Genomic DNA, 71,236 nt, shown 5'->3' with positions numbered 1-71,236 from the left:
CCGTCATGCACATGTGCGCCCCTGACAGATGAGTCGGTGCAGCCGCCGATTGTCGAGTATTTTCGGGTCGTGGATAAAATGTCTTGTTCTTGTCGAGAGTCCGGCTGTCGCAGCATGTGCTGCTGGTCAAACCCCTGGGAGCGGGCGAGAGAGAGAGAGAGAGAGAGGACGTGGTTGTGAACGAAAGAAAGAGTTGAGCGAGAGACTGGGAGGGAGAGGAAGGAAGTGTGGATGAAGATGACATGAAGTTAGACAGACAGAGAGAGAGAGAGAGAGAGAGGGGAGCCAAAATGGAGAGCCCAGGCCGGCTGAGTGGGTGACTGAGAGCTGGAAGCAGATCTGAACTCTTGTTAGCCGACAGCTGCGTAGTGACAGAGAGCGTCGCTGGAAGAAGCAGCTGCTGATAGAAAGAAAAACAGAGCGGCGACGACACTGACAGACGACACGCCGCGCTTCAAGGCCACATAGCGGGACGGCCGACCCGCGGAGGAGATGATTTACGAGCTGGATGAGTTCTCCCGCCCGCTCTAATGAGGGCTGACATGACATATGGCCGAAGAGGGTTTATCCAGGGCTTTTATTATTTTTATGATTCTGTGTTTGCTTATGTTTCACTCTTGTAAAATGCGCCGGTGTTGTGTTCACACTGCAGCAAACTCTCATGTTTACTCTCAATCAGACATTCAAGTGACAAGACCTCAACAAACTGATGGATACAGGTTCATAGATTCACTCCAATAATATACAGGAGAACAATGTTGAGGAAGGCTTCTTGTACTTTACTTTTGTTAGCTTTAGTCGTTTAGTAGTTAGTGTGCAGATATATGTTCAGTATTTGTCCCTAATATTTGGATCAGACTATTTACCCATGATTCTGATATTTAGGTTTGAGGATGTGTAGTAGAAAAAATAATAATTTTTTTCTTATAAAAGAACATTTGAATCCATGCATGTTAAAATGCATCATGCCTCACTTGTTCTGGAAGAGTCTGGTGGTTCTTGTATTTCTAACCCTCGATGAATATTTATCAGGGTGGCAGATAAATATTAGAATTATGACAAAAGAAACACGATGTTGACCATCTTGTCCTGTTGTTGCAGCAAAAGTCTCCTTTACCTGTAAATGCAACTTGTTTCTGCTGTGACACTTCTTTTCTCATCACTACACCCACCTCATGGTGCCAAAATCTGAATATTCAGGCTTCAAGCGAACCTGACTGATTGGGCGAGTGATAAACCCAAATTCCATCGCGTGTTTAATGTCGCCGTCCAAGTTTGAACTAACTCGTCTGTGATCTGTGTTTACCTGCGAGTGTTTCTGGCGTTCTGTCAGTTCAATCTTTGAAGAAAAGCAGCGCGTAAACATCAGCGATCGTTACGTAAAAGCCAAAGCACTGGGGAGGCCTCCCGCACTGTGTTTATGTGTAATGTAGTGAAGCATCACCTACTTACTGCATCAATATCGTATTCATATTGGCAGTAAAACATGCCCTCTCCTCGGTTATTGTTGCATTATGGTGTTTGGAAGTGCGCTGCGGAGCCGGAGCTGCCTTCCCCCGTGAGATCAGCTGTAAATGGCCTGTGGTTTTGTTGTGGTATTATTCAGCGGCTATTTTTGGCCGCTGGCCTTTATTCAGGCTGAAAACTGCAGCAGCACTTTGACGCTGTTTCGCTGTAATGACAACAGCACGGAGAGGTGAAAACGCTCACGACCAGCAGCATTTACATACATCCACTGCTCTCGGCTGGATGTTTCCACAGCCGCTCCCTCCGGCCACTTCCTGCGGGGAGAAAGGGCCCGTTTCCTGTGACCTTTCACCTCCGGCGCGAACACCTGTTTCCTACTTCCTGTTATTGCCTGCCTGCACAGGAAGTTCAGCATAAATGTCAGGAAAAAAAAAAACGTGGTAGTCTGGCCCGATCTGTCAGATGATGAAGAGGTGGGAGTGCAAGACTTCAGCTGGCAGCGGCGAAACAAGTCGTCTCCAGCCAAAGACTGAGTCAAACACTGTGAGAGTCGGGAGAACTTCTGTGTTGTTGCTGTTGGGGATTGATTGTGACGGATCGTTTCTAGGAATGTGTGATTTGTGTCCAGTATATCAACATCACATGTGGGCCGGACGGATAAACAACGAGCTGAAACTCACTGTAAAACTGAGGAAGGCTGCAGAAATGTGTGATAAATCTCTGTCGGCTCATCGATACGAGCGACTTCTTCCACTCTGACACATATTTTTACACAGATTCAAGAAACAAAGACAAGAAGCAGACACTGTTGTGTTCTGAGGATCAGGGTTTTACACTCCTGAGCGTCTCTTACAGTTTGTTCCTTTCTTACCTTCTTACGTAACATTTTATCTATTTTTTTTTTCCCGTCAGTCCTGTGATTTGCAGCTTCTGTTGAGTCAGCAGAATTACACGCTCTCTCTCTCTGTCTGTGTCTCTTATCTGCTCCAAACGCTGATGATTGAGTACCTGCATCATATTATCTCTGCAGTGATTCATATTTTACTGCTCTGTTCTGTTCTATACAGATCAGCAAACACACACACACACTCTGTCACACAGATCAGGCTCAGATGTGACGTTTTCTCTGAGATGTTAGTGAGAAAAAAAAAAAGAAAAGTGAACATGCATAAGAGATTTCTGCCACGTGGGGAGGAGGGAGGGAGGGAGGGAGGAGGGCTGTGGTGCTTTTTGACCTTCCTCCTTCCAGACAGAAAGATAACAGGGAGGGAAAGGAAAGGAAAGGAAAGGAAAGGAAAGGAAAGGAAAGGAAAGGAAAGGAAAGGAAAGGAAAGGAAAGGAAAGGAGCTCTACAGATTAATCTTGTCATACTTTTATTTTGACACACAATGTAAAAGAAGCTCATGACCCTTTGCAGACTGTGTTGCTCTTGTTATACTGTATTCTGCATGAGCTTGTTTCAACACTTAAGTCAAAATACATGATGTTAACTTCACACTCAGCAGCAGACGGAAGTGTTTTTGATATGCATCAAGAAGCATCATTGGCCAAACATCAATCAATCTCTCCTGCAAAACTTAATTCATAAATGTCTTAAAATAATCTCGTTGACCAAAAACACTGGCAGCAGTTCTCACTCAGGACTCACTGACCTAAAAACACAAAAACAAACAGGGAGCATTACATAAATGATGCACTTGTGTCTTTAAAGACTGAATGAATACAGATCTTTCTTTATTTTTGCATATGGAAATTTAGTAAGAAAAATTAAAAGCAAACAACTTCAACTACAGTCAACAAGACGGGTTCTCATGCATCAAATTCACCGTCATCGTGCTTTTGAAAACGATGTCTGCAGCTACCTGTAGTTCTCGCAGGTGTCTGATTATGAATGAGGAAAAAAAAGAAAAGGTTTGGGAAACGGATTTGGGAAAATTCCACGTTCACTGAGAGAGTTTTGTCTGACGTGTGTTTCGCTGACTGAGCGAGGAGTTTTTGACAACATGACTTCAGCTTTTGGCCGCAGCATGTTAGCAAACCGAAAACAAAACTGTAAACTCCGGCTCTCATCCTCATAATTCAGCCGGACACGACTGGTATCTGTGGAAACTTTTGGAGCCGCTGTTAAAGATTTGTGGGTTCGAACAAGTCTTGGCTGCACAACTTGCATTTAACGATGGAGGCAGCGGCGGGTCGCGGCGGGTCGAGGAAACACACACGATGCGTTACAGCGACCCAAAACAGTGATTCATGACGCGAGGCAGCAGCTGACAGTCGATCTCTGACGGATTCATTTTTATTCGTAAATCAGGAACATTTGATCCGAGACGCTGCTTTTTTTTTGTTTGTTTTGTTTTGCTCGTTGAAAGTTTAATTGCTACTTTAATGTTCTCAGGAGCGGAAAGTTCTGCTCAGGAGACGATTCAGACTGCGACCGGACAGGATCAGAGCCAGAACCTCCACATGTGTCTCTGTGTATATGAAGTGTTTACTGTGTTTATAAGTTTACTGGAGTATTTTCCATTTTCCAAAGATTCTGGTAAAAGCAGAAGTACCGATTCACTTTCTTTACTCAAGGAAGAGTGATAAAGTTTGAAATGTACTCAAAAATAAAGTATTCCTAGCAGCCATTTCTGCAAAGCTAAGTGAAGCTGAATGTTTGTCACTACACACATTTTTCTTCTCGCTACGTCTGCCGTGTGTGATGTTCACTGATAGGTTGAAATCAGGCTGGTGATTTGATGGAAGGTGGTTAGAGCCTGTTTTGAAAACGTGAGGAGCAGACAGTTCAGATATTTGTGTTCAGACGTCAGGAGGGGAAGTCAAAAGTTACGAACACATACCTGAAAAATATATCAGGCTGATATTTTTACTTGTTGGGTACTTTTCCCAACTCCGTGAATTGTTTGCATCACAGGACGAAAAACTGCAAATCATGCCTGAAATCTTTGAGTGTGTAGAAGTAAACTCTAGCGATACAAGCAGTACATATACAAGTGTGTGTGTGGATATATTTGTGTGTGTGTCTGTACACATGCATGTCGCTTATTGTCGCTCGGCTCTTCTGTCCTGCTGTTATTTTTAAACCTGCAGGGGGTTTCTGTGCTCCTGAACAGGCGAGAGAGGGATGATGAAACAGTCGAGTCGGACGGGGTGATGAGGGAGAGAGAGAGAGGGCGAGGGCGAGCGAGGCAGAGGCAGAGTGGGAGAGAGAGAGAGAGAGAGAGAGAGAGCGAGAGAGAGAGAGAGAGAGGGGCGACTAAGCCCGTGGATCAGGGGGAGCCAGATTAAGCTAAAGTCCCTGCTTAAGACTTCAAAGTTCAAACTCCAGCAGCCTCAACAGTTGTCCCCTGTCCTCTACTCCCTGTGTGTGTGTGTGTGTGTGTGTGTGTGTGTGTGTGTGTGTGTGTGTGTGTGTGTGCCCGTACATCTCAGGGAACATGTGTGTATTGTTATGTGTGTGTGATCATCTGTTTATTTTGCGTGTGAGGGACCGTGTGCAAGTACAAGTGCGATTGTGAAGTGATGTGTGTATATACGTGTGTGTATGTTTGCCCGTGTGTGTGTGTGTGTGTGTGTGTGTGTGTGTGTGTGTGCGTGCTGGCCTCCAGTGACAGGCGGCTTTGTGACCTGGATGGAACGCGATGCAAAGTTTGAAAGCGACTCGTCATCACGACCGTGACAGCGCTGACATAGTGAGAGACAGAAGAAGAAAGGGAGGCAAGAATGTAAAGATGAAGGGATGAAAAAAAACAGGAAAGATGAGATGAGAGAGAAAAAAAAGAAGGAAAGACAGAGAGAGTTAAACCAAATTTTGACAGTATCTCCCAATTTCCTGGGTAAATATGGGATGGAATCGAGGTTCAGCTGCGTTGACCTGTTAGAAAAATGTTAATTAGTCATTTTTAGACAGAAAACAAAATGCTGAACTAGATTCTCCTGAACAAGTGTCATGACAACATTTGAATCATTGAATACAAATGTTTCATATTAACATGTAAGTTTACAGATAGTTTGTGTTGCTCTGTGGGACGTGATGATGCAAAACGACAACAACACAACTCTGATGTCGCTGTTCACCGAGGCCGCAGTTCAGACTCGTCTGAAGGTGAAGAAGCTGAACCGTGTCGACCTGCGTCATCAGTTATTCAGCGAAAGGAATTTCGATTGCTGTTTATCACATCATGTCTTCACTGACAGAAACATTTCCAGCTTTGAGGGAAAAATACTTTCTGCCGACGCTCAGAGGCTGAACTGGAGTCAGCTGTTTCTGCTCGGATTTCGGATTTCAGAAAATGTAAATTCAGACAGAAAGACGAGACGAGAGGCGGCGAGGTCTGCAACATAATGAGTGTGTGTGTGTGTGTGTGTGTGTGTGTGTGTGTGTGCATGTGTGTGCACGCTGCCATGATTGTTAACAGTTTCCTCGTTTGTTAAATGAGACATTGTTCTCTCAGACTTCCATGCTCCAGTGACCTCAGCACCCCGTTCCTTATCACTGCTACTTGTCTATGCAACACACACACACACACACACACGTAAATACACAATACACATCCACATTTACAGATAAACAAAATGACTTTCATGCTCTGGTTAATGAAGCAGAGCAGACATTTGCCCCCCTCGGCCTCGCTGTCTGTCTGCCGGCGACTTCAGGACGACCCAGAGGCTTGGAGGAAACTTTGCGAGGCGGCCATGTTGTGCTCGATCTTCTTAATTGCTCGTCAGCAGCTGCAGCATTTTAACGTTGTCTTCTCTCTGCCACCTGTGGCCTCATTTGTCACAGTGTTTGTCGCTTCTGATGTTCGATTCATAACAGATGCTTCGGCAGGTTCTTACTCACATGTGATCTATAAATCTCAAATCAACTTAGATGGATCGCACCTGCGTGGTGGTTTGCTCTTATATAACACAGATAAAATGAGGGTTTAGTCAGGGAGAGTAAAAGATATATGAAGTTTCAGGTGGCTCCTCCCTGAACGCAAATCACAGAAAACTTGTTGTTTTTATTTTAATTATGATGTTTTTTTGGTGCGTTATTATCAGAACTCCCGTCCAGTGTTTTATTTTGTAGGAAACATCCTCAAGAGTTGTTTAGACGATGCTGATGAAATTACAAGACCGGTCTCGGCGGCTCACCTGTCTGTCTGCTGCGCTCGGGGAGGATGTTGTGGTTGGATGACGAGCAGCGAGGTCACAGACAGACAGAGATGGAGCGAGAGCAAAGCTGCAGGAGAGGAATTCGTCTTTCTCTCCACGACGATGACGACGAGCAGCTGCAGCTATTCGCCGACTAATTTAAGAGTATGTTTATTCAAAGTCATTTAGCTCTGCTCCCACTGACAGCGTCCCAAACACCAGAAAACTCCAGATGAACCTCGTCAGGTCGTGATGAGCAGAGCCTAATTATAAGCGCGGCTGGAAGAGGCTGTTAATGAGCTCCAAACCCTAAAAACACTCGGTCTGAAGGTTTAGTGTCCCGTGATGGCGTCGCTGTGAGAACCTAAATGATTTTTTTTTTTTTTTTTTGTCTTTTTATGTTGGAAAAACAGTCTCAAAGTATCAACTATCAGCGGTTCTGCTCATAAACCTCCGATAGTCAAACTGAACTTGTTCCAAATCACCTCACTCAGCTGCTGACATTGATTTGGACTTATCTGCTAAGCCAACATCCCTGCTGAAGTCGACACTTCCCATCGCCGCTCGCTCCTCAGCGTTTGCCTGAGTGTATTCATGAGCGGGAGATTGGCTCTGACCTTCGACCTCGGCCCAGCAGCTGCAGCAACAGGACGTTCTGGTCAGCAGCTGGATGGATGCCAGGCCGTCCTGTCCTCTCCGCCTCTCTCCTTTGTGGAAAAGTTTCACACGACAGATTCGAAGCTCTTCAAGGAGTTAAAAACAAAAGAGAGGGAGACGCCAGAGACGAGAACGTGTAGAAAGAATCTGGAAACTTCAGAAACGCGGAGCAGCTGAGGGGGAAAGAAACATGAAAGAGGCGTCGCTGTAGGAGCGAGCGCCCGCACGCCGCCAACCGTCACATAATCTTCCCTCTTTGTGGCGGCTATGCAGTATAAGGTGCTGGGAGCAGAGGATTGTGGGTAGGTAGGAGGCTGTCTGGCTGAGTCGGCCATTAGAGCGAGCCGAAGCGACGGCGTCAGCTAAATAAAAGCAGGATGAAGATGATGATTTCACATTAAAACGCCCTTCAGGTTTCAGGAGCGGATGGCGTGTGTGTGTGTGTGTGGGAGTGTGTGTTTGTGTTTGACCTTGTTAGGAGAGGTTTGCTTTATTGAACGCAGAGAATAGAAATCCATAAAAGAAAGAAAGAGATGAAAAAGGTTTGAATGCGCTGAAAGACTGGACGTGGTGAAACATCGTGAAGGCTACGCGTGGAAACGACCGCCGGTCTGAACCTCTTTAAAATCTGCAGAAATGAGACAGAAGTAGAGAGAGAGAAAACATTTTTTTTTTTTTTTAAAAAAAAGGACAACACGGAAGGAAGAGGAGTGCGAGGAAAGAGCGGCGAGCAGGCGGAGGAGGAGGAGGAGGAGGAGGAGTGGAGGCGAGCGGAGAAGCTCATTAGCGGAGAATCAGTTGGATGTAAAGATGGTAGATGTGATCATTAGGGCCGGGGGGGGATCAGACATCACTGTACGCCACTGTTTATCCTCCCACTTCTGCACCAACACCGTGTGTGTGTGTGTGTGTGTGTGTGTGTGTGTGTGTGTGTGTGTGTGTGTGTGTGTGTGTGTGAGAGAGAGAGTGTTTCAGTGAGGAGTGCAGAGGATGAAAGGGCTCATGGGTAAAATCTTTTGGGCTCCCTCCCTCCCTCCCTCCCTCTCTCTCTCTCTCCCCGCTTGTCACTTATTTCTTTTATCCCCTCGTCTCCATGTTTTCACCCCCCGCCGCCCCGCTCATCTTCTCTGCCGCAAAAAAAAAAAAAACACCCTGCAAACGTTGCCACTCGAAAAACGGCAAAAAACAAAAAGAATTAAGACGGAGTGAAGGAACTGTGAGGCGGTGAGGAGTCGTGTTTCTCCTGGCAAAACCTTTAAACGGCACAAACTGTAATCACAGATTGGGGATCAAGAGGAGGAAGAGGAGCGTCTCTGTAAATGCTTCCGTCTGTCGGAGGCTCTCATCCAAAACTACACCTAAAAAAAATCATACTGTAAAATAATAATAAAGGCTTATTTCATGTAAATCATGTTGACTGTAAGAAGAAGGAAAGTAACCGAGTATTTACAGTTTCTGAACTCCGCTGAGAGAAACGTTGTGCTTTTATTCAGCCGCAGTCACAAGTTATTGTGTAGATTCAGATCAAGAATACAAAATATAAACAACAAATAAATAAGAACGTACTATTATAAGCAAAGATAAGAATTTATTAATCTCTTGGTGAAAGCTACACAGCATTATTCTAAGAAATGATCACTGCAGCATTAATAAAATGTACACATTAATGCCTCAATATTTATAATTCAACAATAAAATATACAATCTGCATAATGAGCACTTTAACGTTTGAATCCTAACTGAACAAGGCAGGTTTTCACTCTATCTCGGAGCTCTTACTGTTTATAATAATGCATTATTATAATTAATTAATTAATTAATAGGCCTTGTTCCTCCTTTAGAGCCTGTAAAAATCACAGTTAACTGCTAAAAACTACATAACAAAAGATACATTCATCTTAATATCACAACAAAATGTTAATTAATATCAATAAATGTGTTTAGAACACTTATTATAATGTTTTATTAATGTTCTTAAGCATATATTAACTGTTAAGAGATTTATTATAAGGGTTTAATTTCCAATTCAACAATTAAATGTTTATTATGGGATTATTACTCAGTATATTGTCCTATTAATGTTAATAAGCATCATATAAAGACTTCACGTCAAGCTTCATGATATAATATAAAGTGTTCTGATCATGTAAATCAATATCAGCTCATATTATTCTTTATAGTCTAGTGTTTAGGTGTCCTGACCGGACCGTCAGGGCTCACCGGTGGTCCAGCCCGGTCGTGTTCACACTCTGTTCGCACTTCGCTCGTCTCGTTAATCTACACAGGGCGGCAGATTGCAGCCGAGCGTCTGATAGCAGCAGGACGTAAAAACAGACGCGCTGAAGGTGCCTCGCTGTGTTCGTGCCTCGCGGTAACAACACTAATCAATACGAGCCGACTGCAAACCTCCACTCGTTCTGAGAGAAAACCATGAATGAACAAAAGAGGGGGGGAGAAAAAGAAATGGCACCTGTTAATCCCACAGAGACGCCCGACAAACAAACCCTCACAAGGGGGAAGATAATTCTCTCATGTTTCACTGGGAGCAGGGAGAAAGTGAATGTTTGACGCCGTCTGCGGGTTTGAAGTCGCCCGTATTATCAGCTCCCTCCTGCACGCCTCTTACTAATTTTTCTATTTCTATGTAAATTCATCTTCCGCTTCGCACAAAGCTGCGGGTGCAGAGATCGAGCCGCGGAATGCGGCGTGGCAACAAACCGCTGCATCGAGTCGGCCGCCGAATGTTGTTCGGCTTAAAACCGCAGCAAACGGAGGGAGGGAGGGAGGGAGGGGGGAGGAGAGGGTGAGACAGGGTAAAGGTAATTGGATGGGCCTTCATATATTCATCTTTTGTATACTGAATTGATCCATCCCTCCTTTTTTCCTCTTTCTGTCGTTGTCCCTCTCTGCACCGAAGGACAGAAAACAGAAACAGTTCACCTGCTCCTCTCCTTTCTCCCACTTCGTTGAATTGATCCTCCCCTCCCTCCTTCTCCTCTGTCTCTTTCATTGTATCGTCCTCTTTTCTTTATCAAGGCCAAGTCTTTGTATCTCCTCCTCCTGTTTCTGCAGCCCACTCCCTCCCTCTCTCTCCACTCTCTCCGTATGAATATTCGACGTTCAGACAGGCAGCAGATCGCTGTGGCGGCTTTTGTCCGGAGTTGCTCGGCAGATAGCAGGATCAATGCTAAGAGGAGGAAGCGCAGCACTCGTACTCACTCCCACGTTTATGTTCTGGGCGGCTAATGTGCAGCAGAAGTCGATACCGTCTCCTGCAGGTGTCCTTGTTTGCAAAAAAAAACAATCTTCGATCATTTTGTTTCGAGCCGAGGAGCACAGTCACAGATTCTGTTGCAGCAGAAGTTTTTGCTGTCTCACACCTTCTTCTGGTCTGCTTCCATTCAGCACAGCGATGCTTTCATTGTGCAGCAGTGCGATGCGTCACTACTCTGCCTACGTCAGCGGAGCAACAGTGAAGCTTCACACACGGGTTCATTCAGACCTCGGGCCTGTCTGGACTCGGAACAGGAACAGTAGTTTGGGTTCAACTTCAAAAGTCTAAAACTGCAGTTTTGTGACCGGGAAGTACCGAGAAACTGTGACACAACAGAGCGTTTGTTAAAGTGGAGACACAACTTTTCATCCTGAGGGTTTACAACTGGTATTAATGTCTGTCGTATCCCCAGAAAACCAACAACACAACACAAAACACGACTTCATTCATGATCTCAGTGCCAGTGATGTCATTGTTCTGTAGCCATCACTTTGTAAAATTCAACGCTCACTTCATAAAACTTGTATTGCCTTCTCCTCGTTTGCTACGACGTCGAGATAGAAGTTTCTCAAGAACAAGACTCACATCTCATTTTACAAGTTCAGAATAAAGCGGCAGGACTTGAAGCTTGAGACAATAAGTCAAGCGGTATTGGTCCGGTCCTGTGGTCCGGTCCAGCACAGATGTTATGTAGGCTGGTGAGTGTCTAATAAAGGATGGATGGATGTAAAGACACAGGTATGTATTACGCCTCTGTCCGACCAACTTTGTGACACTGAATGCAGCGGTGTCGTAAAGATCTCCGTTAATTAATCGGACAGCGTGATAAGTGAGTCTGGAGCTGCCTGTAGATGATTCACTGACAAAGACTTTACTTTTCCTACAGTTCAAAGGGAAACTGAAGCTCATAAATGAAGAATGAATTCATGGTTTCATTATTTCCTCTCATTAAAAAACAGCAGCTTTTCAGGTGTTTTAATGAGCATCTTTGTGTTTGGCTAGATAGTCATTTTTCACTATTTTTTGACATTTTGTTAAAAAAAAAAACTAAAAAAAAAACGATTAATCTATAATGAAAGCAGCGGCGGCACCACATTTGCATGTTCGGGTCGAAGTGCTGCTTCAGATTCAGTTTGGGTTGATGGGCTCCCGGAGACGAGCAGCGTGCTGTGGATCGATTCTCCGATAGCTGTGAAAAATCAAGTCAAGTGCACGACGTCCATTCATCGACTGATAATATATACAGCGTTAAATGTATGTTAAATATAGTGCAGTGTGTTTAGTCAGTGTCTGTACATGTATCTGTGTGTGTGTGTGTGTGTGTGTGTGTGTGTGTGTGTGTGTGTGTGTGCCGTTGCCTCACTCCCTTTTCACTACCCTTTGAATGCTGGTGCTGTTTCCATGGCAACGCTGACCCCTGGGAGTCAATGTTATTTTTTTCACACAAGTAGCCTCTTTAGAAATCTCTCTCTCTCTCTCTCTCCCTCTCTCTCTCTCCCTCGCTCGTCCATCCTTCCCTCCCACTCTGTTTACCTCTCTCTCTACCTCTCCGTCTCTTTTTTTTTTTTTTCTCTCAGCACTTTATCTTTCTCTCTCTCTCTCTCTCTCTATCCATTATGTAGCAAAAGAAATTTAAAAAAAAAATTTAAAAACCCTCTTTATTACTCACGTGTTCCGGTGGCGGAGGCGCTGTCAGTTCACGATCTATAATGTCGTACGTCTATCTCAGATTGTTTCTCTCTCTCAGGACGTCACAGGCGCTTACAGTACATCAGGACGTCTCTCTGTATTCAGTCTTTGTCTCTTTTTGTCTCCCGTCCTTCTCGAGGACACCTCTGAAAAGCAGCTCCTGACAAAGTCCTTTTCAGCGCTGACCTTGCTTTTAAAGTCTTCACTTCAGCGATGCGTGCACCGTTTCACCGTGTTTTGCACGACAAAAGAAAGATTTTTCCATCACCACTTTCTGTCGCATAATTCTGCTTCATTTTCTCATCGGAATGTGCGTTTTGAATTCAAGAGGGGTCGTTGTCATGCATGTTTAATCGTCACATCACAGGTGTGACATTGTCCTTTCTGTGGTTCTTTTAAGTGAATGTATGCAGTGTAGCTCGCTGTCAGTTCACCCCCCTCTAGTCCTTCATGACTTGAGTGGATTTAATTGGCCAATCAACATACATCACTCATTTTCTCTGTTCAGTTAATGTCATGTGATGCACAGTATGCCTGCAGTATGACTGTAATTAAAAAAAAAAAAAAAACTGTCGCAGAGCAATAACCTTTGATTCTGTCATCTTTTTTCAGGCCAAGCTGATCGTCCCCAACAGCACGGCGGGGCTGATCATCGGTAAAGGTGGAGCTACAGTCAAGGCGGTGATGGAGCAGTCCGGGGCGTGGGTCCAGCTATCCCAAAAGCCCGAGGGCATCAACCTGCAGGAACGTGTGGTCACCATCAGCGGAGAGCCCGAACAGAACCGCAAAGCCGTTGAGATCATCGTGCAGAAGATCCAGGAGGACCCACAGAGCTCCTCCTGCCTCAACATCTCCTACTCCAACATCACAGGGCCCGTCGCCAACTCCAACCCCACCGGCTCCCCGTACGCCAACTCCACCGAGGTCATGCCGGCCGCAGCAGCCGCTGCAGCAGCCACAGCATCTTCTCTGCTCGGCCAGGCGAGCCTGGCGGGGGTCGGGGCGTTCCCCACCACCATGTCCAGCCTCTCAGGCAATGACCTGCTGGCCATCACCTCCGCCCTCAACACTCTGGCCAGCTATGGCTACAACACCAACTCCCTGGGCCTGGGGCTCAATCCCGCCGCAGCCTCAGGAGTGTTAGCCGCAGTAGCAGCTAATGCTAACCCTGCAGCAGCCGCCGCAGCTAACTTGTTAGCATCCTACGCCAGTGATGCATCCACCAGCGCCGCTCACCCAGCAGCTGGTCTCGGAGGCTTCTCCTTAGGATCCCTGGCTGCCGCCACAGGGGCCACCAACGGCTACCTGAGCGCCGCATCGCCACTGGTGGCATCGTCTCTACTGGCCACGGAGAAGCTAGCAGAAGGAGCGAAGGAGGTGGTCGAGATCGCCGTGCCGGAAAACCTGGTGGGAGCCATCTTGGGGAAGGGAGGGAAGACGCTAGTGGAGTACCAGGAGCTAACCGGCGCCAGGATCCAGATCTCCAAGAAAGGCGAGTTCATCCCTGGAACTCGGAACAGGAAGGTGACCATCACGGGTTCCCAGGCCGCCACACAGGCCGCACAGTACCTGATCAGCCAGCGAATCACCTATGAGCAGGGGGTACGTGCCACCAACCCACAGAAGGTGGGCTAAACCTGACAGCCAATGAGAAACGAAGAGGAAAAGAGGAAAAAAAAAGAGTGGGGGCTTGGGGGAGGAGTATAAAAAAGTGAGAGTGAGAATGGAAAAAGGAGAGGAGAGCAAGAATGTCAGAAGGAATCGTCCGCGCCGTTTTCTTCTGCGTGTTTTCAGTATTCTCTATTAAAAAAAAAAAATTTGACGCGAAGCAAAAATGTGCTGAGAAGACGAGGAGGGAGAGAGGAGCGAATTATCACGCTGAAAAACCAAGAAAAAAATGTGTAACATGTAAATACAGTTTTATTACTTAACGTCTTGACCTTTTGGGATTTTTTATTGTTTTGTTTTATTGTTTTGTTTAGTAAATTAAGCTGTCTGTTTGTTTGTTTGTTTGTTTGTTTGTTTGTTCGTGTATTGTGTGGACAAAGCTGAATGCCATGTAGACAGGCCGACTGCCTGAGAGGCTACAGGAAGTGGGGGGGGGGGGGGAGGGAGGGAGGGAAGGGCATGGGCGCGGGGTGTGGAGGGGTGGGGGTTGCGTTTACAGGGTACAACCCTCCACCCTCCCAACCCAAAAAAATCCCTCCCTCCCCCTTCAGCCCACACCATCACCCTCCTGTAGGGAATTTGTTTTTCTTCTGATTTGCCCCTTTTGCCCCGCCTCCTCACAAAGCCCGTCTCACTACTTGCCCCCCAGCCTTGTCTCCCGCCCCAACCCCGCCCCCTTTTATAAGGGTTTTATAACGAGCAAGACTGCAAACTTCAGCCTGGTGTGTGAGAGAAGAAACGTCCACGACTCCCCCCCACAACACCTTTTATTCTCTCCCCCAGCCGATGATCTCACCTCCCCGCCCCCCCCTTTTCCTCCCACTCTTTCTGGGTAGACGAAGGAAGGATGAGGTGAAATTGGGGGAGGGGTGAGGGGAGGGAGAGAATCAGCTGGGTGTTTCTTCATTTGCACACCACCACCACCCCCCACCCCTCCAAACCCCCACCCGTATACCCTGTGATTTATCTCACAAGCAGTGCAGCGCCACACGGGGGGGTGTTACGGCACGTAGCGCCCCCCCCCCACCAATACGCAGCTCTAGTGTTTGAGATAGAATGCCGAGGCGCACGCTGATGACCTCACGTAGTGCGATACCTAGAAACGACGAGAGTGATACTGTGCAAGCTGCGGCAAACACACAGGATCTAATGGCATTTTTGCAGTCTGCTGTGATAATTCTGTTAATGATACTGTCATGATTATTACAATAGGAATCATCACCATCGTCATTATTTATTAATGAGTTCACCCATAAAAAGCTCAGTTCTTTCTTCTTTTTTTTTCTTTTCTTTTTTTTTTTTATCTGTGAATTCAGGTTGACATGAATGTAAATGAGACTATTTTTTTGATTTGAATCTTTTTTGTTTTTAATTTAAGTGGAATTGAAGATGAATAGTAATGTCACATAGTGTAATATATGTCTTATTTAAGTCCAGTAAGAAAGCCGCCCCAGGCATTAAGATCATTACAGTGAAGGATCACCTTATATATCCAGTCAAAGAGCAGAACAGGGAACGCACACACACAGACACACACTCACACACACACTGAAACAGAACACTATGATGCCATATTTGGTGCTAGAAAAGGGAATTCACCATATCTATGATGCAGACTGCAGTGAGACCTCTAGATTAGCAAGAAAACATGTAAACCACTCACGCCACAGGCTGCAGTGCAGCATCTTAGCAGCTATATTAACCTGAAACGCCTTGGCCATCCTAGCTCATGCTCCAAACATCCCCGCTGTCCTATATCTGCAGTTTGAAAAAAAAACATCCCTGTTACAGTTCTCCTGCAATGTCAAATTGTAACCGAGATGAATAATTGAGTTGAAGTGAGACTAGTTCTCAGCTGACCTGCTACTGCTCAGCCTGTGGTCTTCCGAAAACCCTTAGACGAACCCAAAACCACAGACTAGATCAAGTAGAGAGCACTTAAGACTCACAACGTACTACTGAGGAAACGCAAACATTGAGCGAGAGAAAACACTGAAACGAGCGGACGTCGTTCGTCTGGGGAGTCCGCTGCTGAACCTGCAAGCCTCGCTCGTAGATTTGCGATTTTTTTTAAAAGGCAGCGTGCATATCAGTAAAGGAGATAAACAGCCTCACTGATCTTCGCCCTTATCAACCGACCGTCCGACTGCCGACGTGGTAAAGGGCAGACGTGAGAGATTTCCGACACACGTCCAGAGAGCCGAGTTCGTTTCTGCCTCTGGCAAACCGCAGGTCTCCCATGGCAACAGGTTTACTGCCCACTGTAGACCCAGGAGGCTGCTGATGATGCTGTTGTTTCTTTTTGTTGTTAATTTCTTTGTTTGTGTCGTGTTATTATTATTATTTTTCTTTTTTTTTTCTTTTTTTTTTTTTTTTACGATCGGAGTACACTGAATTTTTTTTGTCTTAATGCACTGTGAAGCGAGGGAGCGGTTCTCTCGGCCTATGAGGTCAGGGATGTGTGTGCTGTAGACGGGACATCGTGACTGGATGGCTTTTTGTATGGCAGGGAAATTAAAACAAAAAAAACAATAAAAAAACAAAAAAAACCCACACATATATGAAATATATGTAGAATGCATATGAAGAACTTCACCAGAAATGCACGTTCATATCTGAATACTGAACGAGGAGAGAAAAAGAGACTAGGTCGATGAAGAGGATCAATCAATTGAGGTCAAGAGTCGAGATCAATTAGATTCTTCTCACCTTGTTGTGTTCTGTAATGAGAGGGTGGGATGTTGGGGGAGTGTTAGGTGTCCAGCAGCAGATTAAAAAGAGACTGGAACAAATTCTAAATTCACCTTTTTTTTTTTTTTTCTATCGCAGCTGTGTCTTTTTCATAAATTTGATAATGTTCTGTACATCCGATGGGCAAAAATCCCTGGACAGAAAAAAAAAAAGTCCAACAGGAAGTCGAAGTGTGACGGAATGTAAAACGCCAAAAAAAAAAAATGAGGAGGGGGTTGCATTTGATTTATTGACCTGAACAGCCTGGTGAGGGGAGGGAACTCCTCTTAAGATTACAAAATCTTTTCGAAAAAAAAAACAATCCGACCCAAAATCCTCCACTGTGCTATCGAATGTGTCACTCTCTGTTGGAGCGCCAGTGAGGGTTTATCTCCACAGCTTGGTAAGGAGGCTTCTTTACTCCCATCTAACACCATCCACACTCTCCTCACCCTCCCTCCCACCCGTCCTCAGTCCTCCAGTGCACTCCCATCCTGACACTCCCCCTTCTCCTCCTACCACATCGCTCCATGGGTGACTATGTCTGGTGTTACGATCAATGCATGTCTGCTGCTTTGCCCGTGCCTCCTCCTTCCTCGGGCGGCCGAGGCTCGGAGGCGCCCCCGATGCACCACCATGAGAATAAAGCGACCACACCTGCACAGGAAGTCACAGTCGAGGCCGGCAGGGCGCAGTGCACGAACACTCCTACCTGTAGTTTGGATCAGTGCGTTTAACTCTTATACACTGAAGAGAAATCTTGTTGATTTGAGAATATCTCACTGCACAAACATGAGACATACACATATCGTGAGGGAATACTTTGTCTTTAGTTGGGGTTTGACTGGATTTATGTTGGACGTGTTGCGGCGGACGATGAGAGGAAGATAGTTTGCTTTTGTTCCACTGTCGAGCTGCACTGTGCTGTGAACAGTCAGTAACACATTTGTTGGTTACAGATCTGAAGTAGTGCGTTGAGTTTGTCGAGGCTTCGGACTGTTGGTCAAACTAAACAAGCCATTTTTTTTAAGACCGCTCTGGGAACTTGAGACAGCCATTTTTCATCATTTGTGACGTTTTATACACTGAACAAATATTCACTTCATCATGATTAAGATTTGAAAGATCGATGAGTTGAAAGATTGATAAGTAATTGTTCTTTAAAGCCTTGGTTGTGTTTCTCCATTAGGACAAACCTGCTTGTTTTGTACGGGAGGCAGAATTTGAACCAGAGCAGGTCGTTCATGTTGTAAATCTTCAGGATTCGTTGTTTTCGTAGTTTGGATGCAGCACAGTGCGTTTACAGTGGAAAAACTGCATGGATATTCCTGACGTAGGTGCCAGCTGAGCTGATTAACACGGGACGGATTTATTCTTCATCTCATCAATTAAAACCGTAGAAAGATCTTTTTACGGTTTGTCTTTTTACACGGCGGCCAATCTCTTTAGTTTTCTTAATGTTAGGGGGTTCGAGATTTTAAAAAATGTGATGAGTACTGGAAGCAATACACGTAGTGGCATGTTGTCTTGTCCTGTCCTTTATCCTGTCTGCCGTAGGAGCTTTTGGATTTACCTGTAGATGTTCAATAGGTTTACACGAGTAAAAACACTTATTTCTTTTTTTTTTAATTTGTGGAAAATGCTGCTATTTAATAATAACTGATGTACTAAAAATACAAGGTTAAAAACATATCGAAATCTGTCCTTTTAGCTGGAGAGGCTAGTCTCAAGTGGCAGTGTAATACACGCTCTGTTATAAGCTCACGATAAGTTAATAATAATAATAATGTAATTCTAACCTGAACAAGTTAAACCTGTGCCAAAATAGGTCTTTACAGAGTGAAGCTGTAAATGTGTTGATTTAAACCACATTAGATAAGAGGATACTTTTATATTAAGAAAATGTGAAAAGTGCCAAATGAACCATATTTATAATTTACATAGGACACGTGACGGTTTGTAAGAACTAGCGCCTCAGTATAGCAGTTTGTTGACGCCCTCTCTGTTCCTGCCACACGAGGAGGGACCGCCATGTTAGCCAAGTGTTAAGCCAGTCCTCTGGGAAACTACCCAGAATGCAACAGCACTATGACTCTGGGGGCTAGACAAATCAATATAGCGATAGGTTAGCATAATTATGCTAAAATAAAAAAACATAAAAATGTGACTTGATAGCATTCTTAAATACAGCCTTTTATAGTTACGATGAAAATGTATTTTGTGGAAATAGATGTTATCTTTTTTGCACGTCTATATTGCATGATATCAAAAGTGAAGCGTGGACAAAAAAAAAAAACACAAACGGGAAAAAAAATCGAAGAAGTGGCAAAAAAAAAAAAAAAAAATTAGGCAGTGTGTGTCATTTCATTTTTCGGAGACAAATCTTTGCATGCCGATAAGGGGTAGAGCATTTTGATATTGTTTTACACGCGTTTAAATGTTCATTGGTTTTTTTGTTGTTTCTTTTCAAAAGCGGCCGCGTCGAGTCCTGGTCCACCGGCCAAAAGAGAACAAACTGTTTGATTTTTTGACGTCACAACAGAATGAGTATTTTGTCGATAAGTTGTCTAACCATCCTCGAAGGGATACGAATTTAAAAAAAACAAACTCTCGAACAAAACCTAAAGACTATTTTGCTACTTGCTGAGCGAGCTTGTATTAAAAATGTCTCAGTTGCTGCCTAAAAAAAAAAAAAAAAAAAAAAAGAACATACAAAAAAAATAAATCAGGATTTACCTTCAAATAAAGACTGAGATTGTCCATGAATGTACTCACCTCTGCATAAGTTTGCATATCACTCCTCTGACCATTGACGTGCAGTAGAGGCTTATGTGTGTTTTTGTGTGTTTTTGTACTCTAACATTACTAACCCTCGATGCGCTGTGTCGAGCTCTCAGTATAACTCTGTTGTCTGTCCTCTTACCCCCCTCCCCTCCCCACGCTCTGAGCTCTGGCTTGTCTTGTCATTGATATGCACCTTATTGACCTCAAATATGACACGGAGCATCTATTTTTTTTCAACCCCGCCAAAAGTGTGTTTCACTGGGGTTTTGACTGAGTTTGTAAAAGAGAGAGAGAGAGAGTGTGTGAGAAAAAGAGGTGAAAACTCTCCTTCACCTACAAATCCCACACAAAAACAAAAACAAAAAACAAAACACACACACACACAAACACGAGGCTGTCGGCTGGACTCCCTCGGGGGGGGTCCTCGCTGCAGAATTTGGGACAGACTGTGTTTTCACTCCCGTTAGTATGCAATCCAAGGCACTGATCTGCGGGAGAGAAACAACACTGAACATTGCCAGTGTGTTTTCAAAGTGTTTTGAATCCTGACCCTCTCTCTCTCTCTCTCTCTCTCTCTCTCTTTCTACCTCTCTCATTTTTTTCCCAGTTCAGCTCAATTAGATGCTTTATTGGCTTTAATGTAAAAAAAAAAAACAAACAGATAAATTGTTGCCAAAGTCTGTGCACCTCTCTCGCCCCCTTTATTCCTTATTATGCAACCAGAAGTGTTTCCAGTTTTGTATCCTGACATGACGTTTGTCCCCGCCAAAAGAAAAGAAAAAAAGTCAAATGTTCTGCTCCCAGCGACATGTTTGCACTAAACGTTCTGCTGTTATTGTGCACGGCAGGCCGAGCTGAGGTGGGGGTTAGCGTGCGAGACTACTGTAGATGTGTAGCCTTACTGTAGGTGTGTATTCAGCAGTGTATTTAGATGTGCATGCTCCTCTCTCTCTCTCCCTCTATCTCCCTCTATCTCTCTCGCTCCGTGCTCGTGGTGTCTGTGTTGCGACGTAGCCGGCTAGTCATGTTCCTTTCTTTCTTTATTTTATTTTTTATTATTGTGATGTGTAGAGGAATGCAAACTTAACTCTCACCTGCTCGCCAGGTGACCTCATTGCTTCTCAGTGGGTGTGGCTCCTCGACATAGTCCTCAGTTTTTTTGTTGTTTTTTTAGCCCCGCCCCCCCTGCCCCAACCACCCACCTCCACTGACTCAAACCCACTCTCACCCACACCCACCACCACTGACCCTCCCACCTTCTTCAAAACAACATATTATGGGACCCTGCTCTCCACCTCCCCCCTTTTCCACCTCCCCTTTTCCTCCCCCAACTCGGGCCCCATCGAAAAAGCACCAGCAACTGTAGACTGCATTTGTCATATCACTGTTTTTCTGTTCCTTCTTCTCGTTCTCTGTTGATTTTTTTTTTTCCTGGTTTTTGATTTGTACTGTATGCTCTGTCTAACCTAGACCAGTTTTAACAAAATGCCATTTCTGTGTGTAGCCTGTTTACCCCCTCCCACACACATACACACACACACACACACACACACACACACACACACACACACACACACTCCTCCATGCCCTCTTTTTTGCACTTTCACTGCCCACTCCTCCTCCTCGCCCAAACATACACACACTTTCCTCCTCCGCCTCCCACGAGTCTCTTCTCTCGAGTGCCAAAATAGAACAGAGAGGAAAAAACAAAAACAAAAAAAAAGACAACAACAACAACAACAACTGCAACAACAACAACAACAACAACAACAACAACTACCATTCCAAGCGTTTCTTTGAGTTGTTCTTGTGTGTCGGACATCCATCCTTGGAAGCACCCATGAAGCCAGCATGCTCCGCCCTCATAACATGATGTCGCTCATGACGCCTCAACTGAACAGCACCTTGCCCCCCACCACCACCACTCCTCCTCCTCCTCCTCCTCCTCCTCACCACCCCCCACAGAGCTAAACCCGACAAGGATTAACCCCTCTGCAGGTTGGCTACCTACCTACTGTCCTGCCTCTCAACCTACCTAAAAAAGCCCTACCGCTCATGCCAGCTGCTTTCCTAATTCTGTCATCTCTTCAGCCTGTGGGACTTCATTGATTGTGTGCCATAGTGTTGGGGGCACCTTTCACTCTCCTCACCCGCCCCTCTTTCTACCCCCTCACCTTTTCTCTCTCTCTCTCTCTCTATATCTATCTATCTCCCCCTCCCCTCCTTCTCTCGCTCTCGCTCCATTTGATTTTTCTCGATGGGAAAGATTCAAAAACTCCATTTTTCTAATGATGATTTTTTTTGTTGTCGTTTAACATCCAACCCACGCACGCCGACCCATGCACCGCCCCCGCGCGGTGGTGTGGGGAGTGTTTCCGCACCGTCAGCTGCGCAGCCATCCTCTGTCTTCTTGAACTTTTTGAACTTTCACCCCCCTCATGAACTTTATATTGACCTTCTTCCTCCTCCTCCTCCTCCTTTACCCCCCTTCTGTGTTCATCCAACTGTTTGGACGATAACTCTCCATTCCATCCCCTCCCCCCCAAAAAAACCTCTCTGAGACTGTGCAATGCTAGCTGATATGATTGGATTTTTTTTGTTTGTTTGTTTGTTGCTCATCATTGGGGACAATTCTCTGAGATATAAGTCGAAAAAAGAACAAAAAACAAAAAAAAAAAACATGCGAAAGGAAGAAAAGAAAAAAAAAGAAAAAAAAATGCAGACAAACAAAAAAAAAAAGAAAAAACACTAAACAACTGTTTCTCCACAATTTCATTTTTTTTCTCTCTCATTGTAAATATTTTTGTCAGATTTTTTGCCGAGCTGTAAAGAGAGAAGTGTTGAGCAGAAAGGGGCCGGCAGCATAAAGAGGTACTAGTGGACGCGGTAGACGATCATGACACTCTTCATCCTCTGTATCCGATAGTTAGGTCTGCCTGTATAATCGGCGATGCTAGTTCTACTGTGTTAACCTGTGCTGTTGTTATTAGTGTTGATTTACCTACTGTATTCGCTGTTTAGCTTCCATGTTGGCTAGCAAAACTCTTTAGATACCTGTGCTCATCGAGAACTAATACTTAACCTTGAGAAGTAGTCCGAGCCATTCTCAACGGAGGCTTGTTTTTGTACATTTGTTGATGTTTTCCTAACAGTGAGTTGTAGTGGCGCTATAGTATCTTTTATCATCGAGCCATAGTTATTGAAAATTGCTTGGTCGTGTTAGAGACATATCATCGTGGAAAACAGGCTCGACTCGGCTCCTCCAGGTTGGAAAAAAAAAATATGTAAAAATACAAATTAAAAAAAAGAAAACAAAACCCAGGGAGGTGGAGAGAAGAAATGTTTTGGGGGGAAAAAAAAAGAAAAAGAACCTAAGCTCCTCCTGGGCGACGAACGAGGACGCTGAGCTGCTAACTTTTGTGCAATACAGTCCTAGTTTACATAACATAGAATGATAGTTTAGAGATGATTAACTTCTGCAGGAGGCCGCTCAACCATCCCGCCGCCCGCAGAACCAAACTCGTGGCATATCTCCATATCCAGCCCGAACATCAGAGACATTTTGAAAGTATTAACGTGACTTGCGTGAGATTAGACTCCCATCATTTCATCGCATTGCTCTGAGCTCCACTCTTGATTTATGCTGCCTGCCCCATCGCCCTGAGAACACCACATGAGCTATTTATTTCTCAAGACTATTATTATTATTATACTATTAATAAATAACAACGCAACAAGAAAAAAAAAGGGAACGACTGGAAAAAGGTGAATTAATATTAGTATTGTTTTGTTTTTATTTTTAGTATTTTAGTGGTTGCTTTTAACAACATTCATTAACTGACTTAAAGAGTATTGAATATTTAATGTAATTGTAGCATTGTGTTTGTAAAGAGAAAAAAACCTAGTGAGTTGTGTTTCTTGACTTGTGGATTACCAGTGAAGTGGGCAATCTAGTGCTAATATATATGAGGTCTTTTTTTAAGGATTCTTATTTTGCGACAGCAACAGCAGTCATTATAAATGTTCATTTTAGCATCACCTGTCTTCCGTTGTCTTATTCTTCACCTTCCACCACACTCTGCATCATCACAGTAACACATCGCAAGTCCGGGGGTGGGTGTGTGTGTGAGTCATGGAGTGTGTATGTGGGTTTTGTGTGAAATGTGGGAGCAGTGTGTGTTTGTCATGAATGTACGTGTGAGTGTAAGTTAAGAGCGTTTGTGTGTTTATTTGTGTGTGTCTATGCAAATGACGGTACATGTGGGTAAATGTGTGTGTGTCTGTTCACATGTGTGTGTGTGTGTGTGTGTGAGAGTGCATGTGTGTTTGTGTGTGTGTGTGTGTGTGTGTGTGTGTGTGTGTGTGTGTGTGTGTGTGTGTGCTCGGAGGCTCTGTGAGGCCGGGGTTCAGGGTGGGTGTTCTGTCCAGTGTCCACCAAAAGCTAAAACCTGTCAGGCTTCCATACTTCCTGATGGAACCTCCAGACGTTATAGCTGCAAACCCTCATCATGTGATCTGACTCAACTCGACTGTCCATAACCCCCCTCAGTCACCTGACCAACCAAATCAACCAATCACTGTCCACCACTACCGCCTTCCCCTGCGCCATCCTTTGCTGCACACCACGTCAGCCCCATGTGATGTTCTCCATCGATAACATACTACTGTCACGATCTACTGTTACATGCCGACAGATCTGGGGATCAATACTCGTCTGGAACCGACGTTCAGGTGTTAACACCTGAGGAGCGCTTGGTTTTGTTTGACAGTGTTTGAACATGAAGCTGTTCTGAAAGAAATCAAGCACACCTCAGGCTGTTTGGTTGTTTAAAGGGTCAGTTCAACCAAATATTAAAATGTGTTACAGTCCAGGTTTTAAGATATCGGTCTCTGACATTTCTGCTTCCACCCCAAAACAATGGAGCTGAATGGAGTTTAGTTTGTTTTGCTCACAGCATTTAAATGTTTCTTACCCCAAACAGGGTCCCTGTTGCTCTGGGTAAGCCACTGACCTCACTGAGAACCGTTTTTATTGGGACAATATTCAATGAAAACTTCAAAATACTTTGTGCACCAAAGGGGGGGATGGTGACAGAAATCTCAGAGACGGACGCCTCAAAACAAACTGGTCTGCAGAGTGAGACCTCCACAGTTAAAGCAACAACATGTAACTTCCTGGAGGAAGATAATTAATCAATGAGTCTAATACTGACGCTTTGGGTTGGCAGCTCTGGTCGGACATAAATCCAAAGTGTCAGTATCTGAAGACCAAGCACTTCTCTCCAAGAAGTTACATTTTGTTTCTTGACATGAGAAAATATTTGGCATTTTGGATGAACTGACCCTTTAATCTCCACACGGACACTTGTTCAGTGTTTTTTTTTAATCAGCAAACCATTATAAAAAAAATTCCTGTATTTTTCCCCAGAGCTGTGTTTTACATTCTACTGTTCATACTACTGTACGTGCTGCATACTACCTTAACAGGTCAGATTCCACCTTAACCTGTCTCCATGCCAACCAACCAACCACGGAGCCAGTTGCATGGCAACCGGCTTCCGCCACAACAAAAAAACCAACCAACCTACCAACCAACCATCTTCCTCAACCACCGAGGCCACGCCCACCTGACTTTGATCGTTCCATAAAAGAAGAGGTAGAGGAAGAGAGAGGATAGGAAGGAGGGATGACAGATGAAAGAGACGTAGTTGTGATTCTCAGGGTGTCTTATATTGATTATTAATCTACTGTTCAGTCTGTTCTCCGGTCTCTCACTGGTGTCCTGTTGCCCCTAACTGAGCCCAAAGACGATCATGTCCTTCCATGAAAAAAAATTTCCTTGTACAATTGATTGACTACACTGACCAATTCCTCTCGATCAGTTGATTGATAGTATTGATTGACCAATTCTCTTGAAGAGATGCTACACAGCCAGTCAGGTGAATGAAAGCTAGGCACTGTAACTAATGTTTACAACCCAAATGAGACCAACAACGCTGTTGAAAGAATGTCTAGGACTTAAAAAAAAAAAAAAGAAAAACAGAAAAAAAACACAAGAGAGAGACAATTCTCTGAAGAGTACTTATTTCTAAATGATGGAACTTTTCGCTTACTTTCTATGTGACATGAGGTAATGTAATTTTTTTCCAATCATTGCATGTGACTATTTTTGATTTGCAATGAAACTGTTAGAATGGATGGTACATTTGTGACGTCAGTGCAACGTTGAGACGCCGATGCTAGGAATCAATGTCGGTGTCTTCTAACAGTGTTTTCATGTCGCCGTGAGGAGTGCTTATGGACCAATGAATGCTAAATGTGTGACCATACAAAGCTGTAAAGGTTTTGTTTATTTGTACATGGTTATGGGTAAAATAAACCATTGAAGCAAAATTAACATCTTTAGTCTTAAAGGAGTAAGCCCTCACACATTTGTCTGTAAGTCAGTGCCCGCAGCGGCACTTTGGATAACGCAGTAGATGCGATGTTACGAGGTAAGTTGTCCGACGCGGCACCTGGTAATGTGCCGCCACTCAGATACTCTGAGGGTTTTTCTAGGAGGGCGTAGTCGACCGACATGTTAGGGAAAAGAGACAATCAGGCTTTGACCCACCTCCACACATCACCGCCCTCCCTACGACAGGCATCACAATCAAGAAGGGGTGGGGCTTCAACTCTCTGACATATCCATCCACCCACAATCCTCCTGTGCACCAGAGCCATCCGATCAACAAAACACCTGCACACCTCCCCCCCCGCATCCGCCATGATTCCACAAAACCAGCCAATCAGCTCCTGCGACCTCTGGCCAAAATGGTCTCAGCCCTCTCCATGCCATCGGCTAAGCGGCTAGTGGCTTTTTGAGCTGTTGTTGCAAAGCACCCTGGGGGAAAAAAAAAAAAATGGAGTCACAAAATTCACAGCATGGTCAGACCAACCTCTTGTCACTCTCCTCCCACAACACCTTTCTCCATATGCCACTAAAGAAGTTCCTCTGGCTTCCAGCAAGAAGGTCACAGCGGCGTTCTGTGGTGTTGTTATAGTGTGTGTGATAGAAAGCACCGTGTCACACACACACACACAAGCAAAACACACAACTCACACAGGCAGCTAAGAGTCACACAATAACTACATCTATACAGTGTTTCAGTCAACTGATGCATAATAACAAAACCTCTGTACTCGGGCTGTAAACATATTCTGTAAAAAGGAGATTTTCACACAGTTTAGAGCAGATTGGAGATTTTTTTTTTCTTTTCTTTGGGAGGAAAAATAATCTAACTGGTTGATTTTCCGGGGTCAGCGGAAGTTCACGTACAGTAGAGGACAGTATGGGTCGGTTACATCAGCTCGGATAAAATGAGAAACATTCCCACGACGGGCGACATAAATCTTACAGACATCTGCTGCAAGAATAATAAAAAGTGCAACAGATAAAAAGCCAAAGTCTTTTTAAAATAACAGATAAAATGACGTGAATTTACTGTCTGATAATAAATACATGCTGATGGATCAATATGAAATAGAGGATACGGTGCATTCGTCTGTCTTATGCACTGCTGAGGAGAACATAATGTTCTATGGACTATAAAATTCAACCTTTAAAAAGAATAAAAACCCTTCTTTTGAATTATCTCTTGAATTAATTCAGATTCAGATTCAGTGTTTTGTCACAGACCCTCAAGATGAGATTATTCTGAAGAAACAAGGCCGCAGCTTTTATTTTCCAACCAGAAAACAACAAAACAAAAACAAACCGGAGCTCCTCTGCAAGAAAAGCGATCCACATCCAGTTTATCTTCATTCCTGCTTCTGCCAGACTTTTTTCCTTTAGTCCAGGATGAAACTTCAACAACAGAAAAACAAATCTAAAAAGAGTCTCGCGGCAGAGATCGCGCTCTGGATCTGTGAGAGTACAGAAGTGCATGTGAAGAGAGTGACTTCAGATCTCTGAACTGAAGGAAATTATTCAAATCAGCAAAGTTATTCATAATTTACAACTTTAGTGAGATTTGACGTTTGGTTCCTCGGTGTGAGAAGCAGAACTCTGCAGCTTCTCCCTCATGTTTTCATCCAGCGCTGTGATACCGACAGTATATTTTATTTTGAAGTAAACTTATTACGAGATCTCGAAACCGCCAGCTCGCCGGGGGAAAGAGAAAAACAACATAAAACAGATGGATTCCGTAGAAAATAAAGTTATTTAAAGTTGGATACTAACAAAGAGAAAAAGGGCCTGTGGGTTCTGCTCGAGTTTAGTGATTAAATAGAACCAAGAGAGGGACAACAAACTTTATCTGAATGGAAAGGAAACCTCACTACAAGAGGAGTGTTTGATAATAAGTGAGTGTCTCAATCTCAATACAAATTTACAGCAGCTAAATGTTCCTCAGTGATGGACCGCAGCCTTTTTACATTTAATCTAAACTTCAGTGTGTCAGCTAACATTCTCAGTTTGACAGTTTGATTCTCCCTCTTCAGTGTTAATTGAACCGATCGGATTATTTCTGCCTCCGTGAATTCTTTCTCTGTCAAAACTTCGTCTCAGTTTTATTATTGTCTGGAAACACAGAGGTGAAAAAAAACCTTTTTTCTCCTCGTCTCAACAACGGGTTCCTAAATCAGCCGCTGAGATTGTGATGAATATTAAATGTGCCTTAGATCAGCTCCCAAAGGTGCTGTATCTTGTGTCAGAACCACACGGGCCTCCGAGGATACAGGAGGTAAGTCTCTCAGAGCGGCTTCATCGTCTACAGTCAGGGAGGTTAAACTGTGTTTTCATGTAAGAACGTGACTGTAGATACAGAAACACTCGAGAGAAGATGCCACTGTTCACATTCTGTCCTTTGTCTCGTGTCACGAGCGTTAAGCAGCGAGAAGTTAGAGCCGAACCGAGCCGCTGCAAGGACGATAAACTGAGATTAAAAGCTGCTCTCTGAAGACGGGTCGGGTCATCAGAACCATAAAGAGAAGGAAAGTGAAGGAGAGGGAGGACGTTCAACAGTGTGTGTTAGTCTGCCAATAAGACTGAAGACAAAGTAAACACGTCTTAATTTAAATAGTTTCTCCTTCATCCATCTTCTTATTTTTAAAACCTTTTTGCAGTAAATTATAATCCAAAGTTATGAATTAAATCTTAAATTTGTGCGTTTCCCTTTTAGTTCCTGTTTTAAGCCGTACAATAATGAGAACCAACTGCTTCTTTTCAAGGTGTTTTGGGTGTATTTCAGTCGCCGCTGTCCTACTTTTGTGTGCAGAGCTGAAGTCTGTGCAGCTTCAGCGGCTGTGCGAGCCACAGAGGAGTCTGTGTGACAGCGACCGTGATAAAGTGGCGGCGCTCCTGAAGGCCTCGCACCAACACGTAGATCACAGGCCGCTCTGAATCTAGGGCGCTCGGTGTGTCGCTCAAGCTGCGACTGTTCTCGCTCGGCTGCCGCGATCATTAAAAAACTTCCAGAAACTGAGAATCTGCAGCTCACCTGCTGCCACGAACACATCGCTGGAAAATATCTCCCCGCTTCCTCAGTCGTTCTTCAACACGTGCTAGCTCGTGTTAGCCAGAGATCCGTCTGTGTCAGCGTTAACAAAGCACCTGCTACCACTATTAGCCCAACTCTCCTTCTTAGAGGCTGCATATTGATTTCCCTCCCTCCCTCATCTGTTCTTTTCATTTTTTCCACGTTCCCTCGTTCATCTCAACTCTAAGAATAGATCTCGGAGAACCCCAGAGGAGACGTTCGCTGGGAATTCCCAGGTTGTTCCTGTGAAATGTGGCAGAAGTCGGAAGGGAAGATAAATTGGATGTGTGTGGGGGGGAACAATGCTGCAGATGCACATGTAGCCGATATTTCTGTAACGTACCGGGACTTTATATGTTTCAGTTTCCCCACCGGAACATAAATCTATGGCCTTCTTTCTGAGGATTAATGTGGACGTTCATGGTGGCATCTTCGTGTAAGTAGGCCAGTAAATATTCACGGATTTGGAAGGAAACTGAGCTCCACCGAAGGCGGCGACGAGCAAAGACAGACTGTAACAGCGTCGGTTAACAAACTGTAGTGGAAAAAAAAGAAAATGTGCCAGATGCATCGTAATTCCTTGACACCGAACCTAGAGAGCATTAGCGCGAATTATTTATGTGTGCATACTGGATGTCTCTCTGCTTCCATGAAACGCCCTCGCCGTCCCCGGGGAAGAGCCTGTTTACAGCCGGCACGCAAGGTTTCAGAGGGCACTACAACATTAACAAGTCAAGTGTCGGCGCTCGCCTCTTAATTTCTCTGAGTAATTGTTATAAATTAGTCATGTAATGAATCCCACAGAGTATTCAAGCTTCCTGATGGAGGAGAGAGAATCCAACTTTTGTGGGGGGGTTTTTTTAATCACACAGTGAAGAGTAAAGACAATCATGACGTGTGCTATCGTAACAGCTGCGACCTCAGTGCAGACACTTCTCCAGTGGATCCAGTCGATATCCACTTCATGCTGTTGGACGCATGTTATTTTATCATGCAGGGAGAGCTCTAACCACCGCCGCCGCAGCAGCTGCAGCTCTCTGGCAAATGAGTCGAGGCCGCGTGAACGCCGATCAATAGACTAAATGGCAATCAGGCCGAGCGCTGGAAGGTCAGCGTCAGCAACAGCAACATCATGATCTTTAAAAGCTAATTCATTTGGTAGGTAGTTAATCATATCTGTCAGACATAGTGATGCGATTTAAAGCTCCACGTATGCATCAGAAGGAAGTGATGTTGACTGACATGTTGTTGTATGACGGATGCTTCAAATGTCGTTAATTTGCAAGATCAATTGCTGATTTTACGCCAGGGAGAAAAAAAAAACAGTCACATTATAAACAGCTGTTGTGTTATTAAAAGAAAACAATATTTTAAGAGTTGTCTGAGGTTAGCATGCTAATCAGCTAGCCCCGATACATATAGACTCTACAGATCCCTGCAGCAGCACTCACAGTCAACTAAATGACACGAAAAACATTTTTTATCTCTGTCTTGTTAGCGCAAGAACGTTTCTCCCGCCTGCAGAAACTCTCTCGTCACTGCTGAGGTTCTGACGTCTTCACCGTGTGATTAAAGAAAACACACAACAAATCCCAGAGAGACAAGTGTGTATAAGAACAAAGATCTGTGCTTCCTGACCGACACTGATCCACCAGATAGTGCCACCACCTCTCCCACTCTGCGCCTCAGCATCTCTCTCGATCACTCCGTCACCTCCTCCTCTGCGGCGGCCCGTCGCGGTGGAAGCCTCTGCAGCGTGCACAGCAGATGTTTTGAATCCAAAAAAAGATACACAATTACTTAATCCTCTGCAATTCACATGCTGAGCCACGCGGTGATTGAACCCAGAGAAATAAGAAGGGAGGTTCGCTTGAAGGGTTTCTTCCTCCGAAATGGGACAAAAAAACAACTCGGTGAAAACAAAACTGATGATTATCTGCTGGTGTGTGAAGACGTCTCCTTACATCTGATGTGTTGCTGTCAGGACGTGTGTGTGTGTGTGTGTGTGTGTGTGTGTTTGTAAATGAACTGCGTTATTTCTGCCCTGCAGGTATTTTTAAAAAGGAGAGATTAGAAACATAATTCAAAATGTGAGTCTTCTCTCAAAATGCATCATTTTAGACGGCACAAAAAAAGCGTTAGATAAAAAAAAGAGATTTCCTTCGATCAGCTGCTCAAGAAGAAGAGCTTCACTTTAAATCAGTCTCCATTTTGTTTAACATATTCAGCACCAGCAGAAATGACCAGATGATGCAGTTTGGAATAAAAACCCCTCAAGTGCAATAAAGAAAGTCATTATATGAACTGGAACGGAAGCTGTTTTATAATGTAATATATTTTATATGAAATTTAAACACTGATTCTCTGAGAGTTTGATAAAATATTGGATTTTAAAAAGAAGTATAACATTTGTAAGTTGAGGAAATTTTAAATCGAAATGAATATTTTTGGCAGGAAAATAATAAATTTGCTAGAAAAAGACGACAGATTGAATTCTGGTTGTTTTAAGGTTCCGACTGTGTGTCGGAACAAAAAGAGCAGATTTTAAACAAACACGTGAAATTAAGTGAAATTTAAGTTCGTCATGGAGCCAAAAGTGATCTTAAGATGTTTGTTGAACAGAATCAAAACTCCCTCCTGCCTTTAAAGTGAAACACACGCGTTTGTCATACACAGATATTAGATTATCTACATGTGCAGTATTGTGTTAGAGATCTCTTGTCCCACAGAATCTTAATATTAATTCATTTTAAATTGCTCATCGTCATCATCCCTCTGCGATGGAACACCAGTCAGCTGAGATATCGACTGACTCATGATTGTTTGTCTGTCTGCTGTTTGTTCTGCTGTGATAACGTCTCTAACTCAAACGTACACGTTTATTTGACGTTTAGTCTAACTCCTAGATGTCCCCAAAACAGAGTCACATGAGATTTACTGAATGTTCATTATGTGTAAAAGAAAAAAAAAAAAAAAAAAAAAAAAGATAATATAAAGACCATCAGTTCTATTAACTGCATTGCAAAAGCTGTGATTTTAAAAAGCACTGTAGCGTGTACAGTGATTTCTTTATCAATTTTATGGTACAGAATATGTTCTGCAATCTTGCAGCTTTTGTTCTTCTTTTTGTTTTTGTTCTGGAGCCTATGCTTTAATAAATACATTTTCTACGGTACAAAAGGGAAAAAGCCTACGCCGTGCTTCATGTGTCTGACTGGTGTGTGTCGGCCGTGGGTGGAGGCAAAAACCAGAACGCAAATAAGTTCTGCTCCCTTCTTCTTCTGTCGTCTCTCTTTTTTTGTTATTATTATTATTTATACCAATATAAAACACAGATTATCTACATGTTCTCCTTTTTATCTTATATTTCTGTTACTGCCGTGTGTCTTCTGTAATGTTTTCAGGACAGAAAATGGAGCTTGTGGCGCTGAAGGTAAGACACGTCTGGACGGCAGCTACAGCTCAGAGCTGCTCTCATCGACATTTCAAGTCAGAGTCGATGTTACTGTCGATTCTGTGATTTGTACGAGTCGTACAGAGGATCGTAATGCCGTTCCCTCCGATCATAACGAGACAAACAACAGATAAATACACTGAATGTGGAACGTCTCAGTCTAAATGAGATCCTACAGAGGATTATCACAGTTTAGTGTCTTTAAGCTCATCGTTTTGGTTTTATCATCTGCTACTTTACTGTTTCTCTCAAAACCATCAGATCTGCAGATGTTTTCAGTGAGAAGCCTTCAGCAAAAAATTACCTACAAGCCGGTGAGGAAATAAACATCTGGCAGTAAAAGAGTTTGTGGAGGTCTGAAACAGATCTTAACCGAAGGTGAATATTGGACTTTGATTCATCAGCTGGAAACAAACACAGCTCCACATGGATGCTGACGCTGCCCTGGTCACCATATTAAACTTCATATGATAATAATGTGCCAGTTCTGTGTTTACACACTGATCCTAAGAGGCCAGATAAAATCTGATTAATGCGGGTTGAAAGTGGAAACAGACGACTTCCTTCCCGCAGCGTTTCCAAGTATTATTGCTGGCGCCGCTGCTGCAGAGAGAACCTGTCCTCAGAGTAACAACCACCAGCAACAACACAGAACAAAACACCAGTTTACTCATTCATTTAGTTTGATGTGGAGACTTGAAAGCAGATAAAAATGGCCGGCTGCCAGTCGGAATTCATTTTCCTGGGAGCGTTTGAGCCTGATGGCAAAGAAAAAGAAAAAAAACAGAAAGAAAAAACCTGGTGAAGGGAACAAACCTGAACTTTAACTGCGTCATTATTTGAAATCTACTACACTGTGTGATAAATATTCATCCAAAAACACCAAAGTTAGAGCACAAACTTCTCTCACCAATTCTGAAAGGAGCATTTCAGTACGAAACACTGAGTGAGCTTCAAATTCTGTTGCATGTGCTGCATAAACTGCGCAAATCAAATCGATTGTATTTATAAATCGCATTCACATCGTCTCAGTGGGCTTTAAAATCTCCGTCCTGAGACCCTCGAGACCCTTTTAACAGGGGAGAATAAAAGATGGAAGGACTGAACTGAAAGAAAAAACATGAATTTTCAGAAATAATCTAAATTGATTGTTGTTATTTAAAAAACGTACTATGGTTAAATGATCCGGAGACTCATGAGAGGGACTCTGAGGATCCTCACATGTATCATGTGTTTATTGTCGGTGACATAAATACATTATTCCACTGCCTCTGTCAGACAATGTTTCCCTCCCACACACACACACACACACACACACACACACACACACACACACACACCGAAACATCCACTGAATCCTGCAGAGCTGCAGCTGCAGGTGGAAGCAGAGCAGCTTCAGAGCGGCTGCGTGGGCTGCAGAGGACAGATTAGCATAATGAGGCTATAGGCAGCTTCTATAGGTAATCTCATAAACACACAAACATGAACTGTGTGAGCCGTGTGTGTGTGTGTGTGTGTGTGTGTGTGTGTGTGTGTGTGTGTGTGTGTGTGTGTGAATGACGACTGCGAGGAAGACGAGAGGGAGAAATTAGTGATGCAGCTTAAATGTGCATGTGTGTGTTAATATGACGAGTGTGTGTGTGTGTGTGTGTGTGTGTGTGTCAGTATTTTTAGGCTTTTTCAGTCGTGTTATGTTAAAACCTGAGAACAGTGAAGGCAACACACCTTTCCTTTACAATCCAACTTTTACATAACGCTCATTTAGAAGACAGATTTAAAACACAGGGTTAGAGTGTGAAGATTTGAACAGATAACAGCAAATTAAATGTATTAATGGGGGAGTTTGTGAATGACAGACTGCAGGTGAACACAAACCGCTGGCAGAGAGTCGGTTTATATTTCATAATCACAACATTATTCTAAATTATTTCAGTTTAATGTCACTGGATCGAGGTGCAATACATCAAAAACATTCTTCATTTAGATTCAGTTCAAATCACTTTGCTTTTAGTCAGTTGTCATAAATAATGATTTAAAAGAATTATTAGAGGAGACTCCACATAATGCTAATGCTATCATACAAAGCTAACTCTGGCAGGTAGTGACAGACCTGCATGTGTCCCTCAGTTCAAAACCCGAGTAAAAGATTAAAGTATAGTTATTATGTGGGTCAGATTTAAAGCCAAATAAAAACACAGGAAATCACCAACTAAAGTACCATTTAGAGTTTTCTTGCACACTGTAGAGGACTCATCATCAGGTCTGTTTTTCAAAAATAAGTTTTAAAACTGATTAAAAAAAATGTCAGATGCTGAATATATCTTTGTATTTTGTAAGACTGTGATTAATCCTTGCTTGTCTGTAGAACCGCTGCATGAATTTGGAACATATTTATTCTATTTTTATTTAAGTTTCGTCCCTCAGCTGATGGTTGTAACGTCCAAAGAACAGTCTGGATTTGACTTCAGCTGAAATGTTGTAAATTACATTTTTTGCGGCTCGGAGACGAATCTGACAGCCGGAGATACTTTCTCACTCAGTTAGCAGTTTTTTTGCAGCAGTGTGACGAGTCCTTCAGTCCAAAGAGTGGAAATAAATGCAGAAGCAGCACATTGAACTTTTTTTTTTTTTTTTTTGTGAATGCACAACAGCTGCTGAGGTCTACGACAGAATCACACATCTGAGAGGAGAGTGGTCAACACGGTGCTGAGCTAATATACAGTATCCGCTCCGTTTCTGACAGTCTTGTTCATATTTCTATGTAGAAACAGTTTTAAAAAATTGTAGTTGTTCCATTTCTACGTGAGCAGCCTCTCTTCACTTCCCCGGCTCAGTAAATCACACGAACCCACCAGGACACATTAGTCTTTGGAGTTTTTATGAGGAGCCAGCGTCGCTCCTCGCTCACAGCCTGCACTCTGAAAACCACACGGTTCTTCAGGGCTCCAACAGTGGAGCTTTGGTCGTTACACGTGTTTGAAAACCGTAAATAATTTAATGTCTTCCATGACGATCTGATGACTCTCAACTCCCACTGTTACCGAAAGTCACCACGGTAAAATATACGTTACATAAAATACATTTCTCTGCATGGATGTGATGGAAGGAGAGCAGCGTGTGGAGATGAAGATGATTGTTCATCGAGAAGTTTATGTTTCTGTTTTGTTTCATTGTTTGTTAGTTTACAGAAAGATTCAAAACAGACGGATATAAATTCAGTTTGGTGGAAAATTGGAAAATAACTCATAAACAAGTGATTCGCTTTAGATGCATTTTTAATATATTTTGTTAGGAATTATTGCTCAAACTCGACTCGTACATATACAAGATTTTTCACTCACTCTTTGCTTTTTGATGCACGTACTGAAATCCTGAAGATTACTGAATTAAAGTCACTATTTGTAATATTCAAAAATGTCCAACTTTGGCGCCTCCTGGTGGCAGAGCGGGAAAAGAAACCTCAGGTCCCCCTGGGCCACTGAGAACAAAGGGCTGGAAGCAGCAACAGTTTCATCAGGATCGTTTCGTTCCTTTACAGTCTGAAATATTAATTATCAGAATAAGATGGAGGATTATAAACATCCAGTAGAGTCTTAAACACAATAAGTAAAGTTGTTTTTAGATTTTACACGAACCAAGAAGTATTTGAAAGAACAACGAGGGAGTTTATTTCCTGTGTTTGGATTTTAGAGGAAAACCGAGAAACTGCCACTGTTTTAACAACCGAAGGCTTCCTGCGTGCAAACCGCTGGCAGCTACAGAGTCGTTTTTAATCACAGTGCATCAGACTCTCAGCACGCCCGGCTCGGCCCAGCAGGGTGGACCGCGCACCTGTCTATGAGACCCCCAAAACATCACGCCAACCCTGTCGGGAGACATTAGACTTTCCGTGATGTATGGACGTCAGCCAGAGAGGAGAGAAAGCGGCAGATCGGCCCGACGGCCTCGGGCTGCTTCACATCACGCTCACAGAGGAGCAGCTGAACACACAGAGCTTCTTTCTCTCACTTCATTTTCTGGTATTTACGGTCAGCAGGTAAAAAAAAAAAAAAAAAAAAAAGACGAGATCATCTGTTTTTTGTTTATTCCAGCTAAATGTTACTCAGACATCGCTGATCGATTCGAGGAGGCGTCCGTCTCTCTCTCTCTCTCTCTCTCTCTTACGTTTTGGGAAATTTCTGCCACTTGCTTTGTGCAGTTTGTGCAAATGCATGCAATACATGCAAATCCTTCATTTACACTTGAGGGGTTAAATCAAGGTGACAGATTTGTCAGCTCGGAGGGAGGCAGCATCGATCCTGGAGGGCGACATGTTTAATCTTCACAAAAGGTGGAGGAGGACGCTGTTAGGTGGTTCAGAGGTTGTACGGCGGACGGAGGATGTGAAGTGAAAAAAGAAGGGATGAAACATTTCGTAGTTAGTCAAAAGGTACATACAGGTGATCCCACCTTTCATTAGTTCTTCCCTGAAATCTTATTCATAGAATATCTTGGCGCTGTCGGCATCCAAAGTCGATATTCTGTCAAAACTCATCTGCAGCGATCTCCCTAAAAAGCAAGAGACATTTCAAAGTAAGAGTCAAGATGCTAACTCGCTCCAACAGAAGCTTTCATTTGAATATAACATAAATAAATGTTGAATAAGTGTTTTAAGACATCAAGAAAATGCTGTACATCCTTCCACATTTTCCTTCTAGCTTCCTCTTCTCTTACTTCCTTTCTCCACCTCGCCTTATTTTCCCTATTTGCACCCTCCCTCACTCACTTCCTTCTTTCCTTCCTCACCTACATCCTTAAGTCCTTTCTCATCCTTTCCTTTCTATCCTGTTGCTTCTCTGCCTCCTTTCTCCTCTTCACCCTCAGTCGTTTCCTTCTTCCTTGTCTTGTCTCTCATCTCTTCCTTCTCTCCTTCCTTTATTGCAACGACGGACGACAGAAGACGACAGAAGAAAGAGAATAATGTTCAGGACAGATTTAGTGATTTGTTGAACTTGAAGCGACCTTGAATCTCTACATTCCTCCGCTCTGCTTTTATGTTATTACGTTCCCGGGTCATTTAATAACTGAATGATAATCTGATCAGCCTAAGTGCTTGGAAATAAAGAGGATGAAATGAAGCTTTCTTTATTCCCCCCGGGGGCAGACGGATGAGATTTTAGGGTTTCAATCCAAAATGCAACGAAGCAAAATTTCATTGTGGAAGAATTCATCGCTCATTAGACGGAGAAATAACGATCCATCCTCGGGAATATCAGGATGGTGGGCGAGCTCTTAAAATAGCTTACAACTTAAATATTCTGCAACAAAAGAGAGAGTCAGCAAGCAGTTTGAGAGAGAAAGTAAAACTTTTAGAAACTGAAATTCTGAACAGCTGAGCCTTGATTTGGCACCCTGGATGTAAGAGAATTGTAGGAAATGTTTTTAATCTACGAGATGAGTGAGATCTTAGATCAGTTTGGGATATAAACATTTCCATAGTCTTGATACGACGTATGATGTCCAAACATGATCTTCTCCCAGCTCTCAGAGCAGTTTGGGAGGTTAAAGACTAGATTTGTAAACCTCTCACATAACCAGATAATCCGGGTCAAGTACCAGCACCGGTCACGGCCCCACACCTGGTCTCTCAGGACGGAGGATCCTCCTGCAGTCTGAGCACGTCCAGGCTCACCATCAGGTAGGGAAGGGTTTGGAGGGTGGGAACAGGTTCTCAGGTGGGCGAGGATGCAGGTATGGGGGCTAATGCAGAGCTGGTGGGTGTTAATGGCTCTGAAGCAACAGGAGAGTTGGTACAGGAGCAGGGAGGGAACGTGTGAGAGTGGATGAAATGTGCACTTCTGTCAGCCAAGACGCCCCGATTGTTGAACCTGGTTCAACAGTTTTTTGCCAGACATCCCTGCGTTATTTTGCCAGAGCCCTCGATGTCGGTCCCCCCGACTGTGAGCACACAGTCGCCTCATTATAAATAAATGATCGACTGCAGCAAGTGAAGCCAACGCAAGCTGTTTTTCGGTTGTGAACCCTTCTGTGAGCTCAGCGGCGTCTTTACCACCTTGTCCAGTGTATCTCGAGGCTTCCCGTGCCCCCCTTTTTTGTTGCGTGCTGGAACACGGACAGCTGGCTGGGCAGCGCTCGAGGAAATCCTGTAAGTTCAGACGGAGCCACTTGCTGTCGGGGTCAGAGGTCAAGTCAGCGTCTTTTCTCCCTGTGAAAATGGCAGCCTGGAGGAGCGGAGGAGTTTTCTGGACAGATAGTTGGAATACAAAGAGACTATTTATGCAACACACTCAGAGTCGGCTAATCCCCCTTTACATAAGTCAGCTTATGGAGCAACAGGCCTTCTCAAACCGGCGGAGGTTCAGCCGACAAATATAAGTGGAATACACTGACATTATTACAGAGAGAGGGAGCGAGGCGAGCAGCGACTCTCCTGTGGCGGCAGAATCTACTGGGAAAAAAAAAAAAAAAAAGCATTAAATCCGTTTTATTTCACCACTTTTACATTTACAAGGAAACACATCGTAAAATGGTTTCTTATCACCCGACTGCTACACAAAGAATTATGTAATAAAGTCCTCTGAAATAAAAAAAAAGGGGGCGATAACGCTCACTGTACGAACGGGAGCAACGCTGTGACTTCTGCACTGACCCATTTCTGGGAGTTACGTAACATATAGAGCGCAGGCCCTTTTCGGATTACACAGGATTTTTTATTTTTTTTTCTCATAGTGTGCAAAGATAGATGGAGGTCAGAGGATGCAGACGAAGGCAGTGAAATATCTGTTTCACACACGTTTTATCATCTCGATTAAGTAATTTGATGCAGAGATGAAACTGTTGTTTAACACGGAATTGCATAAAATAAAACAAGTAATAGAGCTTTGTCGCAGATTTAATATGTAACATTAATGACGGCTGCGTCCAGTTTAGGAGAGCTGGTGTCAGGGCTCTGGTATTGGGCATGCTCACTAGCTGGCGTGGCTAACTTAACAGAGCGGAACCGTCGCTAACGTTATCAGTCACACCTGCGTTTCCTGCTTTGCAAAGTGTCTGAGGGTCTATTGTCAGCTCGTCCTCAGTAGAAAAACAACCATGTAGGTCAACCAGGAAAACTTATGACCCATATTTACGTTTGCTGTCCGGCTGTAGAGGAAGTCGTGAGGAGGAGAAGTATAAAGAGTGAAAAGTCCGTACGACAAGAGGGAGATTGACGGTAAAACAAAAACAGGACTTTCATTCCAACCCAATCACAAGAATAAATGTTTGCTGTGTATTTTAACCACAGACAAGCAAAACCTTGTGGTGCAACTTTACGTTTGTTTAGGTTCAATTTCCCTTTTTTTTCAGAAAAACACTTAAAGGAAAACATTGTTTGGCTTAAAATACAACTGCAAATATTATATCCTGGTGGCTCATGTCCAGTGTGACACCAGAAGCCTTTTAACATCCTTAATTAAGTTGCATCACGTAAGTTATTCCTGTAACATGTCTGTAACTGATGTCACAGCAGTAAAAAAAAAAAAAAAAAACATTCTAAAAGCAAAACACGATGTTAGTTTGAGTTTCCTTGACCCAACCACACTGCCAGCATATGTTTGTGGCAGCACTGGCAGTAAATTGCTTACAGGTCGGAAAAAACGACAAAAATATAAATAAAAAACATGAAAATCTTGAGGAGAAGCTGAATAAACAAAAGCCTCTCCCAGGTGTAATACACAATGGCTCCCACAAGCCCCAGGGGGGATTAACAGGTAAACTGAAGGTGTGTAGGGGCTTTAAGAGGTTCCTAAATAAACATTTTCCTCAATCACAGTCGTGTGTAGCCCAGAAAACAAAACAGACCAGAGTTTCTGGCTGACAATCGAAGAGGATTGAGGTTCTCCATGGGTCAGGGACAGATTCAGACCAAAGGTGAGAGTCACCTGTGAGTCACTCCCCACCTTCACAAAGTGGCGACAGTGATTGGCTGGGAGGGAAAATGGCCCAACCTGCTTCCACTCCTCAATCAGGAGTCAGTCTCCCCACCTGTGCACAGGTGATCTGAATCCGCAGTTATTCATGAGGGAGAATCAGCACAAAGAAAGAAAAAATTCAAATCATCTCAAACACTTGGACTGCTACACACTCCGCTCCGATGCTGGGAGGCAGGAATGTAAGTCCAGTCCTCGTGCACCAGGACTGCAGATGGTTTGAGAGTTTGGCAGAAAGATGTGACAAACCATGTTGGAGCCCACAATGAGACCCGAGGACTCACTGCTGCGAGAGGAGAAAAGGGGGTAATTGGCAGATACTTGTAGCCGCGCCAGCATGGACGCGTCGCCTCTCTACGTAACGTAGCCGTGCCTGCTGGCCACAGCGGGATCCCAGAGCAGCTGAGAACCGGTGAATGTGTGTCCAACACCTGGAATCTGTTCTCAAGCTGGCTGGTCTCAGGGGGATCAGGAGAAGAGTGAGTCTTCCCTTCTCATCTACAATCCTTAGTGTTGCTTATGTGGGCGGATTCAGTGCAGAGAACCTGCGATTCCCTTTGGTGCAAACCTGTTTTCCATCTGTGAAGAGGCACCAGGGCTCATGAAGAGGAGCAGAACAGGCCAAAAGCTTAAGCTCGGCACCAAACTGCAGCCAGGGATCCAGATCAGCAACAGCGTTGTCAGAGGATCCAAACTGGATCCAGAGAAACTGTTTTTCGTGTTCACTGATTTGGTGGAAGATTGCGATTCCTTTCTGTGGGGGTCAGTAATCTTCTGTGCAAGGCTGATGCAACTTATCAGTGGGTCAGTGTTAGGGGTTCGTTTGGTAAGTTTATAGGGGTGTGGTTCCTCAAGTCTGATGTATAAAAGATGGTTCATTTAAATTAACCGCAAGAACAATTACACAAAACTCACTGATTTACATAAAAGATGTGGTCGAGCAGCTAAACAATAATTAAACAACTTTTCTGAACCCGGTCTCCAGAAAAAATATCTTGGTATTCAACATTTCTGCAAATTACGGATACATTCACATACGTACGTGTCATCGGCCAACATACCATATTAACACCTCGCGGTCAGGAGATCTCCTGCTGAGGTTGTGGCAATCAAACCAGGTACTTCAAACCAAATCATGATCTTTTCCTCACCCTAGCTAAGTGGAGAAACATAAAGCTGCAACATGAAGAAATGTAAACTTTGAGCAAAGCTGTTGTTTTGCAGAAACATACATTTCCAAGATGTCTTCTGGAGTGATTGCGTTGACTTTTGGTTCATCAGACAGACTCACCTCTGGTCTGGGAGAGGAAGAGCTCAACATCAAGTCACTGAATTTGTCCATCTGCCATTTGTAGAATGTCATATGCAGTTGGTTTAGACGTTAATCACTGAAAACAGCTGCAGCTGGAGACTGAGCTGAGATGTAAAAGCCACAAAGACCAAAACAACAAGCTAAAAGAGGCTCAAAGCTCCGTACAGGTGAAGGGAACGGCAGAGTCAGGTGATCATTTTCTGTTTCACTTCATCACATCACACAACAGCCGTTATATTGTTTTACACAGCTTTAATAAAAAGAGACACGCACATCTTTATTTTGTTGTAATGGCCTGATAAAAGTTTACACTTTAACGTACTTCATCATTCATTTTTAATTACAACACGACGGAGGATAACTGAAGCAGAATGAGAAGCAAAAACTGAGCCAGACGTTGTTTCTCTCCCTCAGTGGACTCACATCTGGCTCCTACAACAACTGAGTCGTTGAGAGACGGAAAATTATGTCTTCATAAATATCAAATAATATCAGTATAACCTGCCTGGGGTCAGACTCAACATGGCAGCTGAGAAACCTGTGGGAGATTCAGTTCCGCTCAGCTGAAGCTAACTGCAAAAGCATGTCTCAAGGAGGGGAAAGTGTTATTAATCCAGTTTTTCTGCAATAACTGTCTCAAATGAACAATCCTACCGAGCCAAAGCCTTCGTCTGTAGGACTGCAGGCAGCAGGGCTCGTCTGCCTCAACCCGCAGACAGATGGCCGCCCAGCAGGACTTCAGGGCGAGCGACAGCGCTCCTCTGACGGCCAATTCATCTCTGATCCAGCAGCCTGAACTCTGACCTAAGTGTAAATGAGGGCTCGCGCACACAAGGCACTCTGGGACGGCGGCTCCTGCGAGTCGCCAGGAGAGGAGAGAGAGAGAAGAAGCCCGGAAATGGAAACACATGGTATTTACTGTCCAGTGAGCTAAGATCGGAAACAATTTATCCGATTTATGAATATTTATGACACAAACATGTCAGAGCGAGGCCCAGCGATCAAACTGTTGATCTGTGTTCACATTACATTAAGCTGTCGTGTGGTTTTGACATTAGCTGTAATGAAACCATTGGATTATTTATCTTGATCTCAACTAAAGTGGTGCAATTTAGACTTGTCATTAAAATGTCATTTAAATGTTACCAAGCCAGTTTGACAAGAGGGAAGGAAATTGTTCAAGTGCTGTCGTAAAAAAAAAAATCACTCAAATACTAGAAACAGTTGTCAATGTGAATGTTTTTCTTCATGTTCAGAGCGATAAAATACAAAACAGCTTGTTTTTGGTGTCCGTGTTGCTGCCACGTTCCGACATGATGCTCATGAGCAAACTGAAATCGGAAGAACGACATCCGACAATCTGAGGAGCATGTGAACGCAGCACAAGGTGATTTAGGAATTTTTACTTGTTGCTTGCTAACCATTAACTGGTGCTAACAGTAGCAAGCAGCTAGTTAGCTCCAGGGTGCCAAGGACCAAACCTGTGGAGCAAACCACCTTGTTGCTCTGTGTTTGGTCCTGAAGACGCTGCATGTGGTAATGATGCTAAGAAGAAGATTTATTCACACATCAGCATCTCAACATGACCTTGTCTCGTTGTATCCAGGCTTGCAAACAGCAGCACAGTGGCAAACGTGACACGATGGTAAAAAATAAAACATAAAATAAACGTATCCATTCTTGCCAAAAGCAGCGATTTTCATTGGGATAAAGCTGCTCACATCTACTAGGACTGACGTGTTTTATAACTTCACGGCGCTGACTGAAGCTCTGACATACTCACCGAAGGGATTTCATATGTTAGCCACACTGGAATTTAAATGCAGATCAGCGCAGCAAAACATCGGCAGTTCAGACGCGGCGAAGTTGTTTGAAATTAAAAATGTGTCAAACCACGAGGGTAACTGGGCTTTTATGGTACCAGGTGTTGATTCTGGAGAAGATTTAAGGATTAAAAAGTACTTTGTACTTTGTTTTCAAATAAAAGATTAATCTTCTTTTTTTATTTTTCATCTCTTGTTTTCCATTAATCCCACACTGATCACACCTCGGCTCTGATCGCACAGCGCAGCGCAGCACACACTCAGTCCACGTGTGTGTGTGTGAAGGTCAGGTGAAGGACGTCTTCCCGCTGTCACCGCCTCCATCTGAACCTGCTCACACACACACACACACACACACACACACATGCATACATACATACATACATACATGATGCCTCTATGTGTGTGTGTGTGTGTGTGTGTGTGGCATGCAGCCACTGTCTGATATTGATGTACACAAACATCCTGCACACACACACATACAGAAACACATATGCACATTTGTGAAACATGTACACACACACACACATACATATTGAATATATTCACACACCAACGCACAAAACCGGCTCTCGTTGTCGGTCTTCCAGGCTTTAATAAACCAGGACTCTGAAAAAGCTTTTCGGGATATCGAGCGGTCCAAACAATGGGGGGAAATGGCATTGGGGTTTCCATGGCAACTGCTGCAAGCTGCTAAGAGGGCTGCTTTGAAAACATATGTCAGACTTGACTGGTCTGTTCACAGTGAGCCTAGCAACAGATTCTCTGTGCAGCCTATCACACTGTCTCGCACAGCGCTCGCTGTTCTAACATTTGACTTGCTGTCTGTCAGCGGTCTGGAATGATTCAGGCAAAGAAAACTACTCCCATTAATGATAAAAATTAAGGAGACAACTTCGGGCTCTCCGGCTGTGAGAGGCAGGAGTGTTAGTGTAGAAGAACAATTAGATGAAAAGATTTCAGCTTCCTCTTTTAAAGATTTTAGTGATGCCAAAATCCACAATGGAGTCCTAAAATCCAGAACAGCTAATCTCTGATTTAGAAATGCGAATAATCAATTTCACTGAGATCCAGAATATGAGCTCCAACTTCTTTATATTGAGTAACAAACATCTCACTTCCCTCACCTGTCCACTCCCCTCCGTCCCCTCTGGAAGTATCAGCTGGACGGTTGCAACACACAAGTTTTCTCTTGTACCACACAAGGCTAGCTCAGTTAGCCTTCCAGCTAACGGCCAGGAGTGTTGCTGTTTACAAGGCTAGCACAGGAGCCTTGGACCGCTTGGAGGAGGAGGCGGGTTTTCAGGCCTGTAGTGGTGCAGTTCTGCTACCAGAACCAGCAAAACCCGGCTCAGTGGACAAATTTGTGAGGGGAAATACAAACTACAGAGGTGATTTACAGCGGCTCCGACCAGGTAGTTTGATTCTGGTGAAACTAAAGACACGAGACATGAAGCAGCAGAAGTCAGATTGTAGGAAGTTCATTTCTAAGTAACTTTATACATCATCCATCATGTTTAATAGTCCGCAGGTATTTGTTTTCGCCAAGTCGGAAGTTATTTATTCCCTCGTTATGAAAAGAAATACTTGAAATAAATCTTCAAAATGTCTCTATGCTGGTTGTTAAACACATCATAATCATTAACGTTACTGCTATACAGCGTCTGAGGTGCAGCCTGTCGACAGCTGCTCAGTGATGCACGGAGCGAAAAAAACATTCAACTTTGATAATTCCAGCGCTCCTGGTGACGACATATTTCCAAACAGGTGAAGTGAAGGAAAAAACACTTGAAGGAAGGCGCAAAGAGAGCTGCCTTGATGAAAACAAAGGAGTCTGGCAAGTGTGGTGATGCAGAGAGGAGGGAGGGGATGATGATGAATTAACCAGGAAAAACTACCTTTTCCACTGAAAACACCGACCTGCCGCAGGCGAATGCTACGAGAATGAACCATAAACTGTTAATTTGAAGTCAGAAAGCTAAAACAAAGAGCTGAAAGGTGTTAAAAGTTCACAGAGCTGAAGGGAGCTGCAGATAAAGCATCAGATTATCAGTTTCATTATGATGGGTTGGAGTGTTTCTGATATTTTAACAGGCTCAACAAATGATTTAATACAAGATTGTCAATATTTGCCTGTAGAGTTCACGTTGCTGCTCTGTTCCACACCTGTACAACAGCTTCTTCTTCTTCTTCTTCTTCTTCTCTGGTCCCATGTGGTTGGAATCTGTGTTTGTCTCTGCAGAGGTGGTGGGTGGGTTGTACCAGCAGCAGCAGCTCAGTGCCATATCACTGCCACACAATGTGGAGAGCAAGGTGGGAGGGAGGGTATGAAGACAGAACGAGAGAGACATATGAAAATAGACGGGAGGGAGGCAGGGAGGGAGGGAGGGAGGGGAATATGGGAAGAGGGGGAGGAATTGGAAAACAGGGATGGAGGCTGATTAGGGGGGAGGAAGAGAAGAGCGAGAGATGCGTCATACCAAAACATTAGTATGCAATCAAGTTGCTGGTGCGGTACGGATCGTCGTTGTCTGTCGACGGCTGCTGCAGCCTTTTCAAATCTACACTGCAATGTCACACACACACACACACACAGTGTTGATCGGTGACACCACACAAACAACAGCACTTCTACTCCCTCCATTGTCTGAGAGGAAATAAAGGGAAAGAAAAGAATTACCATTTCCATGTCAGTTTGTGCAGAAGAGCTTCATATATCCTGTTATTGATCCGTGTCACACTTTCACAGGGGCTTATTAGAGGGAGCCACAACACACACACACACACACACACACACACACACACAGGGAGTAGAGAGCAGTGGATACACTCATCAGTATGGACTCTGTGTTCTCGTACAATAGAATTATTTAATTAGGAAGGAGGGAAGAGAAGACTAAAGATTGAGTCATGTAAAGGAATGACAGATAGATAGATAGATAGATAGATAGATAGATAGATAGATAGATAGATAGATAGATAGATAGATAGATAGATAGATAGATAGATAGATAGATTTTGAAAGTATTAAGTTTTTCAAAATAAAAGCAAAGCATCTGTATAAAACTCTAATGTGGCCTCTGGCTCAGTCGAAGGAGAAAGTATGAGGGATTAGAGGGAATTTATTTATTACTTGGTTAATTAGTTTTCCAGTAGCGCTGCCAGAAACAGAAGCTGTCGAGGTGTTTGTTAATAAATAGAAGTAAAATGTTTGTTTTTTTTCTTTAAAAAAATGAGCAGAACATGAAACTGAGCAGCAGCAGCAGCAGCAGCAGCAGAGTTTCTGTTTCTCTGCGGCAGATTTTAGGCTCGAGCCCTTTGTGATGTTTGTTCTTTCAACAGCATGTATGAAGAGTGTGTGTGTGTGTGTGTGTGTGTGTGTGTGTGTGTGTGTGTGTGTGTGTGTGTGTGTGTGTGTGTTCATGTGCGTTTGGATGGGGGAGGGAAGGGGGACTCTAAGACATTGATGAGCTGCACCCCTCCTCTCTCTTTTTCTCTCTCTCTCTCAGTCTCTCTCTCTCTCTCTCCATCGCCGTGGTCCTTGGCAGGTCCACGTTGCCATGGTAACGCTCACATTGCCGCAGGCTGGCTGAAGCGAGGCGCGCTGGTTGAAAAAGAAAGCAGGAGAGGGGAGGAGAGAGAGAGCGAGCAAGAGAGAGAGAGAGAGAGAGATCACTGCAGAGGGAGGGGAGGGCAGGCGAGAATTGGTTCTCCAATTCATTACCCCTACAACACCCCCACCTCCACCTCCTCCTCCTCCTCCTCCTCCTCCTCCACCTCCCCCAGCTCCCCCAGCTCCCCCACGCCAACCCCCGTCTCTCTCTCTCCCTCCCCCCCCAAATCTTATCATTGGCATCGGCTCGGCTGGGCCGTGGAAAGGCCTCCGCTCTGCTCAGTAGTCTGAACACGTTGGATCCAAACTTAAGACTGCATTTATTATTCATCCTCCTCCTCGGCAGACAGCACCGCAGCCCAACACACACACACACACACACACACACACACACACACACACACACACACACCATTACACAGAGCGGTATATTGCATCAATCTATTACCCGCAAACTGTCTAATGCATTACAGTGGAGACGTGAGCAGGTGTAAGTTTACTGTCTGTAGATGGAGGTGAAGTGACTAACAGGAAGTAAAGACGCCTCGCTGCCTCCTCGGCTCATATTTGACCCCTGTGACCTTCCAGCCGAGCCTCGGAGCACCTGATTACTCATGAGTACATACTGAGGTGATGAAGTTTCTGTAAAACTTTGTCAGGATCAGGAAATCTGACAGTTCACAGCCTTCCACGCAGAATAAAGTTTCTTCACTCTGATCTGTGAGCTTTAACGTTTTGGCTGAAAAAGCAGAAACCAATCATCCGGTTTACAGTTGAGGGCCTTTCAGTCGACGACACCTCCGAATGTTCATCATCATGTAATAATATGAAAAGCTCCTTGAAGTGAATTCAAAACGAGTTCTCGCTGTGCTTTTTTGTAATCACATTCTCATCCAGAAGCAGGAAATTACTCATGTTTTTTGATTAAAATAAGGACTATGTTTAATAAAAACAGAAATTATTTCCCAGAACATTTCTAAGTCGTTCAGTCAAATGTCACTCTGTGCTTCTCCAACAGGAACCTGCCTGACTGCCTGAGCTGAGGTTCGACCTCATGACCTCTCAGCTGCTACAGTGAACAGGGACTGCGGTGCATTCAAGGGGACGCGTTCAGTCCGAGTTGCTAAGATACAGTATGGCTGAGCAGGTCTGAATCCACCGTGAACCTGAACAATCACAGCCTGCGCTACTATTCTGTTTCTTCTTTCTCTTTCATGTGATTTAAATTAAACAATCCAGAATAATGAATCTTTCTATGAAAGAATAATGCAAAGACTGCAGCCGCTTCAGGCTGCTCATGTTAAATGTATAAGTATGTTCACAGTGGAACGATGATGGGAGTAATTCCCCCGAGAGGAGCAGCGTCACTGCACCTGTAGTACGACGTTATTGTTGTGTGTCCTCCGCTGCGTCCCCACAGAGGACGCATCCAGAATAATGATGCCATCACAGCGCCAGCAGCAGCAGAATGGAGCCTTTCACAATCCACTTTAAGATATATGACATTCCTGCATTAAAAATGTCTAAAACCAGCCAGACCTTTAGTGTGCATCTTCGTCAGGTTCTGTCTTTTACAAATGTTATTCTATTCAAGCTAACAGTGTGTTTCATGAATCAAACACTCAAACGTCACGTCGTCTGTGAACATTTCTGCCTCAGTCGTGTCATTTACACATTCAGCTGCAGTGCTCGTTGTTTAACAGTGGAAACAACAACTCCCATGATGCCGTGCTACTTGTGTCTCTTGCTTTGTTTTGACTGAGAGACCCCCAGTGGAAGAATTTACATGCTGTGTGTTTAATGATTGATGAAGGCATGTATTGTCATTTAAAGCGTGAGACAGGATAACATAATTAAATGCATTATTTTTATGTATAAATCTTATGAGCACTTGAATAAACATGTTATTTTTATGTGGATGTTCTCCTTAACTTTACATGTAACAACTGAACAAACACGCACAGTTTATGTAAACTTCTGCATGAATTTAAATTAAGCAGAACAACATATTTAGTTTATTCACATTGACTCAACGTGATGAAGAAACTTTGCATTAAATGTGACACTTCACACTGTTTTATAATTAGTGGGAAGATTTACTTGTAATCAAAATACTTGAAGTCAAGGTTTCAATTTCGACAGTTTTTCACATCTCAGTTGATCCAATATTATAATTTTATTTAAAACTAAAGCGTAAGGAAACACTCGGACACGCCGGTGTCACAAAGTTCTGTCCCGTCACTGATGAAGAGTTTGATTGTGCTCGAGCTCCCACGTCTTCTTGCACTTGTCAGATTTACTCACCTGTGATGGTGAGAAACAGATGGAAGAGTAACTAACGTGAGCAGGGTTACAAACACAAGCTGTTGAAGTTCAGCCTGTTAATATTACGATTCCAGTGTATTGCCTCACCGCCTGCAATGCTGACAGTCAACAGCACTCAGGGTTAATTCATCCCTGTTGGCTGGACCTCAGCGAGCCTCATTGAACGTATCTCTTTAGCCCCCAAATCAACTTTTACCCAATATAAATGTATTTTATTCCAAAAGCAGAATGCACAATTAATTTCATCGTGTTCACATGTTGTGGATGTTTAGCCCGTACAGCTCGTCCTCTGACCCAGCAGCTGGGTGAGAGAAGAGTCGGCCATCACCAGTGACGTCTGCTTCCTCTCTGCTGTGGAGAGTTTACCTGTTTGCTTACACGCTTCACCTGAAGACGGAGCGTCCACAGCTGCAGGTGTGACTTCATGTGAGGTGACACTGCAGTGAAGAGCTGGAGGGGAGATCCCGGTGTGAGAGTGAGCGATGGAGGTTCACCTGACGCGATCAGGCCACAAGTGCTGCATTCAGGGTCTGATGTTTCAGGCAGGGTAGTCAGGCACAGCAACTGTATGTGAAACATTCATAAAACAGTGTGTGAGGAAACTGGAATGAGCAGACAGGTAAACACGTTCACACCTGCAGGCTGTAAAGGGTCAGAGAAAAAGTTCACCCAAAAATGAAAATCCAGTCATTACTCACCTCCATTTCTGGATCTTTACAGCAGAACAGCACTGTAGTGTTCTGCTAAACAACTACAGCAGCTGAGTAAAAAAACAAAACAACAACAGACAAAGAAACAGGAAACATAGAAATCTCCAAACTGATGTGACATGACGTTACTGACACATTTATATGATGTGAAATCTTCACTGTAGCTGCCGAGCTAAAAGCGTTGGCACATATCCCGTCTGAAGGTCCATCTAAGGTGCAAATAACATCCTTTCAAATCAATCTGGGATCAGCTGGAGATATAAAGAGCTGTATAGGATCATTTATTTACTATTTTTTTTTTAAAATGAGTCCCCTGCTACTTCTACACAGTTTTCCTGGGCAGCTCAAGAAATGTTTTGTGGACCATGAAACTTCACGCTCTGTCAGCAGGGGGTCGAGGAGATAATGGCTGAATCTTATTTTTTGGGTGAACCTTTTCTTTCAGTTTCCAGCTTCCTTGTTCGGGAGGCAGACTTACTCGAACACTTTCCCCCCCTCGCTCATACTGCTCCCAGCAGGTGTGTGAATATGACCCACTGGTCTTGTTTCTCTACAAAGAACCCAATTATTTTTTTGTCCCCTGGAAACAAATGAAGTGAAGAAGGTGTAGGTGGTGACTTCGTCAGACAGAGACAGGAACACACTGTGAAGGACGGCGACGGCTGTGAGAGTATATTGAAGGTTTTCTTGTCTCCATCGCCCTGATTTTGTTTAAAGATTAAATCTGGTTCATAGTAAAGAGAGCGAGACAGAGAGAGAGAGAGAGAGAGAGAGAGAGAGAGAGAGAGAGAGAGAGAGAGAGAGAGAGAGAGAGAGAGAGAGAGAGAGAGAGAGAGAGAGAGAGAGAGACTGGTGATGCAACCACAATGAAAGATTCAGAAACAGCAGCACAAACTGTATAAATGTTCGTGCTTTGTTCAGCTGTACGGTTCTCTCCAGGAGCCATAAGTGGCTTCATCGCCTCAGACTGTATAATGGACGTCATATCACCCACAGGGAGTTGATAGGATTGTTAATGAACACCAGTTTCTTAGTTACGACTTAAGTTAAGGTTCATATTTGAAATGTGACTTCTACAGTGGCATCCTCAGAATGGATTTTAACTACTAAGTCTCTTTAGACTAAACTCAAAACATCAGGTAATATCACTGGACATATCTGACTGATCTCAGACCAGAGGCAGAGCGCTGTGTCCAAGCTTTGTCAGCATCGTAACTCTGACTAGCTGTCGATAAAGGTTGACACAGGCACAGCGGCTGCAGCGGCTCAAAGTATCCGTCTGCTTTAACTGAATGTCCAAAGCAAACAGACCGGTAACAACGAAATGTGTGTGTTCAGTAGAAACATGTCTTTTGTGTGAACTACTTATTGGAGGTCAGCCGCTAATAACAGACTCAGATTCTCTCTCTCACACACACACACACACACACACACACACACTCTCTGTATGACTACCTGCACCAATATAGACAAAGACAAGTCTGCTGAAAATGCTTCAGCTCTGTTATCCAGCAGCTTTCTACACTCACAGAGAAAGTAGAGAAACAAGCAGGGGGGTGAAAATAAGCATCTTCCATCTGTTGTTTCAGTTTTTAACACAATAGGTGAGAAAGAAAACGCTCCACGGCGTCCTGACATTGGAAATATTTACTCCAAGTCCCAGAACCAGACATATGCATATGGGCTCATCTCGAGGAGAATGAGCCAAAAACACACAGAGTGTGTATACAGAGGAGAGTCGTGCAGACTTATAGAACACGGTGTAGTCGGTTATCTGCGCTGGATGTCTGGTTCAAACTGAGTCAGTCACACAAGGCAACAAAAACAATGTGTAACAGGTCCGTGTTCAGTCGAGCTTCTGCAACAACTAAAGCAGTTTCAACTGTGTGTGGATTATGGGTCGGGTCGGGTCTGGAACTGATTTTGAGATGCAGTAAATGCAGGTAATGGACCAGATGTGGACTGGGTTGCTGAACAGGACCAGGTAGAATCTCAAAACTCCAAATAAACTGAAATCAGCAGAGAAATCTGACAGTTTCTTCATTTTCTAGCAAAGATGAGTGTAAATATCAGTCGACTGTTGCATCGCAGCTCTAACAGTTTTCATCCATTTCTGGGATTCAAGATGTTACGATTCTACAGATTATCGGACACAACTGGATCATTTAAAGGTGAACCAAAACTGTGATACTGCTTTCTGTTGACATGAAGTTACTGGTGCAGAGAGAGAATGTTTGTCAGGAGGGAACAGAAATGTTAAAGGAAGCATGTTAGGAAGATTGAGCCGACAGAAAGAAAAAAACATTTTTCATTTCACTGAATTTCATCTCAGGCAGCTGCACGCACGCACGCACACACACACATACACACACACACACATTCAGTTACACAGGCATATGCACCCATCCACTCAAGCCTGCAGACTGTGGCGCTGGAGCACAGACGCTCTCACACACATTCAACATACCTGTGAGGGTCCACAGAAATCTGGCATTAGATGTGACTCACAGGGAAACGCTTGATCCAACATCTGACATCTGGGGCTCTCTGCTGTAATGGCTGCCTGACACACCAAAACAAAAAAAAAAAAAAACTGGACGGCATGATGGTAAGACACGTCCAGCTCAGTGAGTAGAAAACTATTTCAACATGCCCTTTAATTCTGTAAGTGTAAGGTGGTTTTGTTCACTTTGGGTCGAGTTGAACTCAGAGCAGGAGTACAACTGTGAATGCACACGTGACGCTGGATCAATAAAGCTTTGCAGCGTGTGCAGAGGGTTACTACAGATGGTGAGAGAGTGATAGCGCCAGAGGTGCCTGAGCTCATTAAGAAACAGGACCATACTCCGGTGCAGAGCAGGGAGAGGGGAGAGGGGAGGAGTGAAGGGAGGGAGGGAAGGAGGGGAGGATGCAGAGCCTGGATGGAGATTTTTCACCTGAGTGTCACTGAGATCTGATGAATCTCCACCACTGGAAAAAAAAAAAAAAAGAGAGAGAAACATTATAAATCCTTCCTTTGTGTGCGTCTGGACGGCACCACAAGATCTGTGTTACATTAGTGAAAATAAATGGTAGCATGTAAATGATAACCTCAGAGGTGGTTCAGAGGCGGCAGGCTGCTGCTCCACACAGGAAACAGGCTGGACTGTGGCGCCATCTCCCTGTCGCCACCGCTTACTCCTCAGCTGCCTTTAATTGAAAAGAATTTGTTCTGGCGATGGATATGCAAAGATTTATAGACTTGAGATCAACCACGATGGCTTCTCGATGCCAGCGCTCTGTGCCAACATGCAGAATTACTTAAATATGACTTTAAGATGATAGCTGTGAAGGGTTTGCTGCATAGTTGGAGTCGGGGCAGAGTTGAAGAGCCACTGAAAAGATCATAAAGATGATCGTAAAACTCTGCACTGGACCTTTTTAATGGAAGGGTAAAAACACTTCACTTATTTTAATGTGCACAGAAAATGTAAGCTGATCAAAATTTTCTAACTTTTGACTCCAGCAGTGTTCAGGGAGAAACTTCAGTCGCATCAGAAGTGATGACATGAACCGCTGACGTTCACTGGAAGACCAGTTTTGCTCCGATGCGTGAATCAGGACCCATCGACGAATTAATTCCACAATGCAGCATAAACTTAAAGGAAAGATTCACACAAAAAAGGAAAATTCAGTCATTATCTACTTTCCCTCAAGCTGATGGAAAGTCAGGTGAAGGTTTGTAGCTCATAAAACATTTCAAAGCATTCTCTTACACTGAAATAGATGGAGACTTGTTTTAAAACATCTTTGGAAAATGGAAGACAAAATACAAAATGGCTCATATAGATTGGTGGGCATAATCCAAGTCTCCAAAAGCCCCAAGATGATGGAGACTTGGAGAAATCTAAGCAACAGTGAAAGTTTCAACTTGGATGGTTGTAAATATTTTTTTTTTTTTTAAGTACGTTTGGGATCCCAGGGCCTCCAGAGACTTCAGCCCTTCAGTCCCCATCTACCTCAGCTGCCCAGGAGAATGCTGCAACACTGTTTTGCTGTGAAGCTCCAGAAATATTTTGTGGACAACAAAACTTCACCTGACTTTCCATATTAGGCACAAGAGTGAGCAGGTGACTCTTCCTGTCTGTAGAAACGGAGCTTCTGATTCTTCCGACTCTTCCCTCCCTTAGTGACTTAACTTCTACCAAAAACTGTTTATTTCCAGCTCATTAGAAAACTACACTTTGTAAATTGTGCACCCTGCTATTGTTGCACAATTTAAAAAGCGGCGGTTTGAGTTACAGCACGAGTTCAAGTTTCATTCCTGCTGGATGAGATCACCGCTCCAACGAGGCACGAGGGGGAAAATGCTGCGCTGCACTGGAACACTTGCACGGGACCGGCAGCAGGACAAAAATACAAACATGTTGTTTTTGTTTTCAATTCATTTCCTTTAATCACTTTTTGAAGTATATTTTGCGACATGTGTTTTTTCCTGTGGACAAAAAGTTTCTCCATGTGACTCAGATGCTCAAAAAGAAACAACTGAAAACTTGACGTGACAATGAACCATTACTGTGCGTTTAGATCACGTCCGGTTTTCTGAAGCTGCTGCCAAACCAGCGACGTCACCCGCCCGGTTGTGTAGATATGTACACAAACACAGCAACACAGTGGGAGTATAATCCCATAAAAAAAACTACCACAACTTGACAGACACTGGCAGGAAACATAGAAAATCCCTCTTGGTACACTCGTGTTGCTCGTGTCCTCAGAGGCCTGCGGCTGCACAAATTCTCTGTGTGTAAAACTGTCACTCTCTGAGCTCACAGTGATTGGAACATTGGCCTTAAAGACGCCGGGATGAATCCACTTATTAACTTTCTGAATGCCGAGTCCTGCCAAAGCAAGCCTGTCATTATCCAATCTATCTATAATCTGGAGTAAATTAGAAGTGGTAGCTCTCTGACGGTCCACGAGGTCAAAAATGAACAAACAAAACAAAAAAAATCACAAACAACAGAACGACGACTGACTAGTCGTCACCAGTTTTGCTTTTCTTCTTCTTTTTCTTCTTTTTTGCTGAGCCCTCCACCACATCGCCGTACAAAGTGTCAATTGGTTCAGATTTCACCGTCACCTGCTCCACCTTCACCGTCACACTGGGGTCCACGCCCTCCTCCACCTCCTCACGCTCTCTGTCCTTCTTTTTCTTCTTCTTCTTCCTCCTCTCCTCCGAGACGTCCTGGACAGGGAGCTCCATCATCACGTCGTCCTTTGTTTCACTCACAGGCTCCACTTTCACCTCCACCTCCACCGACTCCTCCTCTCGCTCTGTCTTTATCCGCTTTTCTTTCTTTTTCTTCTTCTTTTTCCTCCCTTCCTCCTCCTCCTCCTCTCCTTCTGGCTGCCATGTTTCTTCTGCGAATCGTTTGACCACCACAGGACGGCGAGTCGTCGACGCGGGCCCGAAGGCAGCTCCATCCATCTCACTCTCCGCCACGCAGGTCAGTGTGGCAGTCTTACTGCCGAAGGGGTGGAATCTCTGTTTGAGCCCCGGCGGTATGGAGGGTGCCGGAGCCGCGGGGATGACCTGAGGGGCCTGGTTGGTGCTGCTGTCTCCGTAGTTCTCACAGACATTCAGCAGGCCTGAGAAGGTGGGGCCGAACACAACGCCATCTGACGACTGCTTGTCTCCAGTGAGCAGGCGGAGCTCTGAGGTACCATGGGTGGAGGCCAGGATGCTGTAGATCTGCTGGCCACTCCGAGTCTGGGCTCTGCCTGCAGCTGCAGGAACCTTCAGGGTCTGGAGACCTGAGAGGGGCACCTTGATGCCACTGAAGCTGGAGGGAGGGAGGGAGGAGAGGTGGGGTCAATCACAGAAAGCATGTCAAGAAAAGTTTACACCAAACTACGTCATGTTATCAGACTGCTACTGTATGTGGGGAAGCTTTCTAAAAGCTCAGCATGAAGCCCGTCTCCAGCAGCGCCACCTGCTGGCCCAAACAGACATAAAGTGCTCCAGTGTCACTGCAACCAACACCTACTGTCTATACTATGATACTAATACTGTATCTATTTTAGGAAAAGTTCAGTATCACAGTATTACAATGTTTTTATGAGTGAAGACCCCTAAAGGAATAAAACTAAGAGATGTCTTTGATTAAACAGAATATATTTTAATTTCACTAAATATCATATCCTGTCAGATATGACACTTGGCCTGTAATACATCTTTTTTTAATAACACTAATTTGATAGAATTTAATTGTTTGCAGAAGAAAATGTACACAGTAGGAAAACCTTTCATTTTCAAACCACAGCACACCTTGAGACTGCAATTAGTCTGCAACCCTATTCTAAGATTAATTATTTAGTTTTAAGAAGCTGGAACTAGCAAATGTTTTATATGTTTTTGCTTTAAATTATTACTCAATTATCAAAATACTTAATGATGAATTAAATAATGGCAGCAGCTCTAACTGTCACTAAACTCAAAATGAGTGTGTTTGAGCTCTGCCACGAAAACCACTACAGAGAATATTTGGGTTAAATCTTTAAAAAGAGGAAATGTTGCGTTCATGACATTTAATGCACCATTTCTTATTCAAAAGTCAGTAATATGAGTGAACACAGCCTTACTTGTTCTGGTACAACAACTAGCTTATGATGAATAATGCTAACATTAACCAACTTTAAAAAGACATTACTGTGTAACAGACATTAAGTTTATTGAGTCCACTACTACTGTGGTTCTTTTTAAAATTCACCATTATTCCATCATTGTGACTTTCAGTCATATTGTCTCTGTTCTGTAAACATTATATCAGCTAACTTTAATTTGTTGGGACAATTTATGCAGCCTGTAAATGTGGAGAGAGCATAAAGTGTAACTTTTTGTGATGTGAATCTTTGGAGGAACATCAAAACATGTATCATGTGTAAATTGTTTGACTGTCACAACTGCCTGTAAAGACTTTGTGAAGATCGTACACACCATTCTGGGTCGAAGCTGGCCGGAGCTTTAATGAGCCATAACTCGTTGTGGCTGTTCTTCAGACTCTCTGTGAGCGTGCTGCTGCAGGGTTTGTGGCTGAAAGACACAAAGTCAGCAGGACACTGATACCTGGTGTTCTTCTCACCTGTGGATCCAAACAACATCAGTTAAGTATCACAACATATCAGAAATACACAGAACAGCTGAGTAAGACCAGTGTGTTTTCAGTTTTTATTTACTGTATCATGCCTCTATGTGCATCCTCCATTACTGCAATAGAGTCAGACTGGTTGGATTTTAATATCATCATCTCTCCTTGGCTTTAATACTGGATGACACACCACACACATTGAGTCAGAATTAGATAGTTATACACTTTTTACTCAAGTATGTGTTGGTTTATAACACAAGACAAAACTTTCTTCTCTTTCTATAAGTTAAAATGTAAAAATAAAGGTGTTAATCATGAAGAAAAACAATAAGAAGAAGAATATCTTGCTTGTTTTATATTTCTGAGTGAACTTGGCTTCATGGATCTGGTCTGACTCAACTATCTGTGTGTTAGCAACCCAACAGCAGCTCCGTGTGTCCACTCTGTGTGTGTGTTTGTGTGTGAACTTACCGCTTTCCTTTTTCTTTACAGGTGATTTCTGTGTAGGAGCGTCTGCTTCATCTTCGCTTGATGAAGACGAAACGTCTCTCGGCATATTTACGTTAAAAAAAACAGCCTCAAAGTGCTCAAATTAAAAGTGTTCTCGCTCAAAACGCATGGCTACTATGGAGGACGCACATGTGATGACGTCAATGATCTGCGACCTTTCCATTACTTCACTTCCGTTTTTGGTTTGTAGTTCCAAAACCAGACACGGCGGTCAAGCTCTGCGATGACGCCGATCGGGCGAGAAACTCGAACACCCACAATGCACCTCGAAAGGTTACGTAACGTTCCAGCGTCCGTCTGGGAAGCAGTTGACAGCAGTGAGGAACAGGCCGAAGTGGGTAAACAAAACAAACATAAGACAAAAAAGAGCGAAAACAACTTACAAGTTTGATCTGATTCTATGTGTGTAGAATGTTTAACATGTTTGTAAGGCGGTCTGAAGCCCGTTGAAGCAGAAAGAGTTTCGTAAAGACGGGGCGTGCACCTGTCAAACATAAATAGGTTAACGAGCTAACGTGTGTTAGCACGTTAGCACACTAGCTGGCTCGTTGAACCCGCTCAGGTTAGCTAGCTTGTTAGCCAGCCATGTCGTCCCCTTCCTCCTCCCGGCGCCAGTGGTGCTACCTGTGCGACCTGCCGAAGATGCCCTGGACTGTGGTGTGGGACTTCAGCGAGGTGGTCTGCCGAGGCTGCGTCAACTACGAGGGAGCGAATCAGATTGAATTCCTGATAGCGAGCGCCCGACAGCTGAAACGAACTCACGGGATGCAGGATGGGAACGTCAGGTCACCTGGTCCCTCTCCCAACAAGCACGGAACATCTGGAAGAGGAGAGGCGGCGGCAGACGGAGGCAGGCCGCACAGCGACCGCTTCGAACGGGGAGGAAGAGGAGAAAGTACCGGGTCAGCTATTCGCGTCCCGCCGAACGGATTGCACCGTGACGGGCAGCCGCCTCAAGAAGTGAACCGCCAGAGCCCGAGCGGCAGCCGGAGACCGATGCTGGCTGCTGCCATCCCTCCAAGTCTAGTGACTCAAAGTATAGCAGGGATCCCTCATGGGCTGCTTGCAGGCATGCCGGCGGGTCTTACTGCCAGGACAGCCCCCATGAGCAGCTCCATGATCTTCCCAGGCACGGTGCTGGCCGAGATTAACCGCAGACAGCTGGGGATAGGGATGGGGATAGCCCCCTTCATCACTCCGGAGCTGGAGCGAGAGCTCAGCTCGTCGCAGAACCAGCCCAAGACACAGTCCCAGATCCACACTGCTGTGGCCGGCAGCAGCGCCAGCAAGAGTTCAGGTCTCCCCTCCTCATCCTCGTCCATGGCTGGAGGCGTGAGTCAGACGAGCCCCAAGCCGGCCTCATCTCCAGCCAGGCAGCCGCGCCCCCTCGCCTCCAGATCCGGAGGGGAGCCCCTGGGATCCAGCACCTCAGCGGAGGGGGCCACCGCTGCTGCAGCGTTACCCCACAGTGGAGCTTCTGAGCTGGGATCAGCATCTGCCAGCAACGCCCATTCAACGGGAAACACTCTGTCCTGCACCTTGTGTCATGAGAGGCTCGAAGACACACACTTTGTTCAGTGTCCATCAGTGCCAGGACACAGGTTTGTGTGTTTGCTTCTGTTATGTCTGGAGTTATCTGGTGTCATTTGTTTGAGTAAAGACATTCTTTCTTCAGTTTCAATAAATTAAATATTAATATTTATTGCAGTTCAGTAAAGTAATTTAAGGCTTCACTTCAGACTCTAGTCATTTGCTTGAAGTTACTTTAAAAAATAATGTGTTGGTGATTTTTGTTTTTTATTTTATTTGAATAGTTGCCTCTCTGGAAGTTATAACAACTCGTCTTCTCTACCTCCACCACATTTAGGTTCTGCTTCCCCTGCACCAGAGTGTACATCCAGGGTCGGCGGGGTGACGGAGAGGTGTACTGTCCGAGTGGAGAGCGCTGTCCGCTGGATAACTCTCCCAACAGTCCCCCTTGGGCCTTCATGCAGGGAGAAGTCTCCACCATACTGGGCAATGGTGGAGCAGGAGCTCCATCGGCTGCTGCATCAGGAGCCGGGACCGGACCCGGGCCGGGAGCTGCAGGTGCGTCTGGAGCCGGGAGTGGATCGTCCAGTGGCGCTGGAGCCGGAGGTGGAGACGTCACCGTCAAGAAAGAGAGGGAGACGTGATGGTGACTTCATGGAGACCAGGACCCAACACAGCAACAGGCAGGTCCACAGACAGCTGAGCACCTGGAGTCTGAAGTGTGGCAGCATTTTATAAGATCATTTATTCTGCTTAATTTCATGTTGTTAATTTGTTTACTTTCTGTTGCCACAGAGTTGTATCACACACCAGAAGGAGATGTCTGAACTGGACCGCTGAGAGATCCAGAAGAGAAGTGACACAGTCCAGTAAACCTCCAGTGCACAGGTCTTAACTCCACCCACTCACCACCCGATCCTGTCAACATCATGAGACCATATGTGACATCAGACAGACTACCTTCACACATCGTCATCATTACTATTACTCAACTTTTTTTTTTTTTACGCCAAGTTTGACTTTTGCCCACTTTTGCGTTAATTCCTATACTTATATTACATCACATTCAATCCTTCAGTGCATCCTGTGCATTGTGAGCTCAACCTCACCAGCTGTGGAAAACAAACCTGCCGCCATCCAGCAAACAGCAGAGACATGTGTGAAATAATGGCGCAACTTCCCAACACAGACTGACGTATCAGACCGTACATATAAACACGACCTTCATCGCCTACTGTTGGATTCAGATGTTCGGGGCCAATCAGCAGCTGAACACTGGCTACTTTTTGTAGAGTTAACAATAGTTGTGACCAACTGAAGAAGTCCAGATTAGCACTGCCAGCTAGCTTCTGTTAGCAGCTGGAAATAAATGGGCTTCAGCAACACGTAGACTACAATGATGTGAAAAATGCTGTAATCCATAACAAGTATATGCACCTTAATATAAAAAAACACTGTGCCATCAGGACCACCAAAATGTCTCTATGGCCACACATGTATTAATATGTAATTTGCAATAATAATATTTGCTAATGTTAGCAGACCTGAGGATATCTGTTGTTTTTAAATGACCTTTGCTCAGACTCACAGAAAGTAGCCACAGTTCAGTGTTGTTTGTGACGGTACACCTGATGTTGTGTTAGCACAGGAGAGCACTACGATCCTGCACACCACAAATGCTGAAATAGTGAAACAGTAGCCATGAAATCTTCTTCTTCTTGATGAGCAGACGGTCGGTCGGCCAGCAGGAGGTCAGACAGTTAGAACTGAACCGCCTCGGACAAAGTGACTGTCTCCGTCTGTTCTTCGTCTAAATGAAATATTTGTGCTTTTTACAAATATAATTAATTAAAAACTGACATGAAATTGACAGTTATGATGTTAAACTGTACCTTAAATTTAAAATACAGATTTTTTTTTTATCGTTTTGTAATTGAATTCACGTCCTGGCCAGATCGATAAGTTGTCAACTATGAAATTAATCGCCAAACATTTTGACAATTGATTGATCGGTTTGAGTTGTTGCTTATGTTCTGGTTTCTTTCCTCCTTTATGACAGTAAACTGAATTTCTTTGGGTTGTGGACAAAACAAGACATCTGAGGACGTCATCTTGGGCTTCTGGGAAACACTGATATTTTGTAGACCAAACAGTTAATCGAGTAAACGATCGACAGATTTATCTAAATGAAGATTGTTAGTTGCAGCCCTAGTCCTGGTACACAATCGTGTTTGTTTTTGGGTTTTTTTTCAACCAATATGAGTTTAGGACAGAATGCCAGTAGTGACAAGTCTCTGAGTTTAAATAAAGTTGACTTTGACTCAGAGAAAAGAGAATGTTTGCTGTGTAGAAACGAGTTAATCTGTCGACCAGCCGCAGACGCTCCGTGTCTGACTGTATTTAAATGTTGCTTTCATACAAGATCCAGCCCAGCCTACGCTTTACCCCGAATGTATATGAAAAGATATCTATTGATAGGCCTAGGACTATATTTTATACTAGAATGTTCAATGTTATATACTCCATAGATCTATAATAGTACGTACGTGCAATCCTTCGTCATAGTATATGCAACAGTTTAAAAAACGATTGCTCATCATTTCTCAAACCTTTTTGTTTCTTAAAGCGAGAATCCACCAAAAAGCAAAAAACGTTCTCCCGACCCTGAAAGGTTTAATATTATTAATGCGTCTCACAAAAAGTAGAGACAATTCAAACTTCATATCATGTGACACTTTTACAAGTTTAATGTTTGGTTTCGAAATTGATTTAAAGAAAAGCGACCTCGCTTGTCTGAGAGCAGGGAGGCAATTTTACTAAATTGAACAATCCAACGTGATGATAAGTGAGTTTTTTTGGTGCATTCTCTCTTTCCGTGCAGTTTGTACTCATCAGTACTGAAGCACAGACAAACCAAAGGTAACTTTATGCCCAAACTGATGTTTCTGGATGTAAATGTTTTATGGAAAAAACATATAAATTGCTATATTTCTTGGCCGGGTCTCAGCTGGTTCTCTTCATCAAGCCGTTACAGTTTACAGGCCCGTGTGGTCGACTGTACGATACGTAAAGATCGGCTCATTCAGGCCGTCTGTGCTGAGACAACAGACCACAGATCAGCTCTGTTGAAGAGAAATCTCTCTGAAGAAGTGGAATTTGAGTTGAATATGCACTGATATATCATGCAATCCCTTGTTAAGTGCCTTTTTAAAATGTTTACCGTCTGTCCGTGTGTCTGGGAACCTCAGGGGAAGTCGGAGTGCAATGGCTTTTTTTATTGTCTAGTCAAAGATTAACCTGAATCTGTTTCCCTTCAGTCGCCATCAGACGGCTCGTTTGCTTTTATCTGAAGCCTTTGTAAAGTCAGCCGGCCATTCGTTGTTTGAGTTCTGTCTCTCCTCACCTCTCTGTCTCTCTCTCTCCCTCTGTGTTGAGTTTCTTCTCATTCATGTGTCATTTTTAGATCTGCTGGTTTTCTCGCAGCTTCATGTACAAAATAGAAATAAAGGGGATGGAAACTTGTCATTGTTGTTTTATTTCTTGAGTTAAAACACTTTGATTAACGAGTCACTCTCAGTATAATGTGTCTAAGACTTCCTGATTTAAGGTATCATATTGATTATGTTAAAAAAGTAACAACAGTACAGTATATATTTTATACTTCATTACACCTCCTCTTCACAACATGTCAGAGGGAAACTGCTGCTGCTCCACATTCATCTGACAGCTTCAGTTACTCGTCACTTTCAAAAAAAAGTTTTTACACAATGGATTAGAGTACAGAACCTTGTTCATGAAGATTGAACAACTATTTTAGCTTCTGGTGTCTCAGAAACAGCAGCGTGAAAACGTGTTGTCAGAAATATTCAGACCTGAACCCTGAACGTTACTGATGCTGACGGTGCTTCCTCGCTGTCTGTTCGCTTAAGAAACAGGAGAATATTGTCAACACATGAAGGAAACTTCATCCCACAGTTCATCACAGCGAACATCAACGTGTGGAGATGCTCTGTGTTCAGGAAGGAGACGTGACTCTATAATCTGAAGAGCAGCTGAAGCAGTCTGATGTAGTAAAAGTAAATTTGTCTCAGATGTGGTGAAAAAGACGGATGAGGATGTGTAGAACAGAAATACTGGAGTAAAATCCAGGCTCTGCTGCTTTATAACAACCGTCATTCATACATTGATTTTTTATTTTTATTTAATTCACCTTCAGTTACGAGTATTTTCACTATTAACAAACTATAAACTGATGTTTATAATATTTAAAGACTGTATTTTATCTTATGGAAACTCTTCTGTCTGTTAGTGGCCACCAGATGGCGCTGTGCACCTGTGTGTCCTCCACAGTGAGGATTACACTCTTCATCACCTGTAATCAGATTACAGCCTGCAGAGTCCTTCACGCTTTAAAACTTCAACAGTCTCAACTGCAGGAGGACATATTTTATTTCTCAGAGGCGGCTGATTAACTTACTGATGAAGCTGCTGCTTTATATCATGAGGAAGAGCAGAGGGAGGAGGAGGAGGAGGAGGAGGAGGAGGGGGCGTCTCGTTCCTCCTCCCCACCGTCCCGGCAGGCCGATGTGTCGCTTCCTCCATTAGTGTCCGCTCATTACAGCCATTGTTAAACCAATTATAGAGGTGTTAATGGACGGTGGAGGGCCTGCTGGAGAGAAAAGCGGCCCGCAGAGAGAGGATGTGACTAAATGTGTGTTGGGGAGAAAGATGGGACCTTAAAGGAGCATTACACCGATCAAAGATGCGTATTAAGAAGACGCAGGCTGGAGGCTCGGCGCGTCATGGCCAAAAAATCCAGAGCTCGTCACGGAGCTCGGACAGCAACCAGCGTGTGAGATGAATTAATACAGCAGCTTCAGGAGGCAGAAGAAACCAAGTGTCAAAACAACATCGATTACTGATTTATTGGAGATGAATTTTGTGGTTGTTTGATGTTGTTTAAAGCATCATGAATGTGCAGTCTGACCCTCAGCTCTCCACTGACAAACACAGAAACAAATATACATAAAACCATCAAAGTTACTGATGGAACGAAAAGCAAAGTCCTGACTGCAGACACGGGAAGCGTCTTTTTATTAATCCTCTTTAATTTATACAAATTAAACTCTCTGGAGGAGGTTTTGGAGGTTAAGACCTCTCGGTTCCCCTACTGTGTGTCATACTTGAGTAAAATTAACGATATCGTGGTGAAACATTACTAAAGTGTGAAAGTATCTGATATCAGAGAGTCAATGTGATTTTCTGTCGATAAATAAATGTAAAGTTAAATATATTTACATTTATGTTTTATTTTCTGATTATTGGAATCTGTCAAATAAAGTAATCAAAACACTTTCGCTCTGATGTGACTGAATATATCAGATAAATATTTAACAGTAAGAATAACATTTACCTCCAAAATGAAAGTGAAAATATTCAAGTAAAGTGCCTCAAAATCGTTCAGTAGTTGAGTAAATGTACATCGGAAGGTAAGACTACTTTCTCTTTCACCCAAATTAATATTTAAACACAGTGCAGGTACTTTCTGGGATGCATCACTGCAGACAGGATCGATGAATTTTACCTGCTGGAGGTCAGAGATGACGTCATTAATCATTAATTCAGCCTTATGAGCGTCCGGATGAAGACGCTCCTCTCTGCAGGGCTTAATTATATCATTACAGACGCGGAGGTGTGAGCTGACAAACAGTGTTCAGAGTCTGAGCTGCAGCTGGAACATCAGGATGAGAAACACGATGTCCGCTTCATCACGTCAGGGTCGATATGAAGAGAAACTCTGAGGGGCGCAGTGAAGTCTCCCGAGGCCCCGCAGGTGGATCTGATCTTTTATCTGACGTGTCTCCATATTTCTGCTCAGACTTTCCTGTTTTTTCGTCTTTTTTTTTTGCTTTTCTCACAGTCTAATCCCGGCGACCTCCCGCCTGCGCATCAATTACATCTCCATTGACCGGCCATTAGGCCGAGGCATTGACATTCACGGGCCTCCGTCTGCTGCGAGGCCGATGTGTATTCCACAACACAGGAGTCCTCAGGCCTCATGCATCACACCGGGATCACATTATTTATTGTGTTTCTCTCTCTCGTCTCGATGCCTCTTTGGAAGGAAAGAAGAAGTTCCCAGGCGACCCGGGATCAGTTTTACGCACAGAATGCGCACCGGAGGAGTTTTTACGCACGAACAGACACCGTGTGTCTGATGTGATGCTGCTCTTCAGGCCTGATGTTTTCTCTCTGATTGGATCTCTGATAACCCTCAAATATTTCCCTAACCCCTCGTGATTTGTTTATTTCTTCATGCCAATCAGGAGAATATTTGACTATCAGAGTCCAGAATCTGAAATCAGTTCGGCGGTTGCCACAATTAAGCTGCTCGGGGAATGTGTTAAAGGGCTCATGCCCCCCAGAGAAGTGATAGCCGAGGGAATTAACGATCCTCACGCCCCTCAACTCACACACACACACACACACACACACACACACACACACACACACCTGTCTCAGCGCCCCAATAAAAGCAGTTTTTTATTAAATTAAATATTGAATATTAAAATTATTTCTAACTCGATTTATAAACTGAGACTCTTGTTGTTTTGGGTTGAACTGAAGCCACCTGATCACATTTCATCTGGTTTTTTTTTGTTTTGTTTTGTTTTGTTTTAGAACAAACTCATTCTTCCATAACCGGTTTTAATAATACAATTAACACCTTCACAGTATGAACTTCACTGCTGCATTAGTATTAATCTACTCAGCTCTGTCGCTGGAGGATTATGGGACAGTCTTCTTCGTCCGGGTGGCCCCGTTGTAGCCGCCGGGCCAATATACAGCACGCCAGGGGGCCACATCGGCCTTTTTGCGGGGCCCTTCCTGGATCCTGACGGTATTCAAATGTCAGGATCTGGGCGGGACCCGCCGGCACCTTATAAACGGAGGACGCGCAGGTTTCTTCACTGAATCTGCGCGCTGCACCTCCGCCTGCCGCACGCTGCGTCCCGGGCTGACAAACACGGGCCAGGAGAAGAAGAAGAAAAAGAAGAAGTGAACATCTGCTGAGCCGTAACAAGATAAAGGTTATGAAACAATGGATGACTGACAAATAAGAAATATTGACTTGATATTTCCAGGAGCAGCGCCGCATCAGTCAGTCTTGGCAACAACAACAAAAAAAGGAGACAAATCTGTTTGGATTTTTCCAGAAAAGTTCCATCTTTACGAAGGATTTTAATATTTATTTATTTTTTATTTTTGCAACCAAAACGTCCGGTGAAGTGTTTCTCCTCCAAAAGAGATTGTGTTGGGGATGTTGAGCTCTGTGAAGATGGAAGCCCATGATCTACCAGAGTGGAATACTTTCTACAGCGAGGCCAGCGAGGTAAAGAGCCGAGCGCACACCACAAATAACAATTAATTCATCGAACTGTTTGAATGTCCTCATGTTGGGGAGCAGCGGGGAGAGACGCGGAGGGTTTCTGGAAGTGGAAAAAAAAACAGCAGACAAGAATTTACTGACTAAACGAATATAATATAATATATTATGATATAATATATATATATAATAATTTAACTTTAAAATCTTAATCTGCCACGGAGAAATTAAAAAGTCCTATAAGAATTAAAATAACTTAAATATGATGAAGTGCGTTTATTCAGGGACTATATATATATATATATATATATATATATATATATATATATATATATATATATATATATATATATATATATAATTAATTAATTTTAAAAAAACTAGCAGGAGATCAATACTTAAACACAATATTATTTTTCATTATTAAAACACGAGGCCTTTTTATTTTTATCATTATTATTATTATCATTATTATTATTATTATTATTATCAGGCCTTTAAAACAAAAGAGTGGTAAAAATGCGAGTTTTATTCTGACAAGCCACAAAATCATTATTTCGATCACTCATTTATAATTTACTGATAATTCGATTCCCGCAGCGTCATAGTCGAAATGTTCCTCTGGAAATATTCATTAAACGTTACTCGCTCATCGACAGTTCTCGTCCTCGCTTTTGTGTCGCTCCCGCAGCTTCTCGACTGTCGCGACGATTCAGGTGTAAATGCAACAAGACTTCTTCCTCTTCACTAATTCAATTAAGGCTTAATTCCATCAGCAGCTTCGTTCTCACCTCAGCTTCGACCTGATCAGATTATCGAGAAGAAGAAAGAGTCTGATAATATTTAACCAGCGACCATCTTCTCTCCCTCCCGAGGACTCTGTTTTCTCCTTTATTTAATATTTTACTACCAAAAAAAAAAAAATACAAAAAGATTAAACACCAATTATTTGAGGGGGAGGGAAAAAAACAGGAATGAATCATCTTTGACGAACACAAGAGAAATAAAAGCTGAGTTCAGAGGTTGAACATTTGGTTGAGTTGTTTTTTCCACGGACGCGGGAGGAGGCCGTCTGAACCGAGAGGCACCGTGACGCGCTTTTTACGCATTTTCAGGTTAACATCTCTGTGTGAAATCCATGTCCTCTCCGCGCACTGAGGGCTTCATTGTGCATTGATAAGGAGTCACTTTTAAAACGGAGACTGAAACCGCCTCACTCTCACATTCAAACACCTTCTTTAGAGCAGAAATTTAGTTTATATCAGTTTAAATCTACAGATTCTTTCATGTCGTCTGTTTTCTAAATGCTGAAATAAAAGATAAGTGTGTTTAATGATTTGGTTGATCTGTCCTCTAACCAGATGTTGTTCTGTTCCTCCAGATGTATTCCTCTCCCAGCACCATGAACTCTGGTCTGGGCTCCATGGGCTCCATGGGCACCATCAACAGCTACATCAACTTGAATCCAGCCACCGCCTCCCCTGCAGGCATGAACATGGCGTACCCGAGCTCCAGCCTCAGCGGGTCCCCTCTGGCCTCCATGGGCTCCGGGCCCGGCCACATGTCCCTCTCCCCGGTGGCCTCGTCCCTCAGCTCGGCCCCTCTGTCCCAGCTGGGCCCCGCTGCTCCGGGCTCCCTCAGCTCCCTGCCCCACTACCAGAGCATGGGCCAGTCCATGAGCCAGCTGGGGTACCCCAACACTGCCTCCCTGAGCCGGGCCGGACCCAAAGATATGCCCCCGAAGCCCTACAGACGCTCCCTGACCCACGCCAAGCCGCCATACTCCTACATCTCCCTCATCACCATGGCGATCCAGCAGAGTGGCAGCAAGATGCTCACCCTGAACGAGATCTACCAGTGGATCATGGACCTGTTCCCCTACTACCGTGAGAACCAGCAGCGCTGGCAGAACTCCATCCGCCACTCGCTGTCCTTCAACGACTGCTTCGTGAAGGTGGCCCGCTCACCGGACAAGCCGGGCAAAGGCTCCTACTGGACTCTGCACCCGCAGTCGGGCAACATGTTCGAGAACGGCTGCTACCTGAGGCGCCAGAAACGCTTCAAGATCGAGGACAAGATGGCCAAGAGAGGAGCCAAGAGCCAGGAGGGCTCAGGGAAAGGAGGCCACGGTGGAGATCACCTGTCGGAGGATCACAGCCCCACAGGAGGCTCAGAGGGAGCCGACTCTGCCCACTCAGACAACTCCCACCCGGGCTCCTCCGACGACCAGCCGCATCCCCGAAACTCCCTGGTTCCACTAGACTGCCCACCGCTGTCCTCCTCACACCTCCACAGCCCGCCTGTCTCCCTGCCACCTTCCTCCTCCACCTCCTCCTCCTCCATCCCTCAATCCTCCCTGTCCCTCTCCGCCACCTCCTCCACCTCCTCCAACCTCCTCCACTCCCAGTCTTTAGTGGGTAGTGCCCACCTCCTGCCCAGCACCATGCAGCACCACATGGACCTACAGAGTGACGCTCTCAAGTCCCTGGACCCCCACTACAACTTCAACCACCCGTTCTCCATCACCAACCTCATGTCCAACGAGCAGAAGATGGACCTCAAGTCCTACCAGGACCAGGTGATGGCCTACAACAGCTACACCGGCACCTCTCCTGTGGGGGCCAAGCAGATCTACGACAGCCCGGGGCCGACCAGCATGGACTCAGGCGCTTACTACCAAACTCTGTACAGCCGCTCGGTGCTCAACGCCTCCTAATATGGACGCTCACACACACACACACACACACACACACACACACACACACACACACACATACACACCTGTCTGTAGAGGTGAGCCAAGATGGAGACTTCTCTTCCTCTCTGCCTCTCTGCCCTTTTCTAAAATGGACACCCGAGCTCTCTTTATCTTCCTCTTTCTCTCTCTCTCCCTCTCTCTCCCTCTCTGGCTCTCGTCCAGCGGCCTTGGAAGAGACTCACATCTAAAATGGCTGCCGTGGTCGAGGGGCAAAAGAACAGTTTTTTTTTTTTCCTTTTGGAGCGTGGAGAGCGGTCGGTTACATGGAGGACAGAAGAGTGAAGCCGGACGGTCGGAAGACGTCTGACTCGTCCGTGTGTCGCAGGAGAAACTGCACGTGGTGAAATTGGCTCTGTACAAAATGTAAATAGAGGTAATGTGGGGGGAAAAGGATATTTGCATTTATTTATGAAGGGAATAAATTTTAATATATCTTGTATAGCGCTCTGTCGACCAGTTACAACCCCAATGTGAGTTTGTTATTTGTTTAAAATCCAAAGATGGAGGAGAGGAGGCGAGTTTCAGGTTACTGCTTCAGGCAGGTGTTACTGCCGTAGGAGACGTGTTTTCCTGCGCGTTACAGCATTTCACACCACGTCCATCATTTCTGTCAGATCAGGCGTCCGTCTATGTAAATGTAGCTCATGAAGTCTGTACTTTCAAACTTTTTTGTTTTTGTAGGTTTATATGAAGAAGAAGAAGAAGAAAAAAAGCCATTTTGTCCTCGTGGGAGGAGACAGAAGTTTAAATACAAATCTTCTGCAGCCACGAGGAAAAGAGGCAAAGTAACTGTGGTAAAAACTAAAAAAATAAAAAACAAACAAAAAAAAAAAAAAAAACCCATCATGTTTAAGTTTTTCATTTCCAACATTCATCGTCTGTAGTTACCTATATGAGAGCGTGCAAACCAGACGCGCCTCGACAGACTGTAACACTTTGAATAGCAGCTGGTGAGGTGCACGGGGGAGTTCAGTCAGTTACTAAAACAGTGGAGGGGAGGAGAGATGCACTATGGGAGGATTTACATACAGTACTTTGCACTATGGCGCTCCCACTGGCCAGGTGGGCTGATAGTGTGTGTGTTACAACAATGCTCAGAACGCCCCCCCTTCTCTCACTGTCAATGCATCAGCTCAATGGCTTCACAATGTCAAAGGGTGTCAACTGAAAAAAGTGCCTTTTTTTTTCCTCAAACGACTGCTGATCTGATCAGAGATCAATGTATCGACGATCTACTGAAGGATTATTCTGACAGCGAGCAGAGGACGCAGAAGTTTCAGGTCACGTCATGTCCTCTGCGGAGCTCGTTTTAGTTTCCAAGAGAAAATGTCTTTTATTTAAGCTACGTTGCTTTTCAGACTTTGAAAGTGTGCTGATATAATATATTGGTTTTTTTTTTGTTGTTGTTATTGTTGTTGTTGTTTTCCTGTTGTTCTAAATGTGATTAAAATGATTCATGTTTCATTTTTCTTATTAAAAAGGCAAAAAATGTGGGGAGAAAACGCTGCACTTGTTTTTCTTTTCCAGTCGATGTTACACAGGACGTGTCTCTTGTCTTGTGTGAACACAAGTCGAACACAAGTTAGCGGTAAAAAAAAATGTGTTTTTCACCCAGAAGTCAGTCTGTTGTTTATAGAAAATACAAAAAAAAATACATTTAACAGAAGTCAGTTTCATGGTCGATCAAACATTTTTGGAGTGTCACAGCAAAACAGCATCGAAGCAACAACTGAAGTAGATGCAGACATATTTTAAAAACAACAACCCATGAAATGCTTCAGTAGCTCC

The 71,236-nt window shown here is 44.0% G+C and overlaps 4 protein-coding genes and 1 long non-coding RNA gene across 7 annotated transcripts in view; 3 read left to right on the top strand and 2 right to left on the bottom strand.

The window, feature by feature from the left end:
• Positions 1–14,229, top strand: part of nova2 (NOVA alternative splicing regulator 2) — a 75,578-nt gene extending 61,349 nt beyond the window's left edge. For both annotated transcript variants that reach the window (XM_037118319.1, XM_037118309.1), the window contains one exon: positions 12,842–14,229. In XM_037118319.1, coding sequence (XP_036974214.1) covers positions 12,842–13,864 — 1,023 coding nt within the window. In that variant the 3' untranslated portion in view covers positions 13,865–14,229. The remainder of the gene's footprint in view (positions 1–12,841) is intronic.
• A 21,379-nt stretch (positions 14,230–35,608) lies between these two features.
• On the bottom strand, positions 35,609–43,558 carry LOC119030787. 2 transcript variants are annotated; one of them, XR_005078418.1, is made up of 4 exons: positions 41,415–43,558; positions 38,002–38,625; positions 36,833–36,931; positions 35,609–35,922 (listed from the first exon to the last, which is right to left on the bottom strand). It is a non-coding gene; the product is annotated as an uncharacterized LOC119030787 (long non-coding RNA). The 2 variants fall into 2 exon arrangements; XR_005078422.1 differs by lacking the exon at positions 38,002–38,625 and adding an exon at positions 37,169–37,295.
• Positions 43,559–54,542: 10,984 nt separating this feature from the next.
• Positions 54,543–57,962, bottom strand: polr1g (RNA polymerase I subunit G). The gene is made up of 3 exons (XM_037123744.1): positions 57,735–57,962; positions 57,113–57,257; positions 54,543–55,958 (listed from the first exon to the last, which is right to left on the bottom strand). Exons 1-3 carry the CDS (start codon positions 57,817–57,819, stop codon positions 55,151–55,153), a joined length of 1,038 nt encoding a protein of 345 aa, XP_036979639.1. The 5' UTR covers positions 57,820–57,962; the 3' UTR covers positions 54,543–55,150.
• A 93-nt stretch (positions 57,963–58,055) lies between these two features.
• Positions 58,056–62,826, top strand: irf2bp1 (interferon regulatory factor 2 binding protein 1). The gene is made up of 3 exons (XM_037123731.1): positions 58,056–59,374; positions 59,641–59,986; positions 60,099–62,826. The coding sequence occupies exons 1-2, from the start codon at positions 58,359–58,361 to the stop codon at positions 59,945–59,947; spliced, it is 1,323 nt and encodes a 440-aa protein (XP_036979626.1). The 5' UTR covers positions 58,056–58,358; the 3' UTR covers positions 59,948–59,986; positions 60,099–62,826.
• A 3,466-nt stretch (positions 62,827–66,292) lies between these two features.
• Positions 66,293–70,273, top strand: foxa3 (forkhead box A3). Its single transcript, XM_037123718.1, has 2 exons — positions 66,293–66,696; positions 68,072–70,273. The coding sequence occupies exons 1-2, from the start codon at positions 66,625–66,627 to the stop codon at positions 69,404–69,406; spliced, it is 1,407 nt and encodes a 468-aa protein (XP_036979613.1). The 5' UTR covers positions 66,293–66,624; the 3' UTR covers positions 69,407–70,273.
• Positions 70,274–71,236: the final 963 nt, after the last annotated feature.

The sequence above is a fragment of the Acanthopagrus latus genome, chromosome 2, assembly GCF_904848185.1.
Source record: "Acanthopagrus latus isolate v.2019 chromosome 2, fAcaLat1.1, whole genome shotgun sequence".
NCBI classification, from domain to species: domain Eukaryota; kingdom Metazoa; phylum Chordata; class Actinopteri; order Spariformes; family Sparidae; genus Acanthopagrus; species Acanthopagrus latus.
The sequence above is the reverse complement of the archived record's forward strand: the minus strand, read 5'-3'. Positions and strand labels throughout refer to the sequence as shown.

Coding starts and splice junctions, on each gene's coding strand:
- polr1g (XM_037123744.1), bottom strand. CDS start 57,819: ATGCCGAGAGACGTTTCGTCTTCATCAAGCGAAGATGAAGCAGACGCT. Junction 57,258..57,734: donor TGTAAAGAAAAAGGAAAGCG/GTAAGTTCACAC, acceptor TTGGATCCACAG/GTGAGAAGAACACCAGGTAT. Junction 55,959..57,112: donor GCCAGCTTCGACCCAGAATG/GTGTGTACGATC, acceptor CCCTCCCTCCAG/CTTCAGTGGCATCAAGGTGC.
- irf2bp1 (XM_037123731.1), top strand. CDS start 58,359: ATGTCGTCCCCTTCCTCCTCCCGGCGCCAGTGGTGCTACCTGTGCGAC. Junction 59,375..59,640: donor CCATCAGTGCCAGGACACAG/GTTTGTGTGTTT, acceptor CACCACATTTAG/GTTCTGCTTCCCCTGCACCA.
- foxa3 (XM_037123718.1), top strand. CDS start 66,625: ATGTTGAGCTCTGTGAAGATGGAAGCCCATGATCTACCAGAGTGGAAT. Junction 66,697..68,071: donor TCTACAGCGAGGCCAGCGAG/GTAAAGAGCCGA, acceptor CTGTTCCTCCAG/ATGTATTCCTCTCCCAGCAC.